Below are 72089 nucleotides of genomic sequence, written 5' to 3'. Positions count from 1 at the left end.
TTGCAATTAGTTGGTTTTAAAGTTTATATAGCACTCAGACATGAATTAATATGATGCTGATATCAGACATGATGCTAGATTATTATTTATCTTATCAATGTCTTTTACCATACTGAAAGCATTATGCATTCTTTTAAATTTGCTATGTATGTTTTGTCAGAAAATAATGCATGTTTCTAAGCTTTCTGATTTGTTCACATACATTTATATCAGTCTCTTAAAATTTTAATGTGTCTGTATGGTGCTTATAACAATATTTTTCTCCCTGATTCCTTAGCAAAATTATAAGAATTTTAAAAAAAGTTTTAAATAAAATCCTTCTAGATTTATCAATTCCACTAGTTTTGCTTTACATTTTACTACTTTCTATGCCAAATTTAATACTACAATATTTCTAGTATTTTCTCTTTACTAGTTTATGTTTTAATCATCACAGTCTATCTTTCAGGATTATATTATTTCAATTAGAGTGTAAGAACTTATCAAAGTATACTTTTGTTTTCCATTACCAAAATTGTTTTATATTTGTCATAATTATTATTTTCAGTGTGTTAGGAACATTTCTCTCCATTGTTGTTATTTTCATTTAAACAACCATGTATCCTTCAAGGAGACTGAAATAATGATTTGGAATTGTGTACATATAGTTAGTATTTTCAGTGCTCTTCATTCATTTATGTGGATCCGTATTTCTATACAGCATCATTTTCTTTTTTGTCTGAAGGATTTCTTGTGACATGTATTGCGTGACAAGTATTCTGGTAATGAATTATTTCCTCTTTTACATATCTAACACTGGCTTTGTTTCGTGTTTGTTGAACTGTTTTTTGATATAGAAGTCTATATTGACAGTTTTTTTTTTTCCATTCAGTAACTTAAAAATTTTATTCCACCACCTTTTGTCTGATGTTATTTCTCATTAGAAATCTGCTGTCATCCAGTTCTATATATATCAGTCTTTTTTTCTGAATTTTAAAAATTTCTCGTTTTCACTACTTTGCAAACTTTCATTTTAATGTGCTTTACATTCATTTTAAAAAATACTTTCTTGTAACTGGGTTTTTTTTTTTTTTTTGAAGCATTTGAAACTTTGTAGTTTTTTAATCAAATTTAGAATGTTTTCTGCCATTCTTTTTTTTCCCGTTTTCACCCCTCTTTTTCGTTTCTTTAGGAACTCTAATTTTATTTATTGTGAGCCACTTGAAGTTATACCACTGACTTTTTTTATTTGTCAAAATTAGCTTTCCCATATTTTATTTTAATAATTTCTACTGATATTTTGAGAGTAATTATTTTCTTCTGCAGTTTCTAAACTGTTGTTAACTTTATTTTCTGTATTATAGTTTTCATCTCTAAAAGTTTGATTTTTGATTTTTTTAATGTTTTCCAGGTTATTAGTTTTCAGGCATTTGCAATACAGTTATAACAACAGTGTTAATGTTTGTTTTTATTGTCTGCTAATTCTAACATTTCTGTCATTTCCGGATAACTTTTGATTGATTGATACACCTGACCATTATGGAACAGAAAATATTTTCTCTTTCTTTGCGTTTTCTGGTTTTGTTTCTTTGTATTTTCTCCCATAAACATCCTATAATTCTTTATAGGATAACACTTTGTGAATTTTCCTTGTTTATGCTAGATAATTTTTATTTCTATAAATATTCTTGAAATTGGAATGTGATTAACTTTAAAACAATTTTATTTTGGGAGGCTTTTATTTTAAGGTCTGTTCAATGAGTACTCACTGTGCTCAAGCTAGAATTAATATTCACCACTACCTAGGTAAGATTCTCTATGTTTTTACCCAAGACCAATGCCTGTTGACTTTCCACCTGGATGGTGATATTCTTAGCTCTGTGTGCACACGAGCACTGTTACTTATAATTCATTGAGTTTGTTCTTCTCTAGGCCTTAGATAGTTTCCTCAAATGCATAAGCAGGTCATTACACAGATTAATACTCAAGGATACTCTCCTCTCTGGTCTCTATTCCACAGACTCAAGTCACCTTGATCACCATGGTTTCTCAGTTTCATCTCTTCAACATAAGAGTTTTCCAGGCTCTGCCTTTCTTTCCCTTCCCTGTGCTATAGACAAGAGTCTCTCTTACTACAGTAAGCTGGGTAATTAGGAGGCTGATTTTGTTTGTTTCTCATCTCTCAGAGATCACAGTGGCTTGCTACTTTTTTTTTTTTCCACTTTATTGGTTATTTCAAGTAGGAATATGAATCCAGCTCTGCTATTCCATCCTGGTTACAAATGGAGACCTATAATTTAATATGTCATTTTTAGTTACCTTTTACTAAAATTAAATTTATTTGTATGTAGGAATCTAATCTACATTATTTTGTTTTCTGCCAAATAGCTGAGCAGTATATGTTGTCTCATCAACACACTATTGAAACAATGCAGAATGCTATAGTGACTAACATTGGAAGAAGTGATTTCTGATCAATAAACTACCAAAATCAACACCTTCTTGAGCATTACATGAGAGAAAATATTCCAAATGTCAGCATTTTATATACATGTGCCTTTTGCTTAAGTATATACATAGATTTGTTCTTTGTGTGTCCGTTCTGTAATCTCTGGGGTAAAAATTGTGACAAATAAGAATTTTCAATAAAATATTTTAATAAAATAAAAATGTAAGTCCCAGAACACTAACTTTTTTCACATCTTAAAATAGCTCCTAACTACTATCTGGTTTTATACAAATAATTTTATTTTGCTTATGTTAGATGATTGAAAAGAGTCAGTTGACTAACCAGAATTTTCAATAAAACTCTTGTAATTCCAATTTTCAGTCTCTCCTTATGATCATATTAAGGAACACATTAAAGAGAATACACTTAGACAAACACACCAAGCTTTTGATACCTATGGTTTATAATTTTAATGTTGTATAAATACTTAGTTTTATACTCTGTATTATTTTATTGTTTAGAAATATAATTTAACGTTATTTAATTTTTTTGATTTATATTCTAAATGAAATATTTCATTCAGAAATATTCTTTAAAGATTTTCCTTTACCAAATTGGACTGGCAATAAAATGCCCTTTGTTAAAATTCAGTTAGATGGTATAAAGAAATCAGATAACAAAAATAAACACAAATTCATTTTCAACTAAGCATTCCTAGTTCTTAGTCAACGTTGCACATTCAAGCAAAATACATTTAAAATACATTCAAGCAAAAGTATTAAAATGAGATTCTTAGGTTTTTTTTAAAAAAAACAGAGGATTAGCTGTTCTTACTACAATATCTTAGCATTGACATATACTCTATGGTCAACTAATTGATGTTGTATCTTCTGTGTGTGAGTGATAACAGAAACCTTAATACTATATTTACAAAATTGGCCACCATGACTTATTTTAGGCAAAGGAATTAGAAGAACACGTAAAATTGAAATGAACATTTTCAAAGAGTCACAGATTTAATAGATTATAATAATTTTATAAATTGCAAATTATGTTTATAAATGTACTACATGTTATAGATGTAACAATATCTATGTACTTAAAAGTATCCTCCTCCCCTTTAATTCTCACCTCCCCATTATCACCAGAGATTATTACTATTAAAATAATCAGTGTGTCTATATACAATCTTCATACAGTTAGTTAAAAACATAGAGAGACTAATATAAAGCCCTTAGATGTCAGAATATAAGGTAATAATACTTCTGCATATGTTTAAAATATCTACCTCCTAAAGTGGTTGAAAAAATCAAGTGAGTTAATATTTTCAACATCTTGTAATAGTTCCAATTGCCTTTTTAAAGTTTTGCATGTTATTCCACCTATTGGGGTACTTATGCATTTATTTCAATGGAGTCAGAAAAACTGAATCACTGCATCACATTTATATGTTAATGGACACTGTCCCAGCATCCCTGATGTGTCACACATTTATATGTTAATGGACACTGTCCCAGCATCCCTGATGTGTCTACCTGCCAAGAAAGGCAGTGGGAAGTGCTTTATTTGAACTGAGTTCTCTGATTTCAATGGGGATTATGGAATCCCAAGGCAGCCCCAAGATGGCGGGAGGTAAGAGTAAGCATTAAATTGCCAGGAGCAAGATGAATGTGACTACTGTAATAGGAAGCAGATCACAGCTGTAATCAGAATAGTTTTACCCATTTAGATTTTTGCATTGTGTAATTAAAATGGGAAACCAATGAAATCATTATCAAAAACAACAAAACAGCCCTAACAATACTAACTAAAATTCCTTGATTTGTATAGTGAAAAATTTCTAGTAATGGTGTATTACCAATAGAAAGTCACAACCCAGTTCCCAGAGTAGAAGTTTATCATATTCCTACAAAAATCTTTTGAATAAAGAGGAAGGTGACTAACCTTGAAGAAGAACCCCACACTGTCTCCTCACCCCCAAATTGTAATATGTATCTTCCTTCTAACTTTTCTGAAAGTAGTCTTTGACCGTTTACCATGTAATAGGGTAGGAAATGTAACAAATTTGGTGGGAATTCACTGAAAGTGAATTGACAGTCATTCCTGGTGATTTAAGAATATGGGCTTATGGAATTAAAGTACTCAATGGAGCTTTGGTTCCTGGTGATAACTGTGAGTCCAAAAACACATTATGTGTTTATTTCCTCAGGTCTAGAATGTATAGCTTCTATAGGTATGCTCAACATTAGTCAGAAATTAAGCAATTAGCTCCTACTCTGGGAATTCACTGGTCATATTTCTTATCACCCTAAGTCAGGATGACTAATAGCACAGCATCGCTTATATAACAACAAGCCTTGAAGTCTCATATATAGAACCATCTAGTAATTAATACAGTGTGTGATTCTATTAATGTCCACCAAGATGTGGTCTTTGCTCTGAATCAGTGACCAAATATTAACATGCAGCTGTTTTCCCGGGGCCAGAATTCACGTGTCAGATAATCAAAGGTAAGAAATGTAAGCAGCTAACTTTCTATTAACTATAATGATCTATCAATAATGATCTATCCATTTTTTTCTTCCCTTCATACAGTGCTTGCTGATTTAAGAGACCTTAGTTGAAAATACCACATGATCACTTTGAACTGAATAGGAAACATGCACAAAGAGGAGGGTTACTAGTTGAGTTAATTAATTTTCACCCCAAATAAGGAAAGGAAGAGATTTTGTAGTATGAGCTATCAATTTCTCAGACGTTATTAGAAAGAAGTTTTGGGTCACCCCCAAAAGAAGTCACCATGATCAACAGAATTGCTTGGTAGAAAATTAATTTATAAATACTGGTTAAGACTATATGATCTCATACCAAAATGGTGGCCATAGGAGTTACAGCCATTTTGTTCTCATTTTGATATTAATTTATGTTAATATTATATATCTATATATACATAGTGTTTACCGTTTTTTTTTCCAATTCTCTTACTATATAAAGGAATATGAAAAGCTGTCAGTAGGTTATCTTGAATTTCAATATTTAATTTATAGGCATACAAGACAGAATGTGACTCAGAATAAGTATGAACACCTTTTAAAGATGGATAAAGTCTTGGTCAAATCTTCAATAATTCGTCCTAATTTAAAATGGAATAAAAGGCATTTGTATTATTTTCCAATTTCCATTGTGTCAGTACTCTAATTTCAGTTTGCTAATGTGATGTCACTGCATGAAAATTTGGTATGAGATGCACAAAATTAACTCCTATGAATCAAAGTAATACAGCTCCAACATAACACTGTAAAGATGATCAAGCTAATATCATCTCTCCCACACATTCTTTTCATGATGTGACTGATATTCCTCCCACTGAGGATTGAGCTCTTTCTTTTTTCTTTCTTTTCTGTGAGTTCATGACCCCAGGAGAAGTAATCTTATGTGATGTGCTATGCTGGGTCACAAAAGACAATTCAGCTCGTTTCTGGATCTCTTTATTTTCTTGCAGATCAACTGCAGGAACCACATGGTGAGAGAGACTAAGCAGCCATATGGGGAGGCTACATGTATCTATTTTCACTGATAGCCCCAGCTGAGTTCCCAGCTCAACCAACAGTCATGTACGAGAATGAACCTTCACAGGAGTCCAGCCCTTAGTCATTAAGTCCACTTTGGCCTTTGAGTGAATAGGCTACCATCACTCTCTCTACAACTAAAAATTGTATTTTGAAGGAACATTTACATACACTTAAATCATATCAAATCCAAACACATTATACCTAATTCCAACATTTGTACAGGAATAAATTATATATTCCAGAAATGTTTGACTATTATGAGATATGGAGCACCCATGGGGCCCATACTTGGCCATTCTTAAAATGTCTATATCGGAGTGTGGCAGAACTCTAAGCAGCTCTTTACAACTGCTCCTGCCCTTTCCCAATGCTCAGTTGTTCGGCTCCAAATAGGCACCATTTATGATTTTGCCCCAACAGTATTCCCTTATACGAATGACCATTAGAGAAAGACTTGATATCTGTGACAAGTATGACTTGACAGCAGGATTAGTATAGTAAAATAAAATCAAGAAGTGTTGCCAATGAAAATAATGACAGAAGAGTCAAACAAAGAATTCTTACTTAAGCAACTACTTGGGTTTCTCAAATACTGGGACTGGATATGATTTCAGAGTGAAAATAACTTGTATTGGCAGAGAATATTCCATGGGTCTTTTGTTTTCCTATTTAATTTTTTTTGCCAAAGAAAAAGTCATTGATAGCCTCTTACAATGGACTATCTTTTCAAAGATGTATAGCAAAGTGCCTGGAAAGATAGAAATAATGTATCTCTCCAAAAGAAAAAAAAAACATGACTTGTTTGCTTACTTTCTATTATAAAGTATTTAGTTTCCCTAAGTTCATTGGAACCCATTCTGTATATCGTCATAAACCTAGGCCCATTCACATTACCCTTGTGGAAGCTGGGACAAAGAGAATTGATGTAATTATTCTGGTTCTCATGTGCCTGACTTACTGTGAATAGTGCAGTCCTTTTTTCGGATCCAGCAGCTTTGCGTCTTCTGCTGTGTTCTTTGAAACTGTGGCAATTTATGTTGACTTGGAAATACAATGGAATCTCAGAACCTCCACCATTCTTGACAACTAGTGGTCCAGAATGAGTTGAAAACCTGGCAAATGTGATACTTTTACATGTTGTTATTCAATTGGTCTAATACTGAAGTTTTCTTAAAAAAAAAATCCATAGAAATTTACATTGCAAAAGTTTATTGAACTGTATTTTAAAATATTGAGAGGGCACACTTCTCAGATTTCTATTTATTCTGAATTTTATAATCTTTGAAAATGTCTAGTAAAACCTCATTAAATGCATATTCATCTAAATTGCATTGAATTTAAACTTTTTAAAAATAACCCTCCTGACTAATAATTTATTGTCTAGGCAAACACGATTATTATCTATCATTCTAATTTAGTTTTCATCAAGATTATTTTGTTTCTTTCGGGTTTAAATTATGTTTCCAATCCATTCCATCTATTTAAAATTTACTTTATATCAATGTTTGTATACCATTTAAAATTGCACATTTTAAAACATCTGCTTCAATTAAGCTCTCTCTTATTACCATATTTGCTGCAGCTGTTTCTATCACTGACTGGCTGATACCAGAAGTTTATTTGGCTTAATTTTCCAACTTTTTTAAAATTTTAGGATGAAATGCGTTTTAAAAAATTTAGATTAGGGCAAACATTTTCCTATTTTTTCTTTGTGTCTTTGTTAGTTTATTCTTTGCTTAAAAGGAATTAAGTAGTGTTGAGACAAGTTTGTAAGGAAACACTAACTATGAGTGGAGACATGTGGAAGGGGTTTTTACATGCTCAGTTGCAGGCAGAGGACTCAGCTGTCTCTTCTAGCACCGGACAACGTCACTACTGACAGGAATCTGAAAGCAGAGTAATTGATACTGGAAGCAAAAAACCTTGAAGCTATATTCTTCCTCATTAGATAATACTCACTGCCCCGTGCCTTCCCCAAATCTTTTCTAAAAGTTTTATTTTCTGTATGCTTGTTTAGAAATACTTCAGAAAGACCTAGACATAGACGTTGTCATGTAAACTACAGAATTTTTTACTTTGAATAATTGTGTCACTTTAGACCTAAAGGAGAAACAAGTGAATCAATGTGTTATTCACAGACTTCTAAATATTCTGGTAGTTGGTTACATTACTCACATCTTTCCAAACTATAAAAAGGATTTTGAGCCCTTTGTTGCTTGTATCTATTGAATATATTATGACATTATTTCTTTCTATTTATCTATCTATCTATCTATCTATCTATCTATCTATCTATCTAGTTTCTTGTTATTGTACCATTACTTGGGCCACATAAAACAAAAACATTTGGAACTGAGACATTTCGTAGTTTTTTCATATTTGTAACTTTCTATTAGAAATATCCACAATAAGAGAATGTGTGGCACTTAAACGATGTTGCTTAATAGGCTAGAGAATTTTAAATCAATTTTGCATATAATACAATTAAGCTCTTCACATGAATACTAAGTGAACTTTTATGCCTCCACTTTGTGAAGGAAAAAAGCTGAAATTCAGAAAATTTTACATGATCTATATTCCCAAAGTCACATACATACGAAGTGATGGAAGCCAAACAGGAACCTTGGTCTTTAGACTTAAAATATAGCTTCCTTCCCTTTCATGTGCAAGTAATGAATATGTCACGTGTCTATTTTTGTATAATTCACTTTATGTTTCTAATTCCAGCTCAATCAATAACTGTGTATTTTTAGTTGGTATAAGCATACAATGACATAGAACAAATAAACCCCAATCTTCAATAGCAGAGTAGGGTGACTATAGTTAGTAACATTGTATAGTTTATTTCCAAGTAGTTAGAAGAGAAGGCTTGAAATGTTACCAACACATAGAAATGATAAATACTGAAGGTCATGGATACCCCAAATGACTTGACTTCGTCATTACATATTCTATGCGTATAACAAATACCACGTGTACCCCATAAATATGTAAATATTTTGTATAAGTAAAAAAAACTGTGTATTTGTCAATGGACAAATAATTTTTACTCTCGAGTGTTCATTGTTTTATTCAGATACAAAAATCATTTGGATCAATTATTCTCTAGATTTCTTCCAATTCTAAGTTCCTTGTTGATACATTATTTTATATAACCAAATTTTCTTATGCAAAGACTCAGAATTTAACATTATATTAAGTAGATTATTGACACATACTTATATGCATGTGAATATTAATATATCACGTTAAATATAACATATACACTGTACATGTGTGTTATTTTTCATACTGTTGCAGAAAATAAATCTTTCTACAACAGTCTAAATTAGTAAAATTATTATTTTGTATATGGTTATATGAACAACCTCTTCATTCCCAGTTTTCTTGTATTCAAACAATACTAACTTCAGGAAGATTAAATATTTCTAAAATTTAAGGACATGTTCCAAAATACATAACGGTTGGTAAATATTTCCTTATGTGATCATTTTAGAACTGTCTGAGGAAGTTTTAACCCTTTTAATAAAAATGGATATTTTATGACTTACTATTAAAATTGTTCGTGTCTCATTACCAGATAAGATTTTGCTGGTTCGCGTAGAGCATATTTTGGATAGAGCAACATTGACTCTTTGATTGGGTAAACGATTTTGTTTTTTGCTATTGCCTTTTTCCCTTTCATCCTTAGAAAATGGTGTCAAGACTCTTCTTGGCGCCATGGTAATAATGTTGTTTACATAAAAGTAAAAACCGTAAATAAGTGTTTTCAATAGACTGAGTTATAAATGATAGGATTGAGCTATAAAAAGACTCTTCGCGGGTTTCTTCTTGATTTGGTCAATTGACCAAAAGATAAGGACTTTATGTGTTGATATGTTGGACCCTTTTACTTCTATTTCTTAATAAGGAATCTTTTTAGACTATGTGGTTGATTGTTTCCATTAGTTAGTTTATAATTTCCTAAAAAACCATTTTGATTAAGAATTAATATTAAAATAAAGAAAAAATTTATGTATAAAGAAAAGAAATAAAAGTATAAAACATTAAATATGAAAAGATACAAATTTTATAATGATACTACACATATTTCTGTGGCCATCTCCTGTCTCAGTATATATATGTTAGATATTGATAATTAATATGTATGGTGTATTCTTCTCTGTGTAAATTATTACGCCTAAATATTTATATGTGCACATGACTAAAATGCCAAGAGGTAGTGCATTATGTATTCGATATTTTTTTCTTTATGAATTGGGTAGGATTTTCACTGAACGAAGCGTGCACTGACCCCGTGTGGCGTGGCAAGTATGAAATTCAAGTCTTTAGGAGACTTTTAAACTATGAAAATCCTGCTAAACCATCAGAATAAATTGAGTTAAGGAGTTTTAGTGTAAGTTTTAAATGTGTAATTCACAAAACTATGGAATTTACGCTCATGAGCTTGTAATTCTATGGAAGCAAAAATGAGTGCTAGTAAACATGTGAACATCTTATCTTCTCTTTATTGTATGAACTCTGCACTTCTAAATTTGTTGATTCTATCAACATGAAGTCTATTAAGCCATTTTAATCTATTTTATACCTGATACCGTGAGTGGCAAGCATCTAAGTGTACTTGGAACAGAATATTTGCATAGAAAGGAAAACTGCTTCTCTTTTACTTCTGATCAATTTTTATTTTATCTTAACCAACAAAATATCGTAGTTTGTTGCTCAGATAGTCTTTAATAAGATGAACATTAGCAAGACTATGTTTCTAGAATTGATGAAAATTGTTTCTAGATGTGATGGGGAAAAAAGCGCATTGAGAAAAATAACGTCAAATATTCAGAGAAGTCCCCACCATCTCTAAATTTGTTCTTGGACAAATTACTTGCCATATTACCTCTTTGCAAGTAGAGGTAGATCATTTCTTTAATCTATGGCACAGAAACTCTTATCTTCACTCTCAGTAAACGGTATGGTTACAAATTAAGTAATAAAACAGGGGCAATATGTTTTATTTTTCTTTCATTTATTAGAGAAAGAGCCAGAAGTTTTTCTCTGTAAATGGTCAGATAGCAAATAATTTCAGCTATCTTAGCCATACAGTCTCTATTGAAACTACTCAACACTTATTCTTGTAGCACCAAGGCAGTCTTAGGCAATACCTAAAATGAGTGGGTGTGGCTGAATTCCATAAAACTTTATTTACATGAACAGGTGAGGGCCCAGAACAATTGCCTTTCCAGTGGGGAGCATGTTCACAAATGTTGTGCTCTATTTAGTCATGGGTGTATGTCAACATCTATCCACCTTTTATAGTGGATCACAAATGTCTTCAGGATCTACATGTCCCCTTTATCTACCTCAATACTAGACACCTTTGGTATCTGGATCTAAAAGTCTTTCTGTAACTCTCTTGTGACTGGGGCTTGATCTGTTTAGTTGGTTCAGTTATGGTCTGCCAATGCATATTAGGCGAAATATAAGGTAGAAGAAGAATCAAACTACATGTACTGTAAGTGCGTTTCTTTCCAATTTTAAATCATCAATTAAAATTCACCAAAGAGTGTATTTAATGCTATATGTTGATTAAATTACAGGTTATTTTGTACATTTTGTACGTTATTTAATGAGGCTTTTCCCATCGTGCAAACAAAGACTGTAAGGATGATTAGAAGACTTGGTTTATGTCTCTGATAAAACACCTCCTGAAACACTTATTGAAATAGCTCCATATTAGCTGATCTCATTTAATACATATTTTTGGAAGACTGATATGTCTGTACTATGAAACTTCAAAGTATATTTGGAAGAAAGAATAATGGTTTACTCATCTCTGTCTCATCTGGTAAATGTCATTATCTCAGTGTTATTTGGGGATAGAAGTATGTTGCAATCACCCAAAATCAGACTTATTTTCAATATATAGACAATTTATCAACATCTTTTTTTTTTTCTATTTCAATGTATTTTATAATACAAAACCATAAAAATAGTGATCACTTAAAGCAGTCATTGACAATAATACTTAGGATTATGTTTTGGTATAAGGTAACATTTCAAATCAGATGAGTGGTGTAAGCACTACTGAATTATCCGCTTTGGTTAATTGTTTACTATTCCCTTGGGGAGTTCATTTATTTGATATATAGCCAAATATGCTTCTTAGATTGTATAATTATATTTTATTATATAAATTAGCATTCAGAAGCTAAGGACACCCATTCATTCGTTTAAATAGGGTTTGCATATATACTTAGGCATATGTTTATTTATTCATATCCTCCCCCATTTAATTTGCACATACTTTTAGCCCCTTTTGGCTGTCAAAAAGTATCATTTACAGAGTTTCAATCTAGTGTTTTAAAGGAAAATATCCATCACTTTAGTTTCCTTGGGAAGTTCAAACAAAAGGTCTATATATAATACATGATCAATATATTATATTAACGTGATTAAAATTACAATTTATCTGCATAACTAAAAAGATAAAGGGAGAGGAAATTAATAGTACTGATTACCCACTGGGTACCAAACACTATGAACCTTAGAAATTTCAATGCATTAGGTTTCAGTCAATCTATTTTCTTAATATGGAACCCCCCAAATGAACACAATACTCCCCCCAAAAAATCTCAAGTTGGACAATCCCTAAGATTTTTGTTGCATTGGTTAAGAGAAAAACAGGAAAGAAACTAAGAAGTCTGAGAGAAAACACTTAAGAAAACAAACATTATGCTTCGTGCACCTTCCGCTCCCAGTCTTGTGTTCCACAGTGAAACCCTCCAGTTTTGGGATATCCACACATTGAAAGCTTTTATTGTTATGTTAACATAGCATTAAGCCTCCTTTGATCCGTGTATTCTTATTGTTTATCTAGAGAAAGTAAATGGTTTCAATCATTCCATTGGCTCGTATGTTGATATGTCCTTTTACCAGCCACTTGTTTTACTTCAAATGATCAACCTGATTCTGTTTTCGTTATTTTCACTTTTATTTTATTTTTTTCACTTTTCATTTCTTGTATATTCAAGGAGTACATGTGCAGGTTTGTTAAATGGATATATTGTGCAAGGTTGAGGTTTGGGTTTCTAGTGAACCCATCACCCAAATAGTGAACATAGTTCCCAATAGCTAGTATTTCTTTCTTTGACCCGCTCCCACCTCCCCGTTTTTGCGGCCCCCAGTGTCTATTATTTCCATCTTTATGTCCATGTGCTTTTTAGTCATAATCTCTGTAGATCATAGATTTATTCTCACCACCCCTCAACAGAAATAAAAAAATAAAAAAATGATATTCTTCTCCACTGTCCAAATCTGATCCCAGAAAAATTTGCTTTTTTTCCCCATACTTAGATGTTCACTTGGAAGTAGAGAAAAAAATTGGAAATTTGTGAATTCAGAAATAGACTCCAAGACCTCTAGTTGAATTTCCTTTTTGTCTCAATTAGTAATATATTTTTTGCAACAGTGAAGATGGTTTCCTTATTTTCTCTCAATAAAGAGAGAACATATTATAACAACCTATCTCTGATGAAAGCATTTTATTTCTTCAAAAAAGAAAAAATCAGTGAATCCATTCCTAAGCATTGTGTATATGCCAGACATTACACTAGATGCATTGGAAATGAACATGCCTAAGCAATGCCAATCTTTTAATGCCAAGAGTAACCCTGGAAAAAATGGTTTTGCCTAACATGTAAAATTTGTATGTTTTTTTCCTTTTATGAATTATAATCACCCTTGTAATATAATTATTTTATCTCCTTCTGTATCCAGTCATAAAGATGTACTACAAATTGGTACCATCTGGTGCACTCTGAAACACTCATAAGTTTAGGGAACTGTAGTAACATTAGTATACTCTTTTAGAGTTCCACTAATTGCACTTTCTTAATTATCTCATGGCCTAAATTGGCCATATACCATGTTCTCATTTTGCTCTTAAAGAAAATGAATTTTAAAATGCCTGAGTGTCTTTCTGATGTGATTCATATTTTGTGACAGAGTGAAAATCATAAGATTTGTTTTGATCCAAAGTTCCGTGTCATTTTCTGAATTTAATTTTCTTCATTTTGAAAGTTTAAATTTCCAAGAAGATGACCCAACTAAAACCACTTGCTTTTCTCTAAAACTACAAGATTCTACCCTACCTAAGATAATGTTTGAACCATCATGATTCCAGGTTAACATGCCGCACAGCCTGGGGAATCTCTTTGACGGAACTAGGAATAGGAGGAGGCAGGGCAAGATGGCAAATAGAAAGTTCCATCCATCAACCTCCTGCAAGGACATCAAGTTAACAAGTATCTGCACAGAAAAAAAAAAAAAAAAAAAAACAACAACAACAACAACAACAAAAAAACACTTTAATAAGAACGAAAAATCAGGTGAGCACTCATAGGATCTGGTTGTATCATGGGATCCTTGGGGGACACAGCTGGAAGCTTCTGTGGCCGGCTGCACCTCTCCCTGAGTATTGCTCACACCTGCTGGCCTCGTTGCCCCAACCCGGCCTAGCAGGCTGCTTTTACCTTGCCCTGCTGGCCTGGATCCCACACCTGCGAAGGATGAGCTAGGCGTGGTGCAGTGAGGGGCGTGTGGGTGAGTGAGTGCGGGTTCCGGCCGCTGCACACAGTCAGGCATAAGGACAGCTGTAGAGCGGGCAGCTCCAGGTATTAGCGTAGGTGCCAGCTGCCTGCGAGGTTGTGACTGGACCAGATGTACTGCAAGCAGCTTCCACTGCAGGCACCCACGTCTGGATGAGAGGAACGTGGAGGCACCTGTAAGCTTGGAGACACCAGGAGCCACAGACCGCCCAAAGAGGATGTTACAGCCCTGGCTCAGGGAGCCCCTAGGTCTGGGTTCCCTGAGGGGCCACAGCTCTTCTTTCTCACTGCCCACAGTGTGGTGACAGGGAGACGTGCTTCAGACCTGTTTGTGTTACGGTTCTCAGTCCGGCCATTCAGTGGTTCTTAGCTTACGCCCAGGAAGAATGAGGTGCACAGACAACTGGAAGGCAAGCAAGGCAGAGAAGAGGTTCATTGAGCAGCAAAACAGTACTCAGGAGACCTGCAGCGGATAGCTTGTTCCCGTAAGTAGATTGTCTTGATGTCTTCCGGAGTCTGAGGGAGTGCCAAGGTTGTTATGGGCTCAGATGGAGGAAGTGTATGCTGATTGGTCCATGAGCGGCCATGGGTGGGCCTGGAAAAAGCACTGTAAGTTTTCACTAGAGGCCATGAATTCCACCTAGAACTGATAGCCCGACGCCCATGTTTCAGGCCGTCCGTGACGCCCAGGCCGCTCACCCCAAGGGTCACCTGCAGCCCATGCTGAGCCTGCCTCAGATATCCCCTTGCCTCCCTCCCTGAGATTGTCGGTCCCCAAAGCTTCAGAGGGGAGCAGAGGTGCAGAGGAGGTGGGGGAGTTGCTGGCATGCCAGCACCACCCCAAGCGCATGCACATCCAGACGGGTCGTGACAGTGCCCAGGCTCAGCTTCAACTTTACTCTGAAATCAGAGCAGGCCTAAGGAATGGGGAGAGTCCAGGGAGCGGGATCAGGAATTTCTGAGACTACGGGGACAAGGCGGCTTCCCAGAACCCCGAGAGCGCAGTGATGCTCAGTTGAGGAGCTGTGGCTGTGCTGCTGTAGCCTTATCCAGGAGCAGGGCTCCTGTCCCTTTAACTCAGTAGGGGGCGGGGCTCATTCCTGTTCTGCCTCCTGCTGGCTGTATGGAGTGCGCAACTTCAGCTACGCCCCCCACCTCCTGCAGCTGGTATCCAGCAGTGGCTGCTCCAGATGGGCTGCTGCCGGCATCAGTTGTAACTTTATATCACTGAGAGTCATTGAAGAGATAGAATAAAACAGTCTTGAATCACTGACGCTGTCCCTTCTCCACTCCTCTCGATGGCAGCTTGATGCAGAGAGCATATCTGGACACAGGAAAGGGACAACACAGAAATTGTGAGGCACTGAACTCAGTGCTGTCCTGTTAGAATGGAGAGAAAAACAAGACCAAACTCAGCTGATAACTACCTATGGATGGATCATTTAAACCAGCCCTAGTCGGAGAGAAATCCTTGATCCTTGACTGCCTGCAAATCGTGCCACCAAGACCTAAAGTTCACTGTCTCCAAGTAAACTTGAAAGGCAGTCGAGGCCATAAGAACTACAATTCTCAGGTAAGTCCTAGTGCTAAACTAGTCCCGGAGACAGTAGACTGGGGGACATGCAACATACTGAGACACCAGCTGGGGTGCTTAAGGTAGTCTTGACATCACTCCTCCCCTAATCCCAGGCTGCAAAGCACAGGAGTCCAAAAGAGACACCTTCCCTCTGATTGAGGAGAGGAGGGAGAAGAATGGGAAGGAATTGTCTTGCATCTTGAATACCAGTTTAGCCACAAGAAGATAGGGCATCAGACAGAGTCGTGAGAGCCCCATTCCAAACCCTAGCTCCCACATGACAGTTCTAGACATATTCTGGGCCAGAAGGGGACCCTCTCTCTGCCTTGAAAAAAAGAAAACCAGTCCTGGCAGCATTCATCACCTGCTAAATGAGGGGGCTTTGGGCCCTGAATAACCAACAGCAATACCCAGATCATACACATAAGACCTTGGGTAAGCCTCTGAGACTTATTGGCTTCAGGTGAGACTCAGCATATTACCAGCTGTGGTGGCTATGGGGCAAAACACCTTCTGCTTGAGAAAAACAGAGGGAAAAGTAAAGGTGGTTTTGTCTTGAGCTTTAGGTACCAGCATGGCCACAAGGGGGTAGAGCACCAAGTGGGCTGTGGTGTCCTCAGTTCTCGGGCTTGGCTCTTGGACAGCCATTGCCCTAAAGGATGAGTCCCAGGCCAGGCAGCATTCACCACAAGTTGACTTAAGAGACCTTGGGCCTTAAGAGAACATCAGTGGTAGCCTGGCAGTACTCCTTGTGGCCTGGGATTGTAATGGCTACAGGGTGAGGCTCCTCTGGTTTTAGAAAGGGAAGGGAAGAGTGGCAAGAACTGCAATTTGTGATTGGAGGGCCAGCTCCATAGAAGACCAAGTAGACTTCTAAGGTTTTTGACTCTATTCCCTGACTCCCAGATGGCAATTCTGGAACCACGCAGGGACAGGAGGACCTTACCACACTGAAGGGAAGGACACTTGCCTCTCTGGCTTTGCTACCCACTGACTGTAGAGCCCCAGCACCTTGAGTGAACACAGGCACTAGCCAGGGAATGGTTACAGCAGGCCTTGAAAAAGAACCAGTGCTTTGCTGGCTTCAGGTCTGACCCAGCTCATTTATAATGGTGGTGGCCACAGGGGTGCTTGTGTCACTCCACCTGCAGCTTTAGGTGGCTTAGAATAGAGAGACTCAGTTTGTTTTGAAGAATGTAAAGAAAGGGAACAAGAGTCTCTGCCTGCTAATCCAGAAAATTCTCCTAGATCTTATCCAAGATCATCAAGGTGGTACTTCTATGTGTCTGCCAGAACTACAGTGTTACTGGGCTTGGGGTGGCCCCTAAGTCAGAAACAGCTTAGATCATAACACCCAAGTCCTTTCAAATATCTGGAAAGCCTTCCCAAGAAGGACTGATACAAATAAATACAGACAGTGAAGACTACATTAAATACCTAATCCTTCAATGCCCAGAAACCAACAAATATCTATTATCAACAACACTATCCAGGAAAATATGATCTAACTGAATGAACTAAATGAGGCACTAGGGACCAATCCTGGAGAAAGAGAGATATGTGACCTTTCAGATAGAGAATTCAAAATAGCTGTGTTGAGGAAACTCAAAGAAATTCAAGATAACATAAAGAAGGAATTCAGAATCCTATCAGATAAATTTAACAAAGATACAGAGATAATTAAAAAGAATCAAGCAAAAATTCTGGAGCTGAAAAAGGCAATTGACATACTGAAGAATGCATCAGAGTTATTTAATAGCAGAATGGATCAAGCAGAAGCAAGAATTAGTGAGCTTGAAGACAAGCTAGTTGAAAATAGAAGAGACAAAAAAATAAATAAATAAATAAATAAATAAAAAGCAATAAAGCATGATTCCAGGATCTGGAAAGTAGCCTCAACTGGGTAAAATTAAGAGATATTTGCCTTACTGGGAGGTAGAAAAGGAGATGGGGTAGAAAATTTATTTAAAAGAAAAATAACAGAGAAGTCACCAAACCTAGAGAAACATATCAATATCCAAGTACAAGAAGGTTACAGAACAGCAAGCAGTTTTAACCCAGAAAAGACTACCTCAAGGCATGTAATAATCAAACTCCCAAAGGTCAAGAATAAAGAAAAGATCTTAGTGGCAGCAAGAGAAAATAAACAAATAATATCTGCTCCAGTATGTCTGGCAGTAGACTTTTCAGGGGAAACCTTACAGGCCCAAGGAGAGTAGCATGACATATTTAAAGTGTCTAAGGAAAAAAAAAAACAAAAACAAAAACAAAACTTTCAAGCTAGAATAGTATATTCAGAAAAAAAAAAATCATTCAAACATGAAGGAGAAATAGACTTTCTTAGACAAACAAAAGCTGAGGGAATTTATCAATACCAGACCTGTCCTACAAGAAATGCTAAAGGGAGTACTTCAGTCAGAAAGAAAATGACATTAATGAGCAATACATAATTACCTGAAGGTACAAAACTCACTGGTAATAGTAAGTACACAGAAAAACCCAGAAAATCAGTACTAAGATGGAAGTTTATAGCTATATCTGCCAACATCAGAAAAGAGAAAAAAAACTTCAAATGAGAAATCTAACAATGCATCTTAACCACTAAAGCAAGGAAAAGTCACACCAAAAATTAGTAGAAGAAAAGAAATGATAAAGAGCAGAGCAGAATTAAGTAAAATTGAAATTAAAAAAATACAAAAGATCAATAAAACAAAAGCTGTTTTTTGAAAATTTAAATAAAATTGACACACCATTAGCCAAATTAAGAATAAAAATAAATAAATACAAATAAATACAATCAGAAATTAAAAAGGAAACATTACAACCGATACAGAAGAAATTCAAGGCTTCTTTAGTAGCTACTATGAGCAACTATAAAACAATAAATGGGAGATCTAGAACAGATGAACAGGTTCTTAGATACATATCACCTACCAAGATTGAACCAGGAAGAAATCCAAAATCTAAACACACCAATAACCAGTAGAGAAATTAAAGCTGTAATAAGAAATCTCTCACTGAAGAAAAGCCTGCTATCTAAAGTCTTCACTGCTGAATTCTACTAAACATTTAAAGAACTAATACCAACTCTGTTCATACTATTCCAAAACATCGAGTAGAAAAGAATACCTCCAAACTCATTCTATAAGGCCAGTATTACCATGATACCAAAATAAGACAAAGACACATCAAAAAGTAAACTACAGAAAAGTAGCTCTGATAAATATTGATGCAAAAATCCTCAACCAAATACTAGCAAACATAATTCAACAATACATTAGAAAAATCATTTATCATGACCAAGTGAGATTTATCCCTGGGATGAAAGGATTGTTCAACACATGCAAATCAACTAATGTGATATATCATATCAATAGAATGAAGAATAAAATCCATATGATCATTTCAGCTGATGGTGCAAAAATGTTTGATAAAGTTCAACATCCATTCAAGATATAAACCCTCAAAAAACTGGAGATAGAAGGAAGATACCTCAGCATAATATTAATAAAAACCATGTATGACAAACCCACAGCCCACGGTTAATATTATACTGAATAGGAAAAAACTAAAACCTTTTCTCTAAGACCTGGAGCATGACACAGATAACCACTGTCACCACTGTCATTCAACATAATACTGGAAGTCCAGGCTAGAGCAATCAGACAAGAGAACAATATAAGGACATCCAAATTCAAAAGGAAGAAGTCAAATTATCATTGTTTACGGATGACATTATCTTATATTTTGAAACACCTAAAGATTCCACAAGAAAACTATTGGAACTGATAAATTCAGTAAAGTTGTAGGATACAAAATCAACATACAAGAATCAGGAGGATTTTTATATACCAACAGCAAACAATCTGAAAAAGAAAGATAAAAGTAATCCCATTTACAATAGGCAAATATAAAATTAAATACCTAGGAATTAACAAAAGAAGTGAAAGACGTCTATAATGTAAGCTATCAAACATTGATGAAAGAAATTGAAGAGGACACCAAGAAATGGAGAAATATTTCATGATCATGATTTGGAAGAGTCAACATTGTAAAAATGCCCATACGACCAAAAACAATGTACAATCCCTCTCAAATACCAACAACATTCTTCACAGAAATGGAAAAAAAAATCCTAAAGTGTATATGAAACCACAAAAGACTCAGAATAACCAAAGCAATCCTAAGCAAAAATAACAAAATTGGAGGAATCACATTACCTGGCATCAAATTATATGACAGAGCTATAGTAATTAAAACAGCATTGTATTGGCATTAAAACAGATACATAAACCAATGGAACAGAATAGAGAACCAGGAAACACACCTACGGTGAACTCATTTTTGAAAAAGGTGGCCAGAACATATACTGGGGAAAAGACAGTCTCTTAAATAAATGATGCTGGGAAAACCAGATATTCATATGCAGAAGAATGAAACTAGAACCCTATCTATCACCATTTAGAAAAATCAAATCAAAATGGGTAAAGACATATCTAAGACCTTAAACTATGAAACTATACAAGAAAACATTGGGAAAATTCTCCAGGACATTGGTCTGGGCAAAGATCTCTTATTACCCCACAAGCAGAGGCAATCAAAATACAAAAGGATACATGGGATCACATCAAGTTTAAAAGCTTCTGCACAGTGAAAGATACAATCAACAAAGTAAAAAGACAACCCACAGAATGGGAGAAAATGTTTTTGAACTGCGCATCTGATGAGGGATTTATAAACAGAATATATAAGGAGCTCAAACAACTCTATGGGAGAAAATCTACTAATCTGATCAAAAAATGAGCAAATTATTTGAATAGACATTTCTCAAAGGAAGACATACAAATGGTAAACAGGCATATGAAAAGGTGTTCAAAGTCATCGATCATCAGAGAAATGCAGATCTAAACTACAACGAGATATAATCTCACCCTAGTTAAAATGACTTATATTCAAAAATAAGGCAATAATAAATGCTAACGAGGATGTGGAGAAAAGGGTACCCTTGGACACTGTTGGTGGGGATGTAAATTAGTACCAACCACTATGGAGAATGGTTTGGAGGTTCTTCACAAAACTAAAAATTGAGCAACCATATGATCCAGCAATACCATTGCTGGATATATACTCCAAAGAAAGGAAATTGGTATGTGAAAGAGATATCTGCATTCTTATGTTTGTTCCAGCACTGTTTACAATAGCTAAAATTTGGAACCAATCTAAGTGTCTATCAAAAGATAAATGGATAAAGAAAATGTGAAAACTATACACAATGAAGTACAATTCAGTCATTAAAAAGAATGAGATTCAGTCATTTCCGACAACGTGGATGGTACTAGAGATCATTATGTTGAGTGAAATAATCCAGATACAGAAAGACAAATAACACATGTTCTCATTTATGTGTGAGATCTAAAAATCAAAACAATTGAACTCATGGATATAGAGAGTAGAAGGGTAGTTTCCAGGGGCTGGCAATGCTTTTAGGGCTGCGGATGTGGGGTTGAGATGGTTAATTGCTACAAAATGAAATCCTTAGAAAGAATGAATAAGACCTATTCTTTGGTGGCACAACGTGACTATAGTCAATAATAACTTTATTGTACATTTAAAAATAACTTAAAGAGTGTAATTACATTATTTGCAACTCAAAGGATTAATGCTTGAGGAGATGGATATCCCATTTTCCATGATGTGCTTATTTCACATTGCATGCCTGCATCAAAACATCTCATGTACTCCACAAAATGTACACATTGTAGCCAAAATTTGTTAAAAAATAAATAATAGAAACTAGGAGTAATGTTCTCTCAACACGCAATAATTTAAGTCTTCTAAATTTACAATACAACTGTGTCTGCGATACCAAATGTCTCATTGATTTCATTGAACTAATGCAAAACTCACAAAATCGTATTATGCAAAATAATTCAAATTTAGCATAAGGTTATAAGTTTATATCTTTAGCATTATTATTTTACATTTTAAATGAGGCCATTGAATGCTATTGTTTAAAAATGAGAGCAAAAGTATGGTTCTAGTTGAGAAAATCAAATTGGATACCATAAAGATGCATTTGTTTGAGAAGCTGTATCTTTCTGTATTCAGTGCCTTGGACAGTACTCACCACAGAATTATTACTGTATGGGTTCTTTTTAAGAAAAATTGGAAAGAGTAAGATGAACTAGGTAGCTATCAGAAATAATTTGATAAATGACAAGATAACAACTACTTAGTAAAATATTTGGCAATACTCTTTCCAGTTCTGTAATCTAAAGTCATCTTTCATTTGTCATATTGTAGTATTTGGAAAATATCATGTCAGCATATGATATTTGGTACATTATATGATATTTGATATATGAAAGTTGGCTGAAATATATATGACAAAAATGTAAACCTTCTGTTTCAAGTAATATAGAAGATATAGGATGACAGACAGTATCAAGGTTGGAGAAAGAAAAGAGCAACATACTAAATTTTTGATAAAATAAAACAAACTTTTATTACATTTAACAAAGAACTAGCAAAAGAGTAAGAATGTTTTGGGAACCACAAACAAAAATAAAGCAGAAACCATGGGTTGGAAACAAACAACCCACCTAGTCTCACACTGAGGACTTCTGACAGCTCCTGTGAAATTGAAGATTCTGAAACGACAGATGCACTAAACACATGAGACAGGAAGGAAATTCGCTGGCTGATAGAAAGTTTGGAATGTAATCTTACGAGAATCTCACATACGGCATTGACTCCAGATGATCACAGTCATAATTGGGGGATAATTTAAATAAGCCTAACTATACAGTAAAGAATAGCAAAGAAAATTACCTGAATGCAACACTAGGTAGAGGATCTCACATACACATTGAAATGAGCATATGTTTGTAATCACTTTGTAGAAACCAGCACATAAATGGTTACCATGAATAAATTCATGGCAATAAATATAAAAACTGATATGAAATTAATATGCTCCAAAGAACAAATGCAACTTATAAAAATTGTCTCAGGAAGAAACAGAGTAATTGCATTGCCCCAACACTGTTAATGCAACCTAATTAGAAATTTTTAGAAGAAAACCTTTACAGAAAGTAATTCTGGTGCAGAATGCTTTGCAAGTGAGTTCTTCAGAGTATTAAAGAAACGTAATTCTAACAAAGAAGCTTGGAAAAGAGAAAAACGTCAACCCTCAGTCTCATTTTATATGACATGCATAACTCTGATACCCAAATAATTGAAATAGATTAAAGAAAAATACACATTAATTTCACTGGAAATAGAATTATAAGTATCATGAGTTAATTGTTGAGCAATGCATAAAATATTGTGAAAACTATATAACATTAATAAACTGAATGGTTAATATTAGAAAATACAGCATGTATGGCAAAGAAATTATTATTCCCTTAAGTCTAGAAAATGCAATAGGTCAAAGTTATTATTACCACTTAAAACTCTTATTAATTCCAAATAGTAGGCAACCTTTTCATCTTATAAGAAACATAAACAAAACACTAAACACCATGATAAATGATGAATTGTTAAAAGGATACTCTTTAGTATCAGAGAAAACTTTAGGCCGAAGGAGGAAGGGACTTGAAAGGTAGTTACTACTTTTATTTAAAAATCATAAACATTGAAAGTTCCTAATAATTATACAAGTGTAAAACATAAAGATACATATTTATTTAAAAAACAATATACAGAAGATTTTAATAGAATATACAGGTGAATTTTTTAAATTTATAAAGTCATTTACAGAAGTCTGATATTTAAAAAATCCACATTAAATTAAAACTCACTTTTATAAAACAGTAATATCAATAAGAAAATGCAGTTTTGAATTAAAAGCTTTTAGTTTTAACAAATATAAGTTAATAGGAAAAGCTAATACAAATTGTGCAGTTATTATTAAAGAATATTTACAAAATGTTGGAACACATTGAAAAATATCTAGAGACATATGCTAGCTTGTGGATATGAATATTCAACATTGTGGATATGAAATTACAATTCCAAATCAATCTACAAATGTTTTAATGGCATTCAAATAAGATATTACTAGAAAAACTGATTGTACTATCTATATAAAGCAATATTCTTTTATCAGAACAGTGGATATTTTTGTCCAGTTTCATATTTGTTTTGGATGCTGATCTGTGCATTATTGAATATTTGGATATTTGGCAGTATCCCTTGTCCCTCCCCACCAGTCAACCTTCATGGCAACAAATCATACCTCTAGACATTGCCAAATGTCCCACTGTCAGCAAAATGACCCCAATTGAGAATCATTGATACAGAGAATGAAAGAATGGAAATAGCGGAGATTTGAAGAAAAATAGTGGGAGGCCTTGCTCTGTTCAATTACAGGTTATAATGCTAAGTTTTGGTGATTAAAACTTTAGGTATTATCTCTACAGTAATAGGAGGAATTCTTCATTACTCATGAAGTAAGTAGTTATTCATATGAGAAACAATGAAGTTTCATTCCTTACAATATGAAAAATCAATAACACTTGTATAGAGAAATAGACGTAAAAGGAAAATCTATGAAACTTTTAAAAAGCAACATAAAATAATCTAAATTTAGGTAGGAAATAATTTCTTATATAAAACAAAGAATTACAAGCTATGTGTAGATAATCAATAATGTTGACTTATTCAATACAGAATGACATTTATTTAAAAATGCATAATTGGAGTGGAAATATAGGCCACACTTTGTGAGAGTAGTATCTGTAATGAATCAAATCTTTTTATTCATAAAATATAAACAACCTGTATGAATCACTACGAAACAACTCACTTTATGGAAAGATAGTTGAAAACATCAATAGTATTTCACAGAAGAAAGTTAAATAACCAGAGCCTATGAGAAAACAAAACGACAAAACTAAACAAAACAAAAAGAATAACCCATTGAATATCGGAGAAAAAAACAAAAACAAAAAATGATTAGCCCATTGAATATCAGAGAAAAAAACTTGAAATCTATAGTAAAATTTATTTTGCATTCAGCAAATTTGTAATAATTGAAATATATAATATCAAGCATGTAAGTGTTAGAACAACTAGAAGTTTTCATCTAACCAATAGTGGGAGTGTAATTCCTACATTCCATTGTGTTTTATTATTTTTGTTAATTCCAGTGAAGATGAATATGCACGTTAGCAGTTATTCATTGCTATCATCAAGAAAACCACCTTCTGGGATTCAAGGAAATATTGCTTAGTGTGAGCAATGAATACATATATATATATATTTAGTGTGATTAATCTAAATAGATTAATTTTATTCTATTTTATTTTCAATGTATTTTACAATAAAAATGCTTTTAAAATTAAAAAAAGTATTGCCAATGTAGTTGCTGTAGTACACCATCGCTATTAAAAACAAACCATCATTCTCAGCAAACTATCGCAAGAACAGAAAACCAAATACCGCATATTCTCACTCATAGGTGGGAATTGAACAATGAGATAACTTGGACACAGGAAGGGGAACATCACACACCGGGGCCTGTTGCCGGGAGGGAGTAGCGGGGAGGGTTAGCATTAGGAGATATACCTAATGTAAATGACGAGTTAATGGGTGCAGGACACCAACATGGCACATGTATGCATATGTAACAAACCTGCACATGTATCCTAGAACTTAAAGTATAATAAATAATAAATAAATAAATAAAAAGATAAAAAAGCTCTTCTCATCCTAGAATCTTTTTAAATGTTACACAGCATCAATGTGTTATTCTTGGCCTGAGATACACACTTCTTTACATAAATATGGTTTTCTTAACATAATGCTCAGCCAGGCTATCTGCTATCATCTGTATATCCATCTTTTGGTTGTTTCACTTAATGTTATTTCACATTTTTAAAAAAGGTTCTACTTGTTTGTTTCAGTTATTTTAAGATAGTGGACTGTAAGACATCCTATTCCAAAATGAGTTACAAATTCAATGTTAATATCCAACTAATACCAAGTTCTACTGACAGTTCACTGAGTTTAATTCACTATGTATACATAGTCAGTTACTAGTTCTGCCATCACATTTTATAAAAACAGTTCTGAGAAGTCTTCACATTTGTAGCAATTTAATAGAGTGATATGAAATGTAAATGAACTAGAAAATAATGCATTAGAAGCTCCACATATCTAAATTAGGATAGATACAGTAATTTTCTCATTTTGGTAACTGCCAGCATTTTAGCTAGGTAATTACCTGTATGATTATGTTTTTACATAAACCAGAATGCTACCAAACTTAAAATGAAGACAAAATACATTGAGTAAACCTAAGCATAAATACACATATAACCAATATTCTTATGAATATTAATTTTCAGTGGATTTTGACATTAAACATATTTCAAGTGTTAAAACAGGTATTTCCCAGTACCCTATGACTTTTACAATTTTATAAAATCAAATTTATTGTCTTTCCTTTGAATGTTCTTGAATTCTTTTGATTCTTAAAATGTCCTCTGTCTGGGTGCGGTGGCTAATGTATGTAATCCTAGCATTTCGGGAGGCTAAGGCAGGAGGATCATATGAGGCCAGCAGTTCGAGGCCAGCCTGAGCAGCATAGTGAAACCCTATCTCTAAAAAATTAAAAAAAAAAGATTAGCTAGGCATAATGGTATTTGTTTGTAGTCCTAGCTACTTGAGAGACTGAGATGGGAGGATTGCTTAAGCCTAGCAGTTTGTTGTTACAATGAGCTATGATAGTGTACTACACAGCAGCCTGGATGACAGAGTGCAATACTGTCTCTAAGAAATAAACAAATAAATAGAAGATAAAAATGCTCTTCTCATCCTAGAATCTTTTTAAATGTTCCACAGCATCGATATGTTATTCCCAGTTTTTGGTATACACTTCTTTACATTAGTATGTTTTTTTAAACATAATGTTCAACCAAACTATCTGCTTTCTTTTATTTATCCTCCTTTGGTTATTTCACTTAAATATAATTTTATGATTTTATAATATTCTATCCATTTTGATCTTTTATAAGGCCATAATATTTTAATTGATCACTTATTAAAAATATAGGTGTCAGACACTGTTCTAGGCATTGAAGAAGAAACAACTTCTTGATCCCAATAATTGTGTGTTCTAGGAGAAAACAAAAATTTAATGAAGAGAAAATACCAGAAGTTATACATGTAGTTACTTTACATTAGGTAGTAAATGATACCCTGATTTAGAAGGTCATGTAGTATCTTTGAGAGCATTAAAAGCGCACTTTAGCCAATCATGAAAATGGTTTAGCGAGTCATGACCAACATTTTAAAATGTAGAATAAAATAGTGGACTATGGTAAAGAATAGCATAGTATGACATAACATAAGATTCAAGGGAAAAATCAGGTACTATATCCATGGAGTAAATATCCTCAGAATTTGTTTTTTACAATAAGTATATATGAAACTGCACATGTATATCTATGTGTATTTGTTTGTTTGTATACTAGATCACAATATAAAATGCTTTTCTTATCATCAGTCCAGCGGAAAATAATCCAAAACACTGAGTTATTGTAAATACCCTTTTATATAAATAGGGTTGAGATATAACAGTTATTTAGTGATTTGTATATATTATGTTCTCTTCGAGGTGTTCCTCATTTAATCCTCACAACAATAATATTATATTGTCTTAATATCATTTTCTTTTTACAGAGGAGGAAATCGAGGCAATGGACAGCTGAAGCACTTTCTTAAGTGAAGTTTCAAGGTGACATGATAATTTGAATATACACTCATTATCGTATACACATTTAAAACAGGGTTTGAAGAGTTGTTTTTCACTATTGAGTGAGAAAAGCATTCTTCTGTTTTGGAAACTGTTTGGTTCTTTTTGCCACAGTTCTTTAGTCTCATGAAAATGCAGTAATGTTTGAGGATAGAAGTACAAGCACCTCTGCTATTTCTTTGTACATTTACTTGAATCTATTTAAGACCTCAGATGTATTTTGATAAAATAATATCTAAAAAGATTGAAATTCATGTGCCAATCAACAGTCCCCAAAAGTGTCTTGAAGATGGAGGTACTCTTGCTCATGTACCCACTTTCTTTGACTAATCTAGAGATTTGAACTTCTCTGTGCTATTGTTCTTTGCACAGCTCTTTGTGGTAACATTTAAGTTCTCATTTCCACCCTTGTTCACAGAGAAGTTACTCAGCTTTCCAAGTATGCAAAATTCCAGTGAACTTCTGTGAATTCCTTCTAACTTCTTTTTGCCATATTATTTGATTACCTACAGAATGTCAGGTTTTTTTCATCTGTTTTGCGATAGTTTGTTTTTGTTCAGTTTTCCCTGATAGAGAGAAAATAAAACAAATGACTAGAGAGGCAAGATGTTGTTGGTTCGTACTTGCAGTTGCCACACAGGCAGGTCATGTCTACTGTGACTACTGCTTGTTTCTGGTCAGAAAATACCCCACATAACAGAGTGTGACATATAGAGAATTAAGGTGATTAAAACTATTTCCCTATTTCTCTGGGACCATCTGACCTTTCCAGGCTCAAAAGATAGATTGTCCTTTGTAGTTACGTGTTTCTCATCCTAGGTAATTTTCTAGCTGACACTTTTGTTTGGTTCAGCTACCAGCATTAAAAATGAAATGAACTGGGCTGTGCACCCTATTAACCCAAAGACAGTGTATGCCAATGGAAGAGTATGTGCAAAAGAACAGCAAGTCTACTGGATAGCTAGGGATTTTTTGAAAGTAGTATTTTCTGGGAAGGGAGCAGATATTGTTGCTGGGTATAGGATATTTAGGATTTTGAGATCTAAATGAAGTTCTTTAAACTTTGTCGGAATATTATACCCCTGCAGAGTGCTCGGATGTCATGAGATATAATAGAAGAAGAGCAAAGCTCAGGTACACGTGTTTAGCCCCTGTAAATCCTTCGACAACCTTGAGAGGTCAGCCCATGAGGCTGGGTGCCCAGTGTTGAAAGTTTAAGTTCTGTGGCATTTAACTGAATAGAAGGATCATGAATAGTTTCTGATAATTAATTAGGGTTGGGGCATAGAGCTGGGATTATCTGATAATCATTGGCTCAAATGATAAACTTATTATATATAAATTTTGGCTTATCATACAAGCTAAACTTACATGCTAAACTTTGGCTTTCGAAGATGGTAGGAATAGGGTGGCTTGCATGGGCTCAGGTAGACAGTGCTGCAGCACGTGATGTCAGCTGAGGCTGCAGGTATCTGGGCTTATCTGGGAATAAACAACCAAAATGGCTCCCTCACATGGTGGGCAATTGCTGCTGCTCTTTGCTGGGATTTCATCTGCGACAGTTTATTTGAATGATACAGGTGGCCTTTCCCTGCAGCTTGGGCTTCTTAAAACATAGTGACTGCCATCGAAGAGAAAAAAAGTAGAAGCTTTGAAAAGCGTGGCAGAGTACCAACATGTCACTTTTTCTGTCTTCTAATAAACTTGAACCCCTAAAAGGGAGTGGAATATACATACAAGGAGAGAATGAATTGAATGCACTACCTATGGAGTCTTCTGACCACAAAAGCCTTTTATGTTAACCACACATTTATCATATCCAGCACCCTTTATTCCTTCAGTTAAAGACTCTATTGATCTGCCTGCATACTCACTGACCTTTCCTTTGGCTGTGTGCCATCTGTTACTAAGCCTATAGAGTGAAATTTTTATTTCAGATATTATTCTTTTCAATTCTGGCATTTTCATTTGGTTTTCTTTTATACTTCGTATTTGAGGACATTTTCCATGTATTTATTATGATGTCTTTTTTCTAAGCCCTTGAAACTTTAGTGATGGGTCTGTTAAATTTCCATCTGCTAATTTCAATTTCTGATATTTCTGTTTTTATATTGTTTCATATTACTGCTTCATCAATTGCTACAGTCTTGGTGACTTAAAACAACACAAATTTATCATACAGATCCGTAGGTAGAGAGTCTGACACCATAGGGCTCACTAGGCTAAAATGAAGGTGACTGCAGGACTGTGGGCTAGGGTTTTTCTAGTTTTTCTAAATTCAGCCTCTAGAAACTAGTTTTTCTTGTTTCTAGAGGCTGAATTTACTAAATTCTTGTTTTAATATGATACAAGATATTCTTAACCCACACATATTTTAATCAGGACTTCTATTTTTAGGGTGTCAATAGGAGGTTTTGATTAACACCAACATGCACTCTTTAACGTCTGCTTTTGAGAATCTATTTCTGTTCATTTTGCCCATTATATTTTATGTCAGTCCACTTACAAAATCACCAGGTGCTCTGCAGATCACTAAAAGTATGCCTCAAACTTACTCCAATAATTGGTGTCCTCAGAGAATCTTTTTCGATGTTTGAAAATATGTCCTTGCTCTGACATTTTTCCAAATCCTATCTATGTATTTCTCCATCTGTATTTCTGTCCACCTCATCTATCTCTATCACTCCAGCTCTTACACTGAAATACCTATTTTATAGGAAAGTTCTATACTGCTAATATGTAAAAATGGGTTTATAAGTCAGATAGAAGTCCTATGTTGAGAATAAATACTTTTTTTGAGGCTTTAAAATTGTCACTTCTACATACTTCAGAACAAAAAATGAAGCACATGAATATCCACAACAAACTGTGTGTGTGTGTGTGTGTGTGTGTGTGTGTGTGTGTGTGTGTTTCTTGTGGCCTGTAGTAGATTCAAGAATGTCACCTTTCTCCCAGAAAAGAAAAACATGAGGAATCTAAGAGTTCACTTATGCTAAATCAGTTTTAGTTATGCACATCCTACTCAGTCAATTTCTGGCATGTTAATCTATTTCTTTATCCTTAAAGACAGGATTGTGAGTGTGTGTTTTGTGTGTGTGCTTTGTCTATACATAAATATGAATTCTATGTTGTTGAGCTTTGTGAGCATGACAGAGAGAGAGAGAGAGTATTAGCGATTTAGAAGGTATAAACTTTAGGTTTCCCCTAGAGGAAAAAAGGTGCAGTTTATTTCTCAACACTCAATTAGCTACCTTTCCTGTTACTTCTATGTTGAAAAGCGATGCTTATCTTGACTAATTAATTTGTTCCTATTCATTGCTATATTTCTACAATATAGCACACAACATCATTTGTTGAGATAAATGATGAGTAATTAAATAGATATTTCTGGAAGAAATTTGACTTATGAAGAAACATTTGAAAGTATCAACTGTGTCAACAAAATGGTAGACCTTGGAAATAATCAAATTATTCTACATATTTCTTTATAATTTTCCAAGATAGATGGTTTAATTTTATTACATTTATTACATTACGGACTCAAAGTTGGTAAACATCAATTTGACATGCACTGTTTTGCATCTTATCAAAGTTTATCTCCATCTAGTCAACATTAATACAATCACACCAACTGACGAAGTTTTCTTTAAAAAGCAACAAAAAGAAATGCATGCAATAACACCAAATTCCACTTCTAGAAATTACTGGCAAGCTTATTTTGCTTACTTTTCCATTCTAAAGCGCACATTTTCATTTCCCATAAAGTGCATATTTCCATGACTCGTTTTTATCACCTCTTAAAGTAAATATCTACGTTATGCGGCCTCTAGTTATGGCCAAGGAGCAGTGATGTGTAAACAAACTCTAGGTATATTTCAGGTGAGACAAAAATGTGAACTAGATCATGCAGACAAGGCAAAATGACCTCATGTTTAGAAATTGAACATAGAATTACTGTAGAAGCTTCATTAAGCAATTGTGCTACAGGAATAATATTATGTAGATAAGGTGGCACAATATTATAAAACAGATTCAAGAATACTTTAGGGTGGTCTATTATCAACCAATTCCTTTTATTTCTGTAATTGAACTCACTCAAACAGCTGCTTTCATGGAACCAAAGTAAATTAGTTGCTAGCCTATTGCCATATATACACATATAAGCACATACACATATATGTATGTAAATGTGTATATATATATTTTTTGGCATAGAAAAAACCTGCTTATATGACAGCCAAAAACTCAAAAAAAGAGAGAGATAAGGTTTTAATTCAGGTGATTTTTGTTGTTGGCTTGCCAGAAAATGACCATATATTTTGGCAGTGACCATAATGATGTGGATCATAAACAAGCGGAATTAAGGCAGGGTACTAAGGGAAATAATTAAGGTAGCAGATACTTATATAAATGAAAGGCCCTGAAATGTGAAGCCAGCGGAGACTCAGCTGGAAGTAGGGGCAAAAGTACACTCATGCAATAGGACATACATAGCAGACAGACAAGGCGCCAATGAGGAATAGATTTTGCCCGAGGCTATGGAGTAACAATAAGTCAAGATTCTAGATTTTCCCTCCCAGGTTATAACATGATTATTAATTAAAGTATTATTACTTTCATTTAGGCATTGATGAATGTGATCTTAAAAACTTACTTAGGCCGGGCACGGTGGCTCAAGCCTGTAATCCCAGCACTTTGGGAGGCCAAGACGGGCGGATCACGAGGTCAGGAGATCGAGACCATCCTGGCTAACATGGTGAAACCCCGTCTCTACTAAAAAATACAAAACACTAGCCGGGCGAGGTGGTGGTGCCTGTAGTCTCAGCTACTCGGGAGGCTGAGGCAGGAGAACGGCGTAAACCCAGGAAGCGGAGCTTACAGTGAGCCGAGATCCCGCCACTGCACTCCAGCCTGGGCAACAGAGTGAGACTCCGTCTCAAAAAAAAAAAAAACTTATTTAGTTAATTCAACCTGTAGCATGTGTCAGAAACTACAAATATTTACTTTGACTTATTGATAATTGTAAAAGTTCACTATTATCAACACCATTTGAAAGGAATTTGGGTTCAAACAGTTTAAGAAATTTGCAAAACATCAAACAGAGAATCATTTGGCAAAACCAACCAACACAAACGCATTTTAGCTATAACACCTCATGTAATCAGGAAAGTGTGGAGGGGTGTGTATCTGAGAAGTATAACCGTGATCCTTGCCTTTTTTCTGCCTTTTGTCATTATTCCTCTCTTTGTGACACATCCATTTGTTATTTCTGCCGATTGGTTTTCTTCGTGTAGACAAACAAGGGCACTCAGTGGCTCCCGGGTTCATATTTTCTAGTTTTTCTATTAGATAACAGGGGTGTTAATCCCTGCACTCCAATTTAAATAATTCCCTCAACAAACTCCAACTGGCCTTTGATTTAGTCCATACACCCAATCCCTGACACTGTGATAAGAAAGTGGGATTGTGGTTGTCCAATAGGGATGGGTGCTGAACTTAGTCCATACACTGTTACCAGGGAGGCAGTCATGTAGGAAGAGGGTGGTTGTGTTAGTTTGTTAGGGCTACAGTAACAAAGTACCAAAAACAGGCTAACTTAAACAACAGAAATGTATTGTCTCACGGTTCTGGAGGCTTGAAGTCCAAAGCCAAGGTATTGGTAGGGTTGTTCCTTCTAAGAGCTGTGAGAAAAGAATCTACCCCAGGCCTCTTTCCTTGGTTTGCACAAGGCTGTCTTCTCCCTATGTCCCTTCATGTGCCATTATTCCTGTGTTCATGTCTGTCTCAAAATTTCCCCTTTTTATAAGGATAACAGTAATCTCACTTTAACTTCATCACTTCTATGAAGACCCTGTCTCCAAATAAGGTTGCATTCTGAGATACTAAAAGTTAGGACTTCAATAAATGAATTCAGGTGTAAGGGGTTGCAAAATTCAACCCGTAACAGTGGTTCTTCTTTGAACAATATGGGTGAGGTTTTTCATTAAAATACAAGATACAATTTCTTGATTACAAACTGCATCATTTCCTATGTATTCACTATGATGTCGATGCACACTCAGTTGCTCCAGCCAAATGGTATGTAATTAGGAAAGGTTGTATACCTAAGGTCCATACAAGCTAGAGAACTAAAAATTTAGGGCCTCGTGACATTTTCTGCCTTTTGTCACTGTTTTTCTCTCTGTGATTCCAAATGGCTTTGTTTCTTCAAAGCTTTATGTCATATCACAATATATTATACCTTTTTTATTTTCTAAAATCACAAATAATAAATATAATTGTGTATATGAATTTTTTCAAAGTATATAGAAAGATTTACCTAAAATACTTTGTTCCACCAGTATTGTTTACATTACAGGACAAATAAGGCACCTGCAGATGTGGGTGTTCCAATAGTGTTTAATTAATTTGCAGAATCAGCACTATGTTTTGGATGGATGGCCAAGTTAAATGAGTCTGCTATCACCAACCAGCCAGCATGAGAGAAACAGGTCATTAAGTCTGTAATTTTCACAGGTAATAAAGATCTAAAAATAATCACTGAAGGCTTTGCCCCATCCTATGATTACAGATTTAACCCCTAAAGATGCAAACTAAAACCATAACGCTAGCCAATACTTTGAGAGATGAGCATATAATATACTTCCACTATGCTGTGAAATTCCATTTAAGTCAAGTAGTTATTAATACATTATTGAGATAACCAGTTTTATTTTAGTGGTTGCAAAACTGGCTTTTTGGTGTGATATCATAATGAATATATTTGTGATTAAATGACAACACAAAATTGGCAACACACTGAAATGGAATCAATCTGCCAATATAAAATACCACTAGCTAATGCATAATTTATAAACGATATCACAGAAAACAAATTTCACAGTCACATGCTACATAACAACATTTTTTCAGTGACGAGCCACATATAAGATGCTAGACTCATAAGATTATAACATTATATTTTTACTGTATGTTTTTTATATTTAGATACACAAATACTTACATTGTGTTACAATGACCCACAGTATTCAATACAGTAACATGCTGTACAGGTTTGTAGCCTAGGAACAATAGATTGTACCAAAAAGCTTAGGTGTGTAGAGGCTATCCATCTAGGTTCATATAAGTACATTCTTATATGATGATGTTTGCCGGATGAAATTGCCTAATGGCACATTTCTCAGAAAGTATCCCCAATGCTAAGATGTGCATGACTATATACAGTGAAATCAAATGGAAAGCCTAATGGCAGGTAATTGATTTTCAGACATGTTTCAATACTATTTGGCAATGCAACTTAAAGCCAAGCAGCACATGCAGGCCTTCTGGGGAACTACAGATGGACTGCCTTCTGTCTGGTTTTCATTCATTTTAAGGTGACTCTTGGAGAAAGCAAACACCAGCTGCAGACCCAAACTAGGAAACTGGTATGTTAGATACATGTCAGGTCTCCTGGTTGCACATATAGCAATGGATCACTGCCAATAGAAGTTGGTTATGCCATTCTCCTCAGAGTCATTGCAGAACATGTTTCTGTATTCACATAGAGACATTTAGGGTCATGAAATCTCACAATTAAAGTATCAATAACATGGATCTGAGTAGGTCTTCTTTCTGAGTATACATCATAATTACCTGGAGAACTTTTGAAATATCTTTTACTTTTCATATTTGGGTTTGTTAAGTGTGGACCAGGGCCCAGGAATGTGGGTGTTTAAAAATACTCGAAATTGATCCGCCTTTTCTTCTTTCAACTTACCTCCACACCTATCTAGTGCTAGCATATTCTGGATGAATATAGTATCTGCTCTGATACAACTTTGAAGAAGGAAAGGATGGGGAAGGAAAACATTTATATTGTCTTATAAGTGTCTTATCATTCCTGCCTTGTATTTTTGTTACTCCCCATCTCTTTGATGTCACTGACTACTTGATGTATTCTTCATCACCATTCCATATAAAATGCTCATTTACAGACCACAGGGGAATATTCTTTATGGCAAATTGTATATGGCCAATTAGTTATCAGATTTTGTTGATTTTGCTATAACCGATCTATGGTTACAATTCAACTATGATTTGACAAGTAAAGTTACATTCTAATCTTGTCTTTTTCCAATAAAACATGGTCATTGCATCTTATATATGACCTACTAGTCAACTATTTTTAACCTTCATGCATGTTGTATTTATTAAACTAAAACTTCTTTCCACATCAGCATTAAATCAATCTCTGATTTGTGGCACTTGTTGATTTCCGTGTTGTAAATACTTCCACTATGGCTGATTGCAACATACAAATGTGACCTTAATGAATGAAGAGTTGGCAACGTGTTAGTTTCCTGGGGCTGTTGTAGCAAATTACCATAAACTAGGTGGCTAAAAACAAGAGGAATTTATTTTCTTACAGTTCTGAATAATAGTAGTTTAAAGTCAAGCTGTCAGCAGGATCATGCGCTCTCTGAAGGCTGTAGGGAATGTCCTTCCTTTCCTCTTCCTGGCTTCTGAAGAATGTTAGCAAACATTGGAATTTCCTGGCTTGTAGATACATTAGTGCAACCTCTGCCTCCATCATCATATTATCAGTGGAAGAGATCCCAGTTATCCTGAGTTACTGGCAGTGTAAACTGTACAGGTCTGCAGCAACTTCAGTCCTTCCCTCCTCAGAAGAAAGAATTTGAGGAGAATAAAGCAGAAAAAGGTACCAAGGCAAGTTTCAACACAGGAGTGGAAGTTTATTTAAAAAGCCTTTAGAACAGGAAAGAATGGAAAGTTCACTTGGAAGAGACCCAAGAGGGTGCCTGAAGGTGAAAGAGAGAAGAGAGTGTTTACCCTTTATCTAAGGACTTTCTAAGCTCACCTCCTTCCCCATGATTCTTACCTTAGAGTGGGCGTTCCCCATGCATGGTCCTCTCCTTACCCTTGGGAATTGAGCACACACAGTGTGTTTAGGAAGTGGTACACATGCCCATCTGAGCCTTCTTTCCCTTTTTCTGGTGAAGCATATCTGGAATGTCATACTTTGCCATTTTGTCTCCTGGTGTGCAAGCCCAAGCAGTTTCTTCTCCTTGGAATCTGCATTCAATTAACACTAATGTTAATAGCTGTGGGCCATCAGGAAATGGCCTCTCCCTGGCATCCTGGGTGGGCTGCCAAATTATCATTTTTAAAGAGGCAGAGTGGTAATTGTCAAACCATCACCTGACATTCCTAGTGGGTGGGGGAAGAGCCCTCTCCTGCCCTGCTCATGCCTATCTAACTACCTGTGACAATCACACAGCATTCTCCCTAACTGTATCTCTGTCTGAATTTCCCTCATCTTATAAGATATAATTTTAAATCTTATAAGAACACCAGACATTAAAGTAAAACTCACTCTACTCCTGTATGACCTTATCTGTATGACTTTATTACATTCACAAAAACCTAGAAATTCACATTCATGGGAGGTTCTAGGTATTATGACTTCAACATGTCTTTTGGGGAGGGCAAAAAGTATTATTTTGACTTTACATGATTTTGTATTGATTCTGCCTATATAATAGATATTTGCTTCAATTTTTTTTTCTTTAAAACAAATTGACCAAGTTAATTCACTGAATCAGCAAATATGTAGCAAATATCTGTTATACAATAGGCACTTTTCAAGTTACTGGAAATATAAACAGGTCATGAGTATATCATGTAACGACTTTTCTAGTAACTGGAAATATCTCAGAAAATACCAAGAAATCTTTGCCCTCAGGGAGCTGGCATTCTAGTAGAGAGACAGAGAATGATAGTTTAGTAGACATTCTAGACTTCGTAAAGTAGACATTCTTTAAAGTAGTGTTAAAGTGCTATTGATAACAACAATTTTAGGCAGAAATGTGGAGTTTTATTTTACTGTGGATGATCTCAAAAGGTCTTTCTCATGAGTTGACCCTTAAGTAGAGATGTTAATGAAGTGAGGAAGCAATATATATGTCTTGTAAAAGTGAGCTGGAAGAGACTGATAATTAAAAACAATGGATCTGATACATGGGCACATTTGGCAAGTGTCAGAAAGATACTTAGGCCCAAAAGACAAAAAAAGCTATTTGAAACGTGATGTATGCAGTAGAAAATATAGTATCTGAAGTAATTAGGACTCATATCAAGTAGGACCCAATTTAAGAAGGGTACGGACTTTAAAGATGGAAACTTTGGAAAAGTGAACTATTTCATAATAAATACTAAGGAAAACATAGATTGTAATTTTTAAAGCTTTTAAATCCAGAAGAGCATTAATTGATTATCATGTTAATTTTAAATTGCAAGACACATTAATCATTCATTAACTACTGACCACTTTTAATTAAAATGTCACAAAATATTAATATTCCCATTTTTAATACATTGTATTCAACTTACTTTTAACAGTGCTTCATTGTGTTCATTACCAGGCAAGGGAGAACAACACATCTTTTGCTTAAAAATAACACAGGAGGCGAAATAAAATGCTTCTCAATCTAGAACTAACATGCTCAAACCACTTGGATTTCATATAAGGGCACTACTTTCACACTGAAAACTTGGTTCTCAAATTTTTACCTTCCGCAACGCATACCTTTTTAGTCAAGATTATGCAAAGGACATCCAATATAATTCCCTTGTCTTCACAGAAGGAAAGTAATAATTGTGACTGGACTCTGAAGAGGAGGTCAAAGGAGACAAACATAGATTTTGTTTATGTTTTGCCAAGAGCTGTGCTTAATTTCAGAGAGTTTGTGCCTAAAAGTGGAAAATTCACTTTGGGAGGCTGAGGCGGGCAGATCACGAGGTCAGGAGATTGAGACCTTCGTGGCTAACACGGTGAAACCCAGTCTCTACTAAAAATACAAAAAGTTAGCTGGGCGCGGTGTTGGGCACCTGTGGTCCCAGCTACTCGGGAGGCTGAGGCAGGAGAATGGCACAAACCCGGAAGGCGGAGCTTGCAGTGAGCCGAGGTCGCGCCACTGCACTCCAGCCTGGGCGACAGAGCGAGACTCTGTCTAAAAAAAAAAAGGATGAAAGAAAGATAATTCATGTAAAATATATTTCGTTATATATTTCATTATCATTTGTAGAAGCCAGGTATATGTCCCTTAACAGTATGTTTGTAACATGTCAGAATATGAGTTAACGCTGCCACAGCAAAGAGAGTAAGTTGCTCCCAAATATCTATGCATCCTTCCTGTGGGTGGGTTGAGTCATGTATTTATTTTTGACCAATAGGCTATAAATGGAATCAATGTGTATCTGTTCCTGGGTGAGGCAGGTAAGAGCCCCGGGAGCCACTTATCCAGATACACAGCTCGAAAGTGGAACAGAACAACCCACCCTTATTAAACTTTGAATGAACACAAATTGAAACATTTTATTTTTCATTTCTATGTGTTGATTCTGTAGCATGCTTAACATTATGCTGACTAGTATAGACGTTGGAGCCCAATTAGAATGCTGCTGCAAAAATAAGGAAACCTAATTATAAGGTATCAACTTGGTAGCTGGGTGGGGGAAGGTAAAGAAAGTAAGATCCAAGCATAAAGAGATGAAGATCCATATGAGTAGTAGCAAAACATGTGCTGAAATGTTGCCTAAGATCGCCTGGAAAGCAAATCCTATGCCTACTGAACATGTAGCTCTAGGCTAAGAAGTTAGAAAACATGATGTTAATAGTTTGTGAGCATGGCTGTGGCTGCATTTAGTAAGGTCTTACAAGAAAGTGACAAGCTCTAAAAATGATTGGTCAATTTGCCAGTGACAACATAAAAACAAATGCAGTCCTAAGGAGATTTTATTTGTAAGGATTACTGCAAGAGGCAGGAAAGAGACTGTTGCAACAGAGGGGAGAAGACTCTTGCAATAAGGGAGAGAATTCCAACCATGAGATCTGCAAGCTTCTCAAAATTCAAGCAGAAAAGGTCTTTTCTTTATGGGAAGGAAAATCAGGTCTAAAAAGAACTAAAGGTGCAGTTGGAAGATGGTAAGGAAATGCTTTCCCTGAAGTCAGCAGATTATCTTTAAGAGGGTGCTGTATGCTGGCTCTAGCTGAGCGGGGGGTCAATATTCAGAGTCCTTTGGGGAGGAAAGAATCTTAACTAACCTTTGGTCAAGTCACCTAACAGGCATTTTGTTTTGATTAATAGTGGGGGTAATGGGAATATGAAGCAAAAACAGAAAATGTGGGAGTCTGTGTGTGGCCTTGCCATAAGTAAACAAGAGAGTCATCTGTAAGTGTAATAGTAAATCATGGGGGAAGGGCAGTTTTCTGCCTCAAGCCTTTCCACAACATGCAAGGATGGGGGGATTTCTTTAACCATGGCCGTTTTCCAGGTGCACGGGGATCAGATAAAGCTTAACGTTGTCACTACCAAAAGTTGTGACACATTCAATGACTGATGGAAAAGTCAACTTCTGTTACATTTCAAAGACTTGGTGCAAAGAAGCCTAGTAAAATCTTTCAAAGAGTGGCATGGGTTAAATATGAAATTAATCATAATAAATTTCAGGAAACCTCCATTCATTGAGAGGGGTCATATGGGGCATGAAAATGAAATTCCCCAGTAATAAAGATTTTATAAATATGTCTCCCAAGAACTGTGGGTATGGTAAATAGTGCATGAAAATGACAGAAATCAAATAAATACAGAGAGAAACTAAAATTTTATGGCAGTTTTGTTGGGAAAAACATCCAAGAGACTGGAGTAGAAAACTTTACCTATTTGGGTTTGTTAAAGAAATGATCTCTAAGCTTCCCCCTATCCGAATTAGGCTGAGAAAACTGTACACCTGCAGGAAGGTATATATCCCAATATCTACCTCAAATATGAAAAAGTGTAGCTAATCTTGAGAACAAAAACGTCAGGAGCCAGGAGAAAAAGGACCTCTGAGAAAACAGACTATCAGATCTTAATCATGAACCGCATCTCAAACCTAGAATTCTTTAAAATATCTTCCCAGTGACATTTAAGGATTCCTGCAGACCGGTCATCGACAGGATAGGACCTTGCTGTATCCTTTAGGGAAGGTGTACGTGTGTTGTAGGCATGGAAGGAAATTGATATGTGCAGACAGGACAGGTTACATGTCTTCTCTACCTTTCTTTTTCTTTACTATGGCAGCTCCATTGGCTGAGTAGAAGATTTAACTACAGGATGGACTAGGATACTCAATACATTCTGATTATATAAGTGTGAGAGATAAACTATTATTTATTAAGCCACTTAGGCACATTTTAAATTTTCCTATTGTTGTGACTGCAATATAGCTAAACATTTCATTATTTAAGGTAAATTATAAACCACATTTGCTAATATTGTCCTAACCTCCAACTCTAGCTGCATGTTTTCTAATTTCTGCTCTATAAACTTACATATAACATGTATACATGTTATATGTACGCCTAGATTCATTCTTTGTATTTTTTTTTTTTTTTTTTTTTTTTTTTTTTGAGGCAGAGTTTCGCTCTGTCGCCCAGGCTGGAGTGCAGTGGCCGGATCTCAGCTCACTGCAAGCTCCGCCTCCCGGATTTAGGCCATTCTCCTGCCTCAGCCTCCCAAGTAGCTGGGACTACAGGCGCCCGCCACGTCGCCCGGCTAGTTTTTGTATTTTTTAGTAGAGACGGGGTTTCACCGTGTTAGCCAGGATGGTCTCAATCTCCTGACCTCGTGATCCGCCCGTCTTGGCCTCCCAAAGTGCTGGGATTACAGGCTTGAGCCACCGCGCCCGGCCTTTGTATTATTTTTACGCAAAGCAACATGTTTCTCTCCTTAACAAATAGTCTATTTATAATATTCTCCCTGCAGTAATAACTATTTGCCCTGATTTTTCCTCACAAATGCAAAAGAAATACTGATTTTATACAGTGTTGTGGAAAAAATTCTTTTTAAAAAGGCTCTTGGGTGCACTGTCAACTCCAAATTTGTAGTCTAGTCAGATTACTTACAAAGACCTTAAGTGTATTAGAGTTCAGATAAACAAGAATTTTCTTCCTTTTTTTTTTGTTTATTTTACCTCATCTCAGGCTCTATTTTCAAAGAATTTTGCTATATAGTGTTACTGTCAGAAATAAACTTACGGAGAAATTAGATTTTGTTACTAAAATAAATGTATTATTAATCATTTAAATCTTGTTTTAGAAAGGCTGATCATTTTATTCTAATGGAATATATTGAATTATGTTATTATAGTAATTATGTGATATATGAAATCTATAGCATTATATACATAAACCCATAGCACTCAAATTATAAACTAAATAACTGGTTATTAATATTTTTATTAGAACACTCACAATGTAAGTATCAATTTACATAGAAAGTACAAAATATTCTGTGCAAAAAACTTTACTGCTTCTAGACTAACATTTCTTACACGTGCACGTGGTTATATGGTCAAATTATTACATATGCAATGAAATTCATGGTATATCTGGTATTACATATGCAATGAAATTCATGGTATATCTGGTTTCATCACATACTGATAAATAAACGTTCTTACTTTTTGTGGAGTTTAATGTATATTCATGGATCTTCACACAGTCGCTCTTAAATAATGATAATTGTGCCCCTTTACTATTAGAGTTTCCAAAGTTGTAACCTCTCACAGGATGCCTTTTCTGAAGGATATCTGAATACTCAAAATATTTCCTTTCTTAAATGTCTAGATTTTGATCTGTTTTGTGACGTATATTATAAATCTGAAAATGACAACAAAACAGCAATAATTTTAGTAACAGATGCCCTAATTCTATAATCTTTTCTCTACAATAGATATACTTTTTAAAATTTTCAGTTGAACTAAAGAGCTTTACTAACTAATGTATAAGTAGACATATATCATTCATCGGGGACTCCCCAGAAACCATAACTCTAAACATCTTTGAAAATCTAGAAATAGTAAAAAGTTCCATTTTCTATATCCTTACAATTCAAAGTGTGGTCCATAAAGTATATTAACATCCTCTAGTAATTTATTTAAAATGTTGAATGTTAGGCCCTACTCAAGACCTACCAAATCAGAATTTGTATTTTAATAAGGTATCCATGTGGTTTCTGTAGCTTCATTAAAGTTGGGAAGATACTGCTTTTTACCCTCCATATAATGCTTGTCTATATTTTGATATAATTGAAAAGGAAAACAGTCATAATGAATATGATTGTAATATTTACTAAGTAAACTGATAAAAAGAAAAGAATGTTTATGGGACCTTAATGAAAAGGAACTCTTCTTCCCCTACCCTTTTTCTTCAACTCTTGTGAAGACGTAACACATTCCTACTCATTGCACATTAATATACTTTGTAGAAATACACTTGAAGAAGTATACTTGAAGAAGAAATATACATGTTAACTTGAAGTTTCTGAGGTAATTGCTAACCTTCTATTTCCAAAGTGGAGGTTTCAGACTGGACCATAACTCTGAAAAAGGATTTATGATCTCTTACTAGGAAAGAGAAACGGCAAGAAGAGATTTTCCTCTCTCTTAAGTTGGGTCCTTACATTTATAATGCACAAGGGAGAAGTAAGGTTCTGTTTTAATATTACACGACTATATTGTGTACAATATGCTAATCATTCCATCACCTTTTTTCCTATCCAGATAAATCTAAATTTCATTTTTTTTTGTAAAGGCAACAATAAAAATATTTTCTTTAGAAAACTTGAAGAAGCTGTTTATGTAAGGCAATTAACAACTTGCCTAGATACAAATTCATTTGAACTAAAAAATATGTTCTGATTGCCATTCAAAGCTTGAATATAGCAAAACAATCAGTTGCAGATCCAAAAAAAGCTTTATGTAGAGCGATAAAAGATGAAAATAATCATACTGAGCACACTAAAAAAATTAGCCCTGAGATAGCCCCTCTCTTTTGATACTCATTTATATCTTAAGAGTAGTTTTAAAATGGATTTATAGATAAATATTTTGACAAAATTCAATTAAAAGAAAATTAAAAAATGAATCAATAATACTTGATTTTCTGTAGGTAAATTTCAATTTATTTTTAAAAGCACAGTCCTTTTAATGTCACCCAGTTTAAATTGAGCAAAAAATGTCATTGTGACCATTAATTTCCACATCTGTAATGTATGTTTGTGAATAATGAACCATATTTCCCCACTGTGTAAACTACACCACAGGGACTTACAAACACTTTCAGAAAGTTGTACAAACTCTTTTGGGTCACTAGGATACCATTTAGGAAATTAGCACTCATTACAATGATACCCTGGTGGCTTGGAAAGGTCGACACAGCTTTCCAAAAATTATAACTCCCTGGGAAAGTATAGCTCAACGGTGATTATATTATTTGTGCTGCATTTAGCTTGATATTTTTAAATAAAGATTTTCTTGTGGTGTGGTAAACAAGAGAGTATTTTTGCTGCACGTGAAAAAAGGCTAACTAAAATAGCTTTAAAGATAGTTTGTATATACTCTGTAAATAAATAAAAAATAGTTGATCTCTTAATTGAAAGATAAATTATTCTAATATGTTATATAATAGATCATAAATAATATGCCTATTACATCTCAATCCTGTACTTTACCAATAGATATTAATTAGTATTGATTATACATGTATATAGAAAACAACAGATATTTGTAACTACTACTTAAAGGCATTAGGATGGGATTCATACATATTATTTCCACTATTATGAAAATATTTGGCATATATTTAAATGACAGAATCTGTGAGTTAAGGTATGTGCAAATAGCTAACATTCATTGAGATATTAATGAAGATTGCTAGGCAATCTTCTTTGTATCTTATGTATCTTAATTTACTTTTTCCTCTTAACAATTCTAGGGATGGGTATATTATTATGTGCTTCGATATATAAGAATAGATAAGGATAGTGATCATTTGAAAAAATAAGTTAAATGTGTAGGTTCACGCAGAAAATTAAATGCTAATTTCCAAAGCCAAGTCTGTCTTAAAATTTGCTTGGGTTTTTCTATACTATACTACAGAGAAGTAGATTACTCAGTTTTTAGGAGAGTTGAGTATTCACAATGAATTCTCTGATGCGCTGGAAATTTGTAAAATTAAAGTCAACATAGTGCAAACTCACTGTAAATAACATTGCTTGGAAGAAGTCTTGTTTAATCATCTTCACTTTTAATACGTATAAGCTGTTCAAATACAGCAAGCCCCAAACCTGCTCCAAAGGTCATTTTCCATTATTTAGCAATAGTTACAATTGTCCCTATCCAGAGAATATTTTTTTCTAATTTCTTTAACTCAGGCTACTTAAAGTCAATCCTAAAGTTTCAACAACACTGCTGTATTGTACAACAACGCTGTGGTTACCTTAGTCCAGGACACTAGTATCTCTCACTTGGATTACAGCAGTAATCACTTAGCTGACCTCACTGACAGCTTACTTCTGTCATCTCACTCCATTTTTCACATTTCAATCAAAGAGATCATTTAAGAATGCAAATCAATAACTGAATTCCCCTTTGAAATACTGATGAGTGTATTTGCAATGTGTCTAAAATAGGATCAAAGTCTCTCTTTCTTTCTTTGTTATTTTGAAACTACAATCCTTTACCCAGCTGAACTACCAAGCAACTGTAGGGGCAGAGTAAATGCATCTTCAGACATACAGATTATCATGAAAATGGCTTTGAAACACTTTTGCTTAGGGATTTCTAGAAAATATGTACACCACAAATGAGAACATAAACTAAGAAAAAAGTGTAGCTGGCAAAAGTGTCCAGCTGCTTGTTGCTTGTAGAAAGAAGCCAAAATAATAATGAGTTGTGATGGAATTATTTCCCAAAAATCTCCACTCCCTGTGGAGGGAACACAGGGGTTTTTAAAGAGAGAGGAGTTTGGAATGCAGGAGAGGAGGGGGCTAGGAGGTGTCAGGTGGCATGATCCACTCCAATGGCTTCATTTGACTTATTGTTCCATTTGGTGAAGGGGCCGGCACCATCCTGGGCCCAAGGAGATTACAAATTAATTGCAGTCAATCTTGCAGTTAATTTCTAACCCCTAGTGAGCTTTGGCCTTGACTGCAGGGAAAATTCTGGAGGTACCTGATCCATGTAAGGATCTAGCCCCTGAAGTTTCTAAAGAAACATATGACCAGATAAGTGAGCATGGTGTGTGCTTAACAAACATCCACATAAATAAAAGTGCATAAGGTATGCGAGGGTAGAATGGGAAAAGAAAGGAAGCGGAGGTCCATAGCACATCCTGAGGCTGTAGTTCAAAATGGAAGGAAACTTATATTAAGTTTGTCTTAAAAGCTGTATCTTGAGATTGAGGAGAAAGGAGAAAGAAAACAAAAAGTTTTAAAACACAGTTTGAAGCCAAGCGAGCTATCCTGTTACAGTATGACAAAAGGACACATAAGATATAATGAATATTCCTTTTTATTCAATAAAGGGAAGAGACAAAGGGAATCTCCAGGATGATGAACAAAAGAAATAGAATGACAGCTGTGCACAGAATATGTGATATTGTTCATTAAAATAAGAGCAGGTTATATGTCCTGGGAAATGTTTCATTGATAAGATAAAATTTATATAATACCTAAGTATCTCAACACAGTAAATAAATTTGATGCAATTGTTTGGAGAATTTGGAGTTTAAATGGTGACCAAAACACACAAGATAAACAAATGCAACAAAATAAGATAATTAGTAATGCCAAGAAAATACATATTTTTAAATAGTTTTCTACATGGTTAAAATTTAGGTAGTATTTAAACACTTATTTTAACATAAGTCTGGAATATTTATCTACCAGAAATTTCATAAAACTTCCTTGAAAGGGTGATTAAATTGAAAGAATGTCTTGTATTGTATGTAAGACATAAACCCTTTTGAACACCAGGAAATGATTGTTTTTCCTATTCTGATGTCCCAGTTCGGTACTTAGATCAAAAGAGCAATGAAGGAACTATAGAAGCAAGGAAGTATTTCTTAACACTGATTTAGACTGCAACGGAGGAAAAAAAAGAGACACCAACAGCTAAAGATTATGCCCTTACTTTCTCTAGTTTACACTTTCAAAGCAAAAATAAGAACACCAAAAAAAAGACTCTCCCCTACCAGTCTTATATTTATTTTAAGCCCTCTGAAATTGCTACCAATACTAATGATGAAGATGTTCAGACTCATTGATTTTCATTCCTTACTATTATTGTATTAGCCAGGGTTCTGTAGAGATACAGAACTAATAGGATATATATATATATATATATATATATAGGCTGTCTGCAAGCTGAAGAGAAAGGAGAGTCAGGATGAGTCCCAAAACTGAAAAACTTGGAGTCTGATGTTGCAGGGAAGAAAGCATCCAGCATGGGAGAAGAATGTAGGCTGGGAGACTAGGCCAGTCTAGTCTTTTCACATTATTCTGCCTGAGTTATATTCTAGCTAGACTGGCAGCTCATTAGATGGTTCCTACCCAGATTAAGGGTGGATCTGCCTTCCCCAGCCCACTGACTCAAATGTTAATCTCCTTTGGCAACACTCTCACAGACACACCCAGGATCCATACTTTGCATCCTTCAATCCAATCAAGTTGACACTCAGTATTAACCATCACAATTATTACAATTATTATTAATTCACATGTGATTTTAATCATAATTTTATTACCATAAGACAAGGGATTCTCATCTCATAAGAGAATATACATGAAACAATTTTAGTTGGACTTTGGTCTTTGCCAAAATCCAATTAAATATTTTAAGAAGATAGAACACTCAGTTGAACAAAGAGTCAAGAAGGAATTAGACTGAGGAAAGTAGGAATTTCATAGTACTTTTCTCATCTTTGCTCCACATTCTTGTATTTGATACAGTGAGGCAAGATGAAGCAGAAAGCTTCCGAATTTCTGGATCCTCCATCAGGAAGGAAAGAAAAGAATGAATCTTGTGTTTAACATTCTGGATTTTCCTGGGGAATGTCCAAGGAATTGATTTCTGTTCTGATATGGGCCATTGATGGTAATGATTGTATACCTTGGATACCAAGTAGGAGGCCTGTAGTGCCATAGAGTATTAGGACAATAAGGAGATGACAGTTTTTCAGGTAGGTACTGGGGGGCAAAATGAGTGTACAGTGCTTTCAAATTAGGAAAACAATAAAATTAAAAATGAAAGCTTTGAGGGCAAGCATCTTAAGAAAAACAAACAGTTAAAAGCATTGATAAATAGAATAAAACCAGACTCACAAGTTCAGGAAAGATATATCCCAGAAAATTATTGAGAGGTCTAAGAATCTCTAGCCAAGCTGACTGGTAAAGGTCTTCTTGTGCATGGAGGCAGTCTGTAAAGACTAGGATAGGTAGCTATTTTCAAATACATAAATCTCCATAAAACCAAAGGCATACAAAGAAGTAGGGAAACACAGGAGAACCAAAGAGACAAAATAAATCTACAGAAAGCCACCCTCAAGAAACACAGATTTCTTAAGTACTTGACAAAGAATTTGAACAACTTTCTTAAAGATGTTCAATAAGCTAAAGGAGAACACAGATGGACAAGTCAACAAAATCAGCAAAATGAGGCAGGAACACAAATAGAGTATTAACCAGTAGGAACTATAAAACAAAGAACCAAACAACTTTTAGAGCTGAAAAATACAATGCCTACATTGAAAAATTCACTAGGGGTCCATCTGTGGGCTTCACCAGGAAGAAAAAAGAATCAGCAAACTTGAAGACAGGTTATTCAAAATTACTGAGTCAGAAGAGCAAAAAGAAACAAAACAATGATAAAAAGTGAAAAGAAAAGACTGAAATAACCAAAACCAGAAGTAAAAGAGAGGACACTATAATTGAAACCACAGAAATACAAAGCTTTATGAGAAAATACAGACTATGCACAATGTGAGGGTTTGGAGTTCTGAACCCCCACACAGTCGAAATTCTGACTTACACCCTAATTTATTACTAATAACTTGCTGTTGCTTGAAAGACTTACTAATGGACACAGTCAATTAACACATATTTTGTATGTTACAAGTATTATGTGTTATATTCTGACAATAACGTTAGCTAGATAAAAATGTAACTAAGGGAATTATAAGCAAGAAAATACATATCTATTATTCATAAAGTGAAAGTGAATAATTCTAAAGTTCTTTATCTTGTATCACATTCAGTAGGTTGATGAGGAAGAAGAAGAGTGGTTGATCTTGCTGTGTCAAAGGTGACAGAGGTAGAACAACATTTGCATATTATCAGATCTATGTTGTACCAACCCATGTTGTTCAACAGTCAACTGTACTATGAAAAAATGTACACCAATTTTGGGTGTACCATGAAAAACTGGGTACCAAAAAATTGAATGAACTAGAAGAAATGAACACATTTCTAGAAACATACAACACACTGAGCCTGAACTGTGAAGAAATAAAACATCTAAACAGGCCTATAACAAGTAAGGAGTTTGAATCAGTAGTTAACAATCTTCCAATAAATGAAAGTCCAAGACCAGAAGCCTTCTTTGTAGATTTTTAACAAATATTTAAACAAGGATTAACATCAATACTCCTCAAACCCTAACAACATTGTGAAGAAAGATTAATTCCATACTCATTTTATGAGGCCAACATAATCCTGATACCAAAATCCAGCTAACACAGTACAAGAACAAAAACTTACAGATCAATATTCTTACTGATTATTAATGCAAATGTACTTAACAAAATGCTAGCAAACTGAATTCAATAGCATGGCGTTTATTTCCTGGAATACAAGGACAGTTAAACATACAAAATCAATGAAATATACCACAATAAGAGAATGAAGAGAATGCACGATTTTCTCAATTGATACAGAATTTGCACTTGATTAGACACCCATTCATTACAAAAACACTTAACAAACTAGGGTTAAAAAAACCTAAACATGGTGAAGACCATATATAAAAAACCCACAGCGAACCTCATATGCAATAGTCAAAGATTAAACATCGGACCCAATAGTCAAAGACCAAAAGGTATTTTTTCTGAAATTAGGAGCAAGACAAGGATGTCAACTCTCAACATTGCTGTTCAACATAGTACTGGAAGTCCTAATCAGAGGGAGCTGGCAAAAAGGTAAAAGAAATAAAAGGCATCTAAATTAAAAAGAAAGAAGTGAAATTATCTCTGTTCTCAGATGACATCTTATGTGTCGAAAACCTTGAAAATTCCACAAATAAATGTTTAGAAGTAATAAAAATATTTAGCAAGACTGCAGGATACAAAGTTACCATGCAAAATTAGTTGCATTTCTATACACTAAAATAAACAATTCCCCCCAAAATTAAGAAAGTAATTCCATTTACAATGCTATCAAAAGAATAAAATATGCTATCTCAGCAAAGACATAAAAGTTATAAACAAGAACATCAGAATGGATAAAATATGTTAGACTCATTCTTGTGAGTTTCTCAAATTTTTTGTTTATTAAAACAAATAATATAACATAATTTTAGTTGTGTCAATGTACGTAGATGAAATACTTGAGATAATTATAGTAACCAGGAGAGAAAAGAGACCTAATTCAAGTAAGTATTCTGTAATTTATATGTGTTAAAATTTCAATAATTGTGATAACTTATGCATGTGTATTGTAATAGTTGAAATATCCACTAAAAAACTATTCAGTGACATACTAAAACAACAAAAACAGCAAACTTAAATATATTGATATCGAATTCTAAAAACAATTGAAGTGACACATAAGAAGGTTTAAAAAAAAATAAAAAGAGGAACTAGAAGTGGACCAAATGAAAAACAAATAATAAAATGACACACTTAAGCCCTAACATGTTAATAGGTACTTTAAATGTCATCGCTTAAAATACACTAGTTAAAAGACAGAATAGCAGAGTGGAAAAAAAACATGTTCCAAGTATATGCTATTTACAAGAAAATAAATACAAACACAATGACATAGAAAGGCTGACAGTAAAAGGACAGAAAATGATATACCATGCCCACATTAGCTTTAAAGAGAATCAAGAATTGCCGTATAAGTGTCAGATAAATTCGATTTCAGAACAAACTTACTAGAGACAAAAGTCATGTTACATCATGATAAGATGAACAATTCACCACGGAGATATAACACTCCTAAATGTTTATACAACAACAAGAACAAAAAAACCACAAAACATATTTTAAATCACTTTAAGCAAAAACGGATGGAAATGAAAGGAGAAATAGACAAATTTGCAATTATAATTGTGGACATCAACACTCCTTTCTCAGCAATTGATAGAACTACTAGACAGAGAGAATAGAGAAGATTGGAACACCACAATCAACAGAATCCGATTGACATGGAGCACTCCATATAACAATACCAAAATTAGCATTTGTAAGCACCCATAGAAAATGAAGATAAACTAGATCCTGGGTCATTAAAAAAAAAAAAAAAAAAAAAAAAAAAAAAAAAAAAAGAACAACCTTGGCCAGGCCTGGTGGCTCTCGTCTGTAATCTCAGCACTTTGGGAGACAGAGGTGGGTGGACCACGAGGTCAAGAGATCGATCGAGACCATCCAGGCCAATATCGTGAAACACCGTCTCTACCAAAAATACAAAAATTAGCCTGGCGTGGTGGCGGGCGCCTGTAATCCCAGGTACTCGGGAGTTGAGGCAGGAGAATCACTTGAACCCGGGGAGGCAGAGGTTGCAAGTGAGCTGAGATAGCCCCACTACACTTCAGTTTGGCAACAGAGCAAGACTCCGTCTCCAAAAAAAAACTAAAAAAACAAACAAACAACCTAAAACCATTAACAGATTTAAAAGCATTGAAATCAGGCAGACTTTATATTTTCTGATCACAGTTGATTCAAACTAGAAGCCAATAACAGAAAAACAGAAAGGTAATTTTCAACATTGGACATTAACAACATACTTCTCAATAATATAATGGTCAAAGAGAAAATGTATATAAAAATAATATATAAAACTGAAGGAAAATGAAAATAAAACATCAAATATGTGGGAAGCTCCTAAAGTAATGCTGAGAGGGAAATTTATAGCACTGAATACTTACATTAGAAAAGGGAGAAGATTTCAAATTAATAATCTGATTTCCTATCTCAAGAAAATAGAATAAGCAAATCAAAATCCACTTAAAGCAGGTGAGAGAAAGAAGTAAGAAACATGAAAGCAAAAAATCAATGATATGGAAAACAGAAAGACAGAGAGAAAATCAGTTGAAGATAATAAATGTGGCAAAAATCTGTTTAGATTGGTTACCAACAGCTTTTGCAAAAGTGTAGTCCTTAAGCCCATCCTGACCAAAAACTCACACATTCTCCTTAAGACTGAGAGCTCACAATTTGTCAGGGCCAGATAAAACAGTGTTGTTCACATTTGGCTTGAGGCATATGGGAAACTGAATCCTTCACAGGCAAAATAATAGCAAAGGCAGAAGGGAGCTTTGGTGAATAAAGGCAAGCAGGGCTCAGAATGTTTTTATTCCTCACATTACCATGAAAGTTAAATAAACAACAAAAGTCTGAACACATTGATCTGCAGAGGTTTACTGCCTACTCCTCAGGCTATCATGAATACAATTTTCTTCACATTATAATTTTATGGGATTACTAAATGGTAAATATGGTGGCAACAGGGAAGAAAATAAGCCAAATTTACTATTTAGCAATAGGATTCTGAAGCTTAGCATGTAGATTTATAATTAATTGCAGAACAGTTAAAATCATTACCCTCTTCACTTGTTTTAGCAGGATTTTCTTTCATGTTTTATTTTAAGGCATTTCTTAATTTAGTACTGTAAGTGAACATCTTGGTTCAGCATTTAGAGTGGAATTATTTTTTGATGTTTATTAGCAATGTAGAGCAAATAAATTTTATTAGATACATGTTCTCGGTGATTAAATAAATAGAAAATGCAAACTATGTAATTTTATACACCTAATGCATTTTTTCTCAATTTCTGATTCACTTCAAAAATATAGTATTAAAAGAGAGTGGACATAATAAACCATGTATGGGATATTGATGTATGCCTTTAATAGGGATAACAGCTTTCCAAGAGTGGGATGATTACTTTTATAACCCAATTAAAATTTAAGAGTTAGTGTTCCTTCATTACTTAGATTGCATTTTATTTTAGAATCCAGAAGTTTCATATATTTTGCTTTAAGGTTTATGCATGTGAAGTGCACATTTGAAAAACGGAGGCATAGTACTAGTGAATTACTTTCCACGTAATCGGATAAAATTGAACATTGTCTCTTGATTTATTTTAACCCTATAAAAGCGTATTATTTCTCTGCTCATTGCTTGCTTTTTAAAAGAGAGAGGGGAAATAGTTACATGACCAAAGTCGTGTCTATGTACGAACAGGTTTATCAGCAAACTGGATGAACTAAAACTGTGTTTGTCAAAATTTCTTTTACTTACTAATCACTGTTTTGTAGCGTGGCAGGAAATCAAGGAACTGTGCCATTGTTCACAGGTCATAAATATCAAAATTACTGAATTTGTCTTTCTGGATGTGGATTAACCTTTAATTATCAACCAGTTCCATTTTATTTCTAAAGAGTTAATTTAAATATTAATGTTTAAAACTACTTATTATGGCTCATTTAAAAATTAAACTGCATTGTTTCATAAAAATTAATAGGAATTAATGATTCAGGCCAAATATGGATAAAATGTCACTTGGAAGCATGATGTCAAGTACATGAGAAATAGATATTTGTAAAAGATTATTGATCCTAGATTGTAAGAATATGTATTTGTATTACTATGTACTACATCTCTAATGATGATCATAAAATAATACAAATTTGAAACATCCACCTACACACATGCTAACATATACCCTAAGCCTACATAGCTGCGAAAGAAATCAAGATAACATTCAGTTTGAAATGAGTTTTATCTAAATAAGTGGAAAGCACTCAAATATTTTAACACTTTTAAACTTGTGTAAGGTTCTCTTTTAAGTATCTTTACATACAGTAGCCTGATAAAAATGAGATCTTAATTGTAGGGGGATGGAATTTTTTTTTTTTTTTTTTTGAGACGGAGTTCTCACTCTGTCGCCGGGGCTGGAGTGCAGTGGCCGGATCTCAGCTCACTGCAAGCTCCGCCTCCCGGGTTTACGCCGTTCTCCTGCCTCAGCCTCCGGGTAGCTGGGACTACAGGCGCCCGCCACCTCACCCGGCTAGTTTTTTTGTATTTTTTAGTAGAGACGGAGTTCCAGCGTGTTAGCCAGGATGGTCTCAATCTCCTGACCTCGTGATCCGCCCGTCTCGGCCTCCCAAAGTGCTGGGATTACAGGCTTGAGCCACCACGCCCGGCCCTGTAGGGGGATGTGTTACAAAAATGATTGCAATTCTTCATTTCTCCCTCTCTTGTTGCCACTTACAAGGCTGCTTGAAGCTCTTCCCATCAGGAATTGAATCTGTTTCACCATTTCTTTAGTGTAGGTTGTCCTTTGGATTTGGTTTGATCAATGGAATGCAGAATTTTTCCAGTGTTTCTCATAACTCTGCCCCTATATGCAAACACACCTCCCCAGACTGCTGGTGGATGAGACAGCATACAGGGAACTAACAAGTCAGGTTTAAAATACGGTCTCTCGCTGTCACATAGCTAATATCAGCTACATGTGGACGAATTCAGCTGCTCCCAACTTGATTGCTGATTGGCATGTGCAGGAACTTAAAAAAGTGTTTTGTTTTAAGCAACTAAATTTGGAGTGGACTATTTCACAGAAATAGCTAACTGATAAAATTCTCCACAAGAAATTTTAAAAGTTTACATTTTGACACGTTACTTTCAATATTACCTTAAAATAACATAAACATTCTAAAACATCATGTGAAGCACATCAGACTGAATATTAAAAAAAAAAAAACTACAATATAAATTGTTCATAAGCTATGCAAATTTTGTCTTAGAAAATGTAAACTTTTTGGCTAAAACCACAAACTAGTTTGAATTCATTCTTTACATATATAAGCTTTCTGGGTTCATCCTTTTTATCTCTACTATATCATATTTTATTTCTTAGTATTTTAGGATTTAAAATAATATCACTTATGTTCTTATATTTTTAAAATTTATTTTGGAAACCACGATCTAATGACCAAGTTTTTATTGTTGTTGCTGTGCTTCTCTGTTTCTATTTTGTACATATACAATCCACCAGACTCTCTATCATGACACTATAACCCTCCGCCCTAATTTAGTTCCTCTAAATATAACTTTTCTTTTTTTGATAATCATTTTATTTATACCGTTAGATATTCTTATCTCTCACGTGATGATTATTTATTAAAAATAATTAACTACTGATGTGAGACATCAAAATTATAATAAATTACTTCATTATAAAAAGAGTGATGTAAGTTAAATCAATTCTACATAATAGAGGCATATAATCAACATAATGAGAACCTAGATCCCAATGTGTTTATTAGGTTGTAAGATTCCAATCCCTGTAATTGGGAATTCAAATTTTAGAAGTGAGTATAAAATGCTCAAAATATATATATCCTCATCTAAATCTTTACTGGAAGATACATTAATTAACTTTGTAATAATAACAATTTGTTTTGGTTTTGGGATGCCCATCAGGTTTTAATTTTTACACCCACAAACACAGTTTTCAAAATTTTCTTTTAGAATTACTATTATTCAATGGAACTTTTTTTTTACCTAGACATAGCTGTCTGGGGACTGCCAAGGGCAATAAGCTGAGAATATGTGTTTTCATTTGTACTGGCTTTACTCTCTAAAATATTGCTGTGAATCACAGGATAAACTCTTCTGTGACATACCAAGTTAGCTTTACAGAGAAGACTCACTGGTGGCAGTATAGGAAATAATAGTTCATTTAATAGACTTTTTAAATACCTTCAGTATTCACCTAGAGATATGTACTACTTACAAACTTTAGCATCCCCAATACAAAATGTCTCTTCAGCAAATACAAAAGATTACACCCAAAATACCAAAACATATGCTTTTGATCATCATGGTTGTTACTTTCTGATTTAGGTTCAGCCTTCTCTAGAGGGTATTAAAGAAAGCATACATTTTTGCTGACATTTTATCACAGCAATAAAATGAGATGGGAATCTATACTCAAAAGACCACTAAAATCAGTCAGCATGTTTACTGCAGAAAACAAGTTGCCAAACACTCTAGGATAATTCAGTAAAATATGACCAGATTTATGGATGAGTGTATTTTTGCACAACACTCTCAAGTTGTAGCATTTTTATAATATATGTCTATAATATCCATGAAAGATACCCTCAGTGAATATATTATACTTCTAATATGCTTACATTTATGTGTGATAAATTATCCCCAGAAGGTCAAGAGAAATTGAATTTATTTTTAAATTTATACTTATCAAATCACACAAAAACCCACACGTATAAATCAATTTACTTGATTACATGCTTCCTGTTTATGCAATCGCGTGTTTTTATTAGTAAGACCCGTTATACCTGTCAGTGTTAGTGTGGACTCTCATATGACTGCTTTTGTAAGTTCCTGGAAACAATGCTTTTGATCCTATGTATCTAAAACCATCCACAGTAGGGAAAAATATCACTTTGAAACACAGACTCATAAAAAAATAGTATATTGTGGACAGAGCTAAAATACATATGTAGCAGGAGCATTGTACACGTTTTAGCCAAGTGTGATTCATAAAATAATACCAATCAAAGTGCTGTTACTGCAATTGTAATTTTTACAAGCATTCTGAAGAACAGGAGAAATAAAGGCAACCTGAAAAGGAAAAATAATCTATTTTATCGTTAATTGCCATATTTATACAGTGCATTACTTGTAGCAAATGTCAAACACAGAGCTCACGACAATTACCTGTGTCTTCAAGGCTCCCTTACTGGCTGTCTACATAGTCAAACAGAATCATGATATTGTTTATTGAATGCCTACTATGAAAAAACAGTAACCTAGATTAAAAGTAGCTCAATTCCTTGTGATGATGGAAATAGACATGAAAAGATTAAAAAAAAATTGTGGCCAGGTGCAGTGGCTCACACCTATAATCCTAACACTTTGGGAGGCCGAGGCAGGTGGATCACCTGAGGTCAGGAGGTCGAGACCAGCCTGGCCAACATGGCGTAACAACGTGTCCACTAAAAATACAAAAAAAAAAAAAAAATAGCCCTGTGTGTGGCATGCACCTGTAATCTCGGCTACCCTAGAGGCTGAGGCAGGGGAATCGCTGGAACTTGGGAGGCAGAGGCTGTAGTGAGCCAAGATCATGCCACTGCACTCTAGCCTGGATGACAGAGCGAGACCCCATCTCAAAACAAAAAACAAACAAACAAAAAATGTACACATGTATACAAGCTAAGGTATTTTTGTTGCTGTTGTTGCTTTTAATTTTTTGGCAAAAAAAAAAAAAAAAAACTTAGTTGTAGTAGTGTGAGCACTGAAACAAATTATTTTGTGAATAGTACAGAACATGCTGATAACCAATGCATCATGTCAAAAATGTAGAATTAGGTTCAAATGAAGAGTGGAGATGAAATGATTTTCAATTGTAATAGGAACATGGATGGACGTCTCAAGGGTCTATGTTTTACTTTATACTCAAATCCATACTTGGTTGGATTATACACACCCCCTTAATCTCTGTTGTAGTCTAATTTGAATTTATTGATTTTTTTTCTAATCACACACACACACACACACACACACACACACACACACACACAGGATCACCAGGTATACTCCTGGAGAAAACCATGAAGGGAAACAAAGTATGGAAGGGAAAATGCAAATCCTTTCCTTTCTTACCCGGAAAAGAGGCAGCCACTTTTTTGGAATGATATGATTAGTCTTTGTGTCCCCACCCAAATCTCATCTTGAATTGATTCCCAATAATCCCCATATGTCAAGGGAGAGACCAGGTGGAGGTAACTGAATCATAAGGGAAGTTTCCCCAGTGCTGTTCTTGTGATAGCAAGTGAGTTCGCAGGAAATCTGATGGTTTTATAGGGGCTATTCCTCGTTCGCTGAACACTTCTTCTTCCTATCACCTTGTGCAGAATGTGCCTTGCTTCCCCTTCCTCTTCTACCATGATTGTAAGTTTCCTGAGGTCTTTCCCAGCCATGTGGAACAGTGAGTCAATTAAACCATTTCCCTTTATAATTCCAGTCTTGGGCCATTTTTATAACAGTGTGAAACAGACTTATACATGGAACATCCATTCCATCTCTAATTTCTTAACAATAAAATTACATATATTGCACAAATTTCATTCTTTCAGCAGTTTAGGGTTATCTACTCTGGAGTATGTGAGAAGATAGTTTGAATATTTTTCTGTAATGATTGAAAGGAATATATTCCATTTAATCTTATTTTTAGTTCTTCAGTATTTTAAAATACTTTCCTTAGATTTTGTTTTGTTTACTAGTTTTTGAGAAGAATCATAGATTAATTATTTTTAGTCTTTCTTCTTTACTAACATACATATTAGGGCTATAACTGTCTTCTGAACATGGTTTGAGATACATCCCATAGGTGTTTAATATTAAATCTTTAATTATTATTCAGCTCAAACCATTCTCTATTTTAAATTTTCATTTTTATTATACTTTAATGTAAGTTAAACACACATATGTGTGTGATTCCAATGTAATTGTACTGTGGTTAGGGAACTTACATTAGAATTTTATTTTATTTTATTTTATTTATTATTACTATTATTATTATTATTATTATTATTATTATTATTGAGATGGAGCCTCGCTCTGTCACCCAGGCTGGAGTGCAGTGGCACGACATCGGCTCACTGCAAGCTCCATCTCCCAGGTTCACGCTATTCTCCTGCCTCAGCCTACCGAGTAGCTGGAACTACAGGCACCCGCCACCACGCCTGGCTAATTTTTTGTATTTTTAGTAGGGACAGGGTTCCACTGTGTTAGCCAGGATGGTCTCAATCTCCTGACCTCGTGATCCTAGTGACCTTTGGAGCACTCGGCCTCCCAAAGTGCTGGGATTACAGTTATGAGCCACCATGCCAGGCCTAGAAATTTATTTTTTAAAATCTAAACTCTTTTTGTTGAAGTGCAAATTATATACAGATTTATACAAATATATACTTCACAAATTAGAAGTGCATAAAAATTGCTAGTATCCCAAAAGATTGGTTCCGTGTTGACTTCCAGAAGCATCTCCAACTGAAAGTTAACTATTGACTTCCATCAGCTTCAGTTTTCCTTTTATTGAAATTTAAAGACTGGGAATATACAATGGTACTCTTTTTTATGTCTGATTTCCCATGCTAAAATTTGTATTTATTAGTTATATCAAGACTGGGATTCACAGTTTCTTCATTTCATTGCTTTATACTATTTCATTTTATGAATATAATATATCTATATGCATTTATTTTATTTTCTAGTACTGAATATTACCAACAATACTGCTTTAATATTCTTAAACATATCTATGGTACATCTAAGTATACATTGCTGTTGGGCATATACCCATGGGTGAAATAACTGAACCATAAGGCATCCAAATGATGGGCATAAATAGACAAACAATTTTCAGACAAATAATTTTGGTGAACTTTAGACTCCAAACTATATTGTAAGTATATTCCAGTTTCTCTGCATGTTTGCCTAAATATAATACATTCAAGTAATTATTTTGTACAAGTTTAACCAATTTTATGTTACAGTATCTCAAAGTGGTTTAAATTTGTATTTTCCTGGTGTCCAATAAAGTACACTTTTGTATAAGTTCAATTACTGGATAGCATCTTCTATGAAGAATCTATTCAAATATATTGCCCATTTTTTATTGAGTTGTTTAATAATTGTCTTTGTGATATACAGAAATTATTTATATAAGACACAATGAAAATATATTGTTCTACACTAAGGATTGCTTTTCATTGATACTGTTATATTTTAATTAACATAAATTCATCATTTTAATACGGTCAAATTCACAAATCTTTATTTTACATTTAGTACTTTGTGCTTTTATCTTAAAACTATTTATATTGGTATATTGTATGGGTATATAAACCTTTAAGCTATTCTGTATATTAGTAATTTTATATTTTACATTTAAGTCTCAAATGCATTTGGAATTGATTTTTTGTATGATTTGAAATACGGGTCCACATATTTTCATGTGAATGTCCAATGAACCCAACTTATTAAATCAACACCACTTATTGAAAATAAAATATTAATGCAGGTTAACAGCACTTGTTATAAATCATATAACTATATGAGTCAGTGTTTCTCAAGATACACTATGCTATTTTATCGATATATTTTTCCACATTTATGTTAATATTACATTAAATATTGATTGCTTTAACGTAAGACTTGGTACATGATATAAAAGCTCTATTTTTGTTTTTACTTATTGTGTTGCCATTTCTTGTATTTTTGCCTTTTTGTATAAAACTCAGAAGCAACTTCTCATGTTTTACACAGACATACAAACATACAACCCATGCTTACACATAAACACATATACGCTTCTCAGATTTTCAGTGGAATTGTTTTTAACTTGTAGATCAACTGACCGAAAGCTGATATATTTAAAATGTTAGATATTCCATTTAGGAACAAGATACGTCTTTCCGTTTACTTAGACTTTCTTTCCTTTTCTTTTTTTTTTTTTTTTCTTTTTGTAGAGAGTGGTACTTAGATTGTCCTTGAATTATCTCAGAATATTTTATTTTGTTATATATGTCTTCCAAGTTTTTCATTAGCGTTATTCCTAATATTTTTGGTGGTTGTTGTTGTTGTTGTTGTTGTTTTTTGTGCTTTGGTTAGCAGTTTCATTGAGGTTTAAAATTTTATTGCCTCCAATACATGGAGGCTTATCATCTTTTATAATGAATTTGTATCTAGAGAATTTGCTAAATTAACTTATTAATCCTCTCATTTTATCTTTTGATGCTTTTGAATTTTTTCACTGTATATATTATGTATCAATTACAACAATTTATTTTTTCTTCATTTCCAAATCTTAATACTTTTTTGTTTGTTTACTGAACTGGCTAGAAACATTAACAGAAGTTGAAGAGAAGTAGTGTTTTGATTCTGAACTAGTTTTGCTTCCAATCTTAGCAGAAAATGCCAGTCTGAACATTTTGGATATGTTGGTTTAATGTTTTTAAATCAAGGTAAGAACATTATTAATTCTTCCGTTGAGATTATCATATTTTTTTCTTTATTACATTGATATAGTGATAGGCATTTATTGCTTTTGAAGGTTAAACTATTTTAAAATCCTAGCATAAACTCAGTTCATCTTTGATATATTTTTCTATGTAAGTAAATTTAATTGGCTTTTGTTTGGCTTGGCGTATGTTTTTATATATATTGTGGGAGATGTCAAAGAATAAGGACTGAAGAACAAATGGAGGCAAGTATGTCATCACAACTGAAGGCTATCTCCAGGCTGTTGTTACAAGGAAGCTCTGGAGTGCATACTGTACCACAGAGGAAATAATTCTAGCAATTTCATGGAGAAGAGGGCAGCTGCAAATTTCATTAGCCAAGAATCACTGAAGTTGGTGAATGTCTATGCCAGTTGTTAAAAGAAACTCTGATGAGTTATTCCAGCCAACACAGTCCCTGATTAAACCACAAAGATTCAATTGTTTCTCCCATTTTTTATACTACATCTAAGGCTCAGCCTCACCAAGATTCCATTTGATTATTACAATTTTCAGAACAATTACAGGGGAAGGTTTAATGAAACAAACTCTAATTCCTGTTGCTTTACTTGGTCCTGAATTCACAACTGATCATCAAAATCTCCACTTTCCCTTCTCCATTCTTCAGTTTCCCCCCTTTCAGCTAACCTTTATGCTAACCAAAAGTGGCTTGTCATATTGGTTGACTCAGGACTTCGTAGTTTAAATCCTACTTGTCATATTCTCATCAGACTTTATTTGTTGTACTTGCTCATTTGCAGATAGGAATGGGCATGGGAATACCAAAGGTTGTCCTGAAGTGTTGCAATATATTTCTCTTTCTATTATGTAACAAATGACCTAACTACCTGTAGTGATTAGGGACAGTTATCTTTGCCAATAGGCTAATTCCTCAGTTCTTGCTTGTCTAGTGGCAGGAGTCACCCAAAGTCATCAGGTAGCAGATATACCTTTAAGTTTTTTCAGATATAATTTCTGATCTTGCTATTCATTGTTTTGGACATGGATGTATTTAAATATGATACAGCAATCCCCTTTTATTCATGGTTGCACTTCAGCCATTTCAATTACCTGCAGGCAACTATGGGCTGAGAAGATTAAATGAAAATTTTCAGAAATAAACAATTAATACATTTTAAATTGTGTGTCATTTTGAGTAGCTTGATGAAATCTTGCACCCTGTTGCGCCATCTCATTTTGGACATTAACTGTCCTCTTGTCCAGTGTATCCATACTACCTTCCTGTTAGTCGTTTAGCAGCTGTTATCATTATCCAATTGATTTTCCTGGTATCATATCACTTATGTTTAAGTAGCTCTTACGTTACTTAGTAATGACTCCAAAACACAAGAGTTGTGATGCTGGCAATTTGGACATGACAAAAAGAAGCCATTAAGTGAATTCTTTTAGTTAACAGGTGAAAGTTCTCAAGTTAATAAGGATAAAAAAGCTAGTATACATATCGTTTGAAGCTATACTGTGGATCTTGGATCATATCTGTCATGGATAAGGGAAGAATAGATTTGTTTTAAATTCCATGCCTGATGACTTCATTGTCTGGATCACCTGTAGAGCTGTTTATATTGTAGGAGTTTATCTTGGTTTTAATCTTTTGATTTTTTTTATGTTAATACTGAAAATTTTAAAATTGCATATTGTACTTTGTATATGAAAATTTTACTAGATATTTTATTTTATTCTCCTTCAGGAGGAATTAGCTTTTTCCCTGACAGAAGTTAGAGTAAGGGCAAATTACTTGTCTCTATAACCAACTCAGATGTTTTGAGCCAGTGTTGTAGGGCTTACCTTTTTCTGGTTTTGCATTTTATTATAGGGCATAGTCTAAATAAGTCTAAACCAAAGGCATTTTTTGCTGTCATTTCTCCACATCCATCCAGCAGTCTAAGTTTACCTCTGCTGCAAAGTAAGATTATTGAAAGCTTTTGGCATTTTAGTCACTTAGCAATTGCTTTCTGATTGACTTCTTGGATCCTCATCCCCATGCTTTTTAGAATTTACCTAAGTGCCTAAAGCAGTAAAGCACTCGAAATTCTGAGAAAACTTCCCTGGGTCATTCTTCTCCTCCAGGATTCCTGGCCTTCACATTCTGGGTGTGCTGTTATTTCTGAAAACAAATACTTACCTCCCCCCATAATAATATCTCAAACTCATAGTTTCTGCTTTCTGCTAAGCCTTTATGCCTTATCCTGAGATTTAGGGAAAACAATCCCCAACATAGAAGAGTAGTATAAACTGGCCCCCTGCAATTGCTTTATGTTCTCTCTATCATCTTGTTGCCTCAAGTTCTATTTACTTTGTGCTCTTTGCTACTGAGTACCAGATGCTTTTGGCACTTCTTCAGTTTTATGAATGTGTTTTTCTTATTCATGTTCCTCAATGGTAACCAGTTGGGCACCACCACTTTATAAGATTTCAATGCAATGAAATCCTTTGGAACTTAATGGGCCAGAATAGGACTTTTTGGGTGAGTATTTGAATAAACCAGGCTATATTCTATAATTACTATAAGCTGGTTTTCACATTATTAAATCCTAGATTCTTCCCACATATTAGTCTAGTAGAACTAGACTTTATCTCATTAATTATCATTTTAACATTACAAATCACTTTAGAGTATATAAATATATAATTGGAAGTTTCATTTAAACAGCAAACTCTAGGCTGCTATAATATTAATTGTTTTAAGAAACAGAAAGTAATCAAAAAGTAAGCCTTTTGCTTTACATTGCCATTATGGGTGGAATTACGTGCTCCTCAAAAGTTGTTTAAGTATGCCAAAGGATTATAAATCATTCTACTATAATGAAACATTCACACATATGTTTATTGCAGCACTATTTACAATAGTAAAGACTTGGAATGAACCCAAATGCCCATCAATAATAGGCTGGATAAAGAAAATGTGGCACATATACACCATGGAATACTGTGCAGTTATTAACCTAGATGATTGTTGATGGGTGCAGCCAACCACCATGGCACATTTATACCTATGCACATTCTATACATGTATCCTAGAACTGATAAGAACAGATACTACACTTGATCTTAAGGCTGACAAGTGATAAAGGATACACACACACACACACACACACACACACACACACATATATATATATATATACTCAAAAGTATGTATATATATCCCTCAATGGAGGGGTCAATATTTTCCAGATATATATATATATGTGTGTGTGTATATATATATATATGTGTGTGTGTGTGTATATATATATATATGTAGTTGTTTAAGTCCTAACCCTAAGTACCTGTGAATGTGACCTTACTGGGAATAGGATCTTTGTGATGAGCAAGTTAAATGAGGTCATTAGAGGAGGCCCTACTTTAGTATGAATGATGTCCTTTTATAAAAAGAAAATTTAGACACAGAGAGAAACACAAATAGAAGAAAAATGATGTAAAACACAGAAAGAAAACCATCTAGAAGCCAAGGAATGCCTCAAGGCACACAAAACTCGGAGGGAGGCATTGAACAGAATTTCCCTGGCAACCCACAGAAGGAGCCAATTCTGGCAATGCCTTGATTTTGAAATTCTAGCCTCCAGAACTGTGACTCAATTTGTGTATCATCCACCCAGTTTATGATATTTTATTACTACAGGCCCCCAAAATTAATATGGTAGATAACCACCTGGAAGCTGTAATCTCTATACCTAAACCTCGGACAGACTATTACAAATCTCTGGACCTCTTCCCTTCAGGATTCATGAAAAGCAAATCATTAATTGGTCTACGTATTAGCTTATAAGTACAAGCTTTTTAGTAGCTTATGATAAAATACTGGATTTTAAGTTTATGTCTTTAAAAAATGGAAACAAATATAGAACTAATAGAGTTAAGAATTTTAAATGTTAAGGGGCTTTGAAGCAGTTTGTAGAAATAGAAATAGCATCTCATTAGAAGTATATAAATATAAATATATTAATTATAGCTAAAAGTAAGATTAGTAGACTAGCCTTCTCTATCTACCAAAAAATAAAAGTTCTTTTTTTGGTTAATTTTTTTAGTTTCTTAGCATATTAAAATATATTTATATATTAACCATCCTGTATAATCTCATGTACGGATATATTTAAGGAGACTTTTCTAGCCCAGACTTAGTATAATATAATTTATTTTATTCTAATACTATTTTAGCTTTATTTTTTATATACAAATATTTGGTCTAGCTGTGCATTTTATTGTAACCTGAAGAACTGTATAGTTTTCTGAAAATGTTTACAAATGCTCTAACTACTATCTCAGAGTACTCTTTACATTTGAGATTTCTCAGTGGAGAGGTCAATATTTTCCTACTACAGGTGAGAAAAAAAGAATGAGTATCATCAAATAAATTTCCATGTTCATGTAGATTTTATGGCAGATATTAGATTCAAATGCAGTACTAGATGGCTCCAAACTACACAATAATCTCAAGTTTGGTAGAGTAGAAAAAATTAGTGTTAAAATATCTCCTTAGCATTCCAAGAAAGTCAGGCTGACCATACAATTTTGCAAGTCATCAGACTATCAGTTACTTTGGTATTAAATTATGTTTCCAGTTATGCATATGTAACTCCTAAGGTCCTTGACATTAGGAGCTAAATTATAACTGCTATAAATAAATAATGCGAAACAAATGCTTTTCATTTTCCAATTAAATTTGAATATATAATAAGAATTTCAAGTACCAGAGATTTGAATAACTGATTAAATATATCTCCCTATTGGAAGAAACCACTATACCCATTCATTATATTCCCCTTTCCTTTGAACATGTCTAGAGGGTCAAGATGATTTAACCAGAGGAAAAAACAATTAATAAACATTTTGAGCAAAATAAAAAAACCAACAATCGCCCCCACAGCAATGTGATAATGCTCCAGATATGAGGATTTAAGAAGAATTTAGGGCATGCAAGAATGGCAGGTCTGGCAGTCAGATGCAGGGGTCATTTAGTGCTAATCTGAAAGAATTTCAGAGGCCATAGAATTTAAATCTATGCACAGTGCTGACCATTATGAGGGACACATAATATTTTGTCATTGTAGACTAAAAGGATAAGTCATAATTTGCTTAGCTGATGTGATGCCACATTACTGGATCATTACAAGGTCTTTAATTTTCAGCTATTAAAAAGCACTTGATCTTCTGCAATCTTGTTAAATTTGTTGGAAGTTGAAACACTGAATAATATTCTACTTTCTTTCTCATTAATTGTGTCCCCAGTTTGAATATGTAGTTTATAAGGCTCTCAAAATTACAAACAGTGTTTCATATGTGTCTCTGCAATTACTTGATAGTTTCCAAGGTGTATATATACACACATATACACACAGAGACACTTTTTTTTTTTTTTTTTTGAGATGGAGTCTAGCTCCATTATCCAGGCTAGAGTGTGGTGGCGCGATCTCAGCTCACTGCAACCTCCGCCTCCGGGGTTCAAACAACTCTCCTGCCTCAGCCTCCTGAGTAGCTGGGACTATAGGCACGTGCCACCACGCCTGGCTAATTTTTGTATTTTCATTAGAGATGGGGTTTCACCATCTTAGTCAGGCTGATCTCAAACTTCTGACCTCGTGATCTGCCTGCCTTGGCCTCCCAAAGTGCTAGGATGACAGGCATGAGCCACACACCTGACCAAATAAAGTTACATTTCTGTTAGAAAATTGTTTTACTTTACAACTTGCATCAAAATATTACAATTGGATTTTCAAAATGTGTTTGGGCCATGAAGCATTTATTTTTACTTTTGTGACTTGATGGTTTATCACATCTTTCCGCTCATATCAAGTTACTTTTTCTATATTTTTGTTAGAATTCTTACCATAGAATGCACATTAATTGGCACTTTGTCACATACATAAAATATTCTTTTGATTTTTTTAGTTTCTTAGACTATTAAAATATATTTATACATTAAGCATCCTTCTATAATCTCATGTATGGATGTTACATTTTTGCAGGTTTAGTTAACCCAGACTTCTTGTAATGTAATTTGTTTTATCCTAATACTATTATAGCTTTGTTACTTATATGCAAATATTTGATCCTTTTATGCATTTTATTGTGACATGTGATGAATTCTATAGTTCTCGGAAAATTTTTACATATGCAATAGCTACTGTATCAGAGCACTTATCTATAATGCCCTTAACTCCTAGTAACTGATATCTCATTATTTTCATTATCACGAAGTATTCAGGAGTAGGTCTCTTGATAAAAAAAAAAATTTCTGGTCATCTGTCTGCCCAATAGGCAATATAATTTTTTTCCTTAATCACATTTTGTTGTTTCTAAATTTTAACTGGACAATGTACACTACATGGAATAATAACTAAATAATCAAGAAAGCAGTGTATTAGTTTGTTTTCAGGCTGCTGATAAAGACATACCTAAGAGTGGGTAACCTACAAAGAAAAAGAGGTTTCATGGTCTCACAGTTTTACGTGGTTGGGGAAGCCTCACAATCATGGCAGAAGAGAAAAGGCACATCTTACATGGTAGCAGACAAGAGAGAATGAGAGCCAAGCAAAAGGGGAAACCCCTTATAAAACCATCAGGCCTCATGAGACTTAGTCACTACCACAAGAACAGTATGGGGGAAACCGACTGTATGATTTAATTATCTCCCACCTGGTTCCTCCCACAGCGTACGGGAATTATAGGAGCTACAATTCAAGATGAGATTTGGGTTGGGACATAGCCAAACCATATCAAGCAGTATTAACAGAATGAGAGATAAAAGAGATACACACACCGTGAAAAAAGCACCCTGCAGCACGTAAACTTATACATGTATGTGTTTTTGTGTTTATCATCCCTTCTAAAATGTATACTCTTTGAGTGTCAAAATGTTGTCTTTTTCAATGTTGTAGTTTGAGCATATAGGATATTGCTTGGTACATAATATGAACCTAATAAACATTTATTAAATAAAATAAATTTAAAATATTTAAATAAATGTGTGAATATTACAAATAACAGACAGTGAAGGAAAGAGAGATTACAAGGAAGAAGCTGTGTAATTCTAATAATAACATAAATATCAGTAACTGGATACCTTTTAGGCACAACGACCTATAGTTTGCATTTTACCTACTGAGTTCCTTCAAAGTGCAATGCATGTGCTTTTCATTTGAAATAATATATACATATAATTCATATTTTTATATATTTATCACAACATTATTTAATATTTTTTGTCATCCTCAATGCACAGTTGCTAAAACTACCACTTGAAAAAAAAGCTTGTTAAGATTAAATGATTAGTAAATAGTAGAACCATAAAATTAAGTTTATATTTTCAAAACCTCTATAACTAATTTTCCCTGACTATCCCAATATGCAATTTAAATTGTTGGGTAAAACCCAACTTATCCCACTAGTCTACTTCCTATGAGAAAAACAAAACAAAACAATTATTTAGCCATTGATGACACCTAAATCAGCAGCAAACTAGTGATATGTGATAAATAATTATTTGTGAGTGGATTATGAAGTCAAATTGGCTTTGGTTCCATTTCTTTTCTCCCATGCTGTGGATCAATTCAGGTATTATACTACTTTTTCATTTTTTGCCACAAACAGTTGTCCCAAACTGAATGGATTACAAGAACAAAAGATTATTATCCTGTAATTTTGTTGGTTAGAAATATGATCCAGGTCTCACTGAGCTAAAATTAAGGCATGAGTAGGGCCGCCTTATTATCTAGCAGCTATGGAGAATAATCTCTTTCTTTGTGTTTTTCACTTTCTAGAGACAACTTGTATTCCTTGGTTCATTACTTCATTCCTTTATCTTTAAAGCCACTGCACTCCAGCCTGGGCGACAGAGTGAGACTCCGTCTCAAAAAAAATAAAATAAAATAAAAAATAAATAAATAAATAAATAAATAAATAAAGCCATTAATGACAAGGTGATTCCATTTCATTCCGTCATCTTTCTGGTCCTCTGCAACTAGGAAAGCTATTCATGTAACCCATAGCTTGACATGACTTCTTTTCCTTGCCCAGTCATAAAAGTTAATGTCTGCAAGGACATAATTGACAATATGGAGAAAAGGAGCATAACAAGTCTTTATTCACGAAAGTTAAACAGTTAAATCCATTGCTTAAATTTGGAGAAATTTTTAAGTTGGCACTTATACCTGATAATAAAACATTTTAGTGTGGGGAAAATATGACTTTTTCTTGGTTAGAACCTACCATAAAAGAAGAATAATCATGATCAGATGAACCTAAAAAGAAGTTATTGATTGGTGGTGCTCCCTGCTAGAAATAATAAGCAATATCTGTCCAAGGCTACCAAGTAGGGAAACGAGGAGACATTCAACAGGGCCGCAAAAGCCACTCAAAGAATTCTTTTGTTCATAGCAGCAGACAGGAAAGCACACATGCCTGAGTGCATGTTTCTTTGGGGCTCTTAGAATACTTGGTGGCAGTTAGAGAGATACTTTTATATGTACTGGAATGCCCTTTTGGGCAAATGAAGACAATTAGAATAATTTAAGTTACAGTCGAACACGGAGTATGAAATGCAATCTATTACACTGAGGGCGAATAGGTTAGATGCTTCCAAATGTGCAGGGTTTTTTTCTTTGTTTTTTTTTGTTGTTGTTGTTGTTGTTGTTGTTTTTTCACAATGATCAGAGTCAGGTTTAGCACAGATATTCTGTACATTAAATCTGCTTGGAAAATCCTGCCATAGTGACCAGGGTTATTGTTGAGTAAATGAGTGTGGGAGATTTATTTGTCACCTTTAAGTCATGAAACTCAAATGATATTGACAGAGAAGTAGAGGATGAAGAGTAGACAGATTATCTGAGCCATACAAATGACAAAACACAGTGTCCCTTAGGTCATCATGCAAGAGTAATGATATGGTTTCACTGTGTTCCCATCCAAATCTCATCTCGAATTGTAGCTCCCATAATTTCCGTCTGTTGTGGGAGGGACCTGGTGGGAGACAACTGAATTATGGGGGAGGTTTCCCCCATACTGTTCTTGTGGCAGTGAATAAATCTCATGAGACCTGATGGTTTTATAAGAGGGTTCCCCTTTTGCTTGGCTCTCATTCTCTCTTGTCTGCTGCCATGTTAAGTCGTGCCTTTCACCTTCTGCCGTGATTGTGAGGCCTCCCGAGCTATGTGGAACTGTGAGTCTATTAAACCTCTTTTTCTTTATAAATGACCCAGTCTCAGGTAGGTCTTTATCAGCAGCATGAAAATGGACTAATACAGTAAAATTGGTACAGTTAGAGTGGGGTGCTGCTGTAAAGATATCTGAAAATGTGGAAGTGACTTTGGAATTGTGTAACAGGCAGAGGTTCAAACAATTTGGACAGCTCAGAAGAAAAACAGGAAAATGTGAAAAAGTTTGGAACTTCTTAGTCTTGTTGAATGGCTTTGACCAAAATGCTGATAACGATATGGACAATAAAATCCAGGGTGAGGTGGTCTCAGATGGATATAAGAAATTTATTGGAAACTGGAGTAAAGGTGACTCTTGCTCTGTTTTAGCAAAGAGACTGGCAGCGTTTTGCCCCTGCCCTAGAGATTTGTGGAACTTTGAACTTGAGGGAGATGATTTAGGGTATTTGGCAGAGGAAATTTCTAAGCAGCAAAGCACTCAAGAGGTGACTTGGGTTTTATTAAGAGCATTCAGTTTTAAAGGGGACATAAAGCATAAACGTTCAGAAATCTGCAGTCTGACAATGTGATATAAAAGAAAAATCCATTTTCTGAGCAGAAACTCAAGCTGGCTGCAGAAATTTGTATAAGTAACAAGGAGCCAAATGTTAATCACCAAGACAATGGTGAAAACGTCTCCAGGGCATGACAGAGATCTTTGCTGCAGCCCCTCCTATCACAGGCCCAGAGGCCTAGGAGAAAAAAAGTGGTTTCCTTGGCCAGGCCCAGGGTCCTCCTGCTGTGTGTAGCCTCAGGATATGGGACCCTGCATCCCATCTGCTTTAGAAATGGCTCCAGCCATTTCTAAAATGGGCCAAGGTACAGCTCAGGCTGTTGCTTCAGAGGGTGCAAGCCCCAAACCTTGCCAGCTTCCATGTGGTATTGAGCCTGCGGGTGCACAGAAGTCAAGAATTGAGGATTGGGAACCACCACCTAAATTTCTGAGGATACTTGAAAAAGCCTGGATGTCCAGGCAGATGTTTGCTGAGGGATGTTGTTCTCTTGGAGAACCTCTGCTAGAGCAGTGCAGAAGGGAAATGTGGGTTTCAAGGCCCCACGCAGAGTCCCCACTGGGCATTGCCTAGTGGAGACATGAGAAGAGAGCCTTCATCATTCAGACCCCAGGATGATAGGTAGATCCCCAGCTTGCACCATGCACCTGGAAAAGCCATAGACACTCAACACCACCCTGTGAAAGCAGCCGGGAGGGAGGCTGTACACTATAATGTCACAGGGCTGGAGCTGCTGTAGATTCTGGGAACCCATCTCTAGTATCAGTGTGACCTGGATGTGAGACATGGATTCAAGGAAGATTATTTTGGAACTTTAAAATTTGACTGCCCTGCTGGAGTTTGGACTTGCATGGGACCTGTATCCCCTTCATTTTGGCCAATTTCTCTAATTTGGAATGACTATATTTACCCAATGGCTGTACCCCAATTGTATCTAGGAAGTAACTAACTTGCTTTTGATTTTACAAGCTCATAGGCAAAAGGGACTTGCCTTATCTCAGATGAGACTTTTGACTACAGACTTTTGAGTTAATGCTGAAATTAGTTAAGACTTTTGGCCAGGCGCGGTGGCTCAAGCCTGTAATCCCAGCACTTTGGGAGGCCGAGACAGGCGGATCACGAGGTCAGGAGTTTGAGACCATCCTGGCTAACACGGTGAAACCCCGTCTCTACTGAAAAATACAAAAAGCTAGCCGGGCGAGGTGGCTGGCGCCTGTAGTCCCAGCTAC

Source organism: Rhinopithecus bieti, unplaced genomic scaffold, assembly GCF_001698545.2.
Source record: "Rhinopithecus bieti isolate Rb0 unplaced genomic scaffold, ASM169854v2 scaffold_1295, whole genome shotgun sequence".
NCBI classification, from domain to species: Eukaryota; Metazoa; Chordata; class Mammalia; order Primates; family Cercopithecidae; genus Rhinopithecus; species Rhinopithecus bieti.
This window is presented reverse-complemented; position numbering follows the sequence as displayed.